Raw genomic sequence first — 72,089 nt, 5'->3', positions numbered from 1 at the left:
TGTCCTCTTTCTAATGCTCTGTTTTGTTTTCTTCTATTGGGCTGACTGTGCTTTTTCTCTATTTTTAAGTCTCTCTTTAGCAGACAAATCTGTGGCAGGAAATATTCAAAAATTTCTGGCCCTTGGTTATGCAACTTTTAGCCCCTTTGTGCTGATTCACAGAGATTGAATTCTGCCTGAGTGTTTGCAGGCTCTGTGGGAGAAATTGAGAAACTATCTCCTTTATTTTTCTGTTCAGTTAGTGTGAAAAAGTTCTCAGTTCTGCAATATTGTGGGTTAGACAAAATTCTCAGAAAGCAGGTTAGGCATGTGCTTATTCTCACACAATCTTCCTGGTGACTTCACAGCCTTGACCTGAGATAGAGATCTTAGAAAATTACAGTGATAAAAGAAATCTTATTCTCTAATTTTCCTCTCTTTTGAAGGGACTTTTTAATTCCTATATTTGTATTGTGTATGGATAATTTACCTGTATTATGTCCATGTAGCACATCCATGCCTAGTTCCTGTAAAGGATTGAAAAGATTGTGACCGACTAGAGTTAGAAAGTTTACTCTGAACCAAAGTGTTTAATTGCTAGCAATTAAACCTGAGTCCTCTGGAAGACAAGCCAGTGCTCTCAACCAGTCACAGAACGTTAATGCACTGAAATGTTTCTGTGGTCTTATATTCATGAAGGTTCTCTGCAGGAATGAAGATTGTCCATATAGGATAAACTGGATAAGGAATACATGGTAAAACTTCATTTTATCCATCTGTAGTTTTTTATGTTGATTAAAAATGTGGATTTGCCAATTTGCAAGATTAATATGCAGTGTGACTGAAACAGACTGAGGCATGTTAGCAGCTGCCCTTTGTTAATGCCTGGTTGCTCTCCATGACACTATCCAACTATTTGTCATCAAAGAGCTGCAAAAGGATCTGATTCTTCATCCATTTAAGTGAAGGATTCACTGCTTGATTTCTTAACTTAGATCCACACAATAAGATATTGACATGGTTCTAAGAATCTGATATACCCATTCTGAAAACTACTTATTGATATAATCATTGATCATGAACGTATAGAATTGCTAGAGGTGGGTTTACGCCTTATTTTAAAAAAACTGCTCTGTCATATCTGACTAAACTCCTGTAAAATTTTGGGTTCCGCATGGCTTTATGTTTCTGTGAATTATAAACTTTCTAACTCCAGTCGGTCACAATCTTTTCAATACTTTACAGGAACTAGGCATAGATGTGCTACATGGACATAATACTTTACAATGATATTTGAGTTTTTTATATTTTTCTTGGTTGCACAGTATATACAAATTATTTAAGTAAGTGATGTGTATTGCATTGTTATACATATTATTAAATAGCTTGTTTTTCAAATATAAAGATTTATTTTATGTATGTATCTCTGTGAATGTGTGTCACATTTGTAAAGGCCCCCACACAGACAAGAAGAGGGCATTGATCACAGGGAGCTAGAGCTACAGGCAGTCATGAGTCCTAGATGTGAGTGCTGGATAAGGAACCAGGGTCCTCTGCAAGAAGAGCAGGTCTCCTAAACAACCCTCCAGCTTCTTCTCACATTTCTCACGTAGTGTGACTTGTTTGTAGGGAACATCTACTACTTCTCTGAGTTCCAGTTACGTAGAGGACCAGACTAACGAACACTTTCTCAATCAGTCTGTGTAATTTGACTCAAAAGGAAGCGATGTAGGAACACAGAGAAGGAGTGAAGAAAGATGTATTAAATCTGAATGATGAAAAGATTGTTCAGTGTTAAGAATAGAGAGAGGTGGTTAGGTGGTGTTTGTGCGCACCTTTAATCCCAGCACTTAGGAAGCATAGGCAGGCAGTTCTCTGTGAATTCAAGACCAACCTGGTCTACAAGAGTCAGTTCCAGGAGGACAGGTTCCAAAGCTACAGAGAAAACCTATCTTAAAAAAAACAAAAAAAAGAGAAAAATTGAAAAAAGAAAAAGAAAAAAAAAGAAGAGTGAGGAATCTTGAGGGATGCCTCGGTGGGCAAAATTATCTGCCTACAAGTCAGTCAAACTGATCCATCTCTGATGAAGAAAACTGACCTCCATGTACTGCCCTATATCCTCCATATTCATGTTGAAATATACACACAAGAACACACACAGAAACACTTTAATTTGAAATTAAAAAAAAGAATATAGGATATACACAACTATTGACTCAGTATGAACTAGGATGGTCTGAACTCTGAGTGGCATATAGAGTTGGTATTGTGAATTTCCCCTGAAAAAGAATAGAATTTAAAAAAGTGAAACAAAACTTGATCAAAAAAATAATTAAAATTTTAACATATGAGGATTGTGAAGGTAACCGGGAAATCATATTCAAATATGCCCTTCAAGTAAAGCACATAAGATTAGACAGATGGATTAGTATAAATAACTTCATCATTTCCTTATTTAGGACACATTGTTAATAACTAGCATGGACCTGTGGGCATTATGCTAAGTGAAATAGACATATAGTGCATATAGACAAATACCACGTGATTTTGTTAATAAGTGGAACCTAATAGAACAGAGAATAGAGCCTTCAGAGTGTGGTGTGCAGCCTATAGCCCTCAGAACTACCTCATATTTGTGAGGTGTTCATGCTTGTGTCTGGTTCCTCCATATAATCGAAAATATGAAGGGGTAGCCCATACTCAGAGCTTGCCAGTCTTCACCTTCAAATTTTCCCTGTCATGTGACTTTTCCTAGGAAGACATTAAAAAAAATTATTGACCCTAGATCAGGGTAAAAACTGTGCAAGGAATTGGTTCATCTAAACTGAGTTGAGTGGACCAGTTTACTTGGATTGCCAGACTACATTGTAATTTATAGGTCATGGGAGACTCAAATGCACCTGCATGACCAGAAATTCTGGCTCAACATAGGTGACAACCTACAAAAAAATCTGTATGAGAAAAGATCCCAAGCTTCAATCAAGATTCTACCTCCTATGCACTCCCCAAGCCATTTAGCAGCTATGGCAGGAAGAATGGAGACTGGAACCTTAGGTGAAGCTGTGAAAACAGCCTCCACATCCCCATGAGATTCGAACTGTCTCATTCCCAGTACTATAAGGCAGGCTACTGTGCCAAAGGTATTCTGTGGCCTTACAGTCACTGCTTCATGGTGGCCAATGTCCATGGACTGTCTAGTTCTGTCAACTTGACACAAGCTAGAGCTACCTGAAAGGAGGATATCTTCATTGAGATAATGCAGCCATAAGATCCAAATGTAGGGTATTTTCTTAATCAATGATTGATGGGGGAGTTCCCAGCCCTTTAGGGTAGTTCCATCCTTGGGCAAATGGTCCTGGATTTTATACAAAAGTTGGTGAACAAGCCAGTAAGCAGCACCCCTCCATAACCCCTGCATCAGCTCATGTCCCCAGGTTCCTGTACTAGGTGAGTTCCTATCCTGATGCCTTGATGATAAACAGTGATGTGGAAGTGTAAACCAAACAAACCCTTCCCTCCATTAAAGAACATGACCCAGGATTTGAGAGTTCTGAGTGTTTGTGGAAACACTCCAAAAAAACAGGACAAAAATTCTCTCTCTTGGTTTCTCCAAATCACAGAAATTTTCTTGGACTGTGTTTCTATGCTCCGTCCAGGCATAGCAGAAAGGAGTGGATTTATTTCTGATTGCCGCTTATTGCTTGTTATTGATAATCATTTAAATGTTTAAAAAGTCCTTTGTGGGCTTCTGTGAAGAACATGATTTTGTCATGCTCAGCTTGTCTTTGTCATTGTATACAGCGTGACCTCATATGAACTTTCTTACCCTCAGAGTATAACTTGTCTGCTGCTCTGAATAAAGTTGGCTGTTGCATGAGACTCCAGTCCACCTCATTTTCTCAGGTCCCACTACCTCTGGAGGGTGACAAGTGGTGCCTGAAAAGGGACCTGAAGTTGGCTATGAAATCAGAGAGTGGGGACCCTCACGGAAGGAGATGAGTGAGAATAATGGAGCAAACACTTGGGAAGGAATTGTCTTATGTTGACTTTCTGCTTCATTTTTTAAAGAAAAGAGGAGCACTACTATAAAAAACACAACTATTAAGTTGCTTTCAAGTTGTTTATGAGTACAAGCCCCGGTTTTCAGAAAAAGAAAAATTAGATGAGGAAGTATGGGACCAAGTCCAAAAAACACACTGAAAAGAAATATAAACAAGGTGAAAAGATAACCGTTCAATTCTGTGTCACTTGGGCATTAATCTGATGGTTATAAAAATACTCAGGGAAGATAAGGATGTCATTAGTCATGAGAAAGAGATGGATAATTTTTTCATGACTCTAAGCAAAATGATGAAACCCTAAATTGTTACTGGGGCCTCTTTCAGATATGTGCCCTCCCTTGTTTGAAGATTTCCCTAAAGTATGGGTGAGGAATTTGATGATCAAACTAATCTTGAAATCTTACACTTCTTAATGAGGACTTAGGAGAGCCTGTGGAAAAGTTAAGTTTAGAACATAGGCAAGCTAGGGCATGACAGGGAAAAAGAATTCATTTATCAACTCCTTCCCAGCCTCATGAGCTGAGCTTGATATTTCCTGTGCAATTTCAACAAAGTCAGAATGTTTATCAGTGATTGAACGTGGACACAATGAAAGAATTTTTTAAAGACTTGTGCTTCCTACAGTACTGTTCATTGTTGTTGTGAATTTCTTACTATTTGGGATAATACTACACAATGATTGCCATGATTTTGATATAACTAATAAAATGGTTCTTAGCCCTCCCCCAGATTCTCCAGTGGTAAATGTATCTTACACTCCTGAAGTCCATGAAAAGATTCCATAACTAGGACTAATGGCTTATCCTGGAAATGCCACATATGAAATGCTGACAGGGGCTGGTAGATGGGTTGCAACAAATTATCAGATGCACTATATACCTGCCACTGCCCTTCCACTTGTCAGGGGTGTAGCTATAGCTGCCTGGATGAAAACTGATACAGGATCTGACTATGGGTCTAGTTATATAAAAACTATACTAGGTCCTTCTCTGAGCCTTTGCTGATTTCATAGGGAGATTCAAAGATGCTATTGAAAACCAAGTAAAGGAAATCAAACTAAAAAGCTATTATTAAAAGAGCTCTCTTTGATAAGGTCAATGAAGATTGCTAAGGAGTAATCAGGACTTAGAGACAGAGAGAGGCAGAGACAGACAGACAGACACACACACATACATACACACACACACACACACACACACATACACACACACAGAGAGAGAGAGAGAGAGAGAGAGAGAGAGAGAGAGAGAGAGAGAGAACATATGCAGAAATGTGGGGAAAACAAACAAAAAATTAGCTGCTTTAGAAACATATGCTGTTCAAAAGCAGATGTCAGCAAAATGCATAGCCACTTAAAGAAACAATGTAAATTGTCTTTGTAACAAGTGACTTCTCAGAGTCAAGGAGCTAGTCTATTCCCTAAATGCAAAGAAATAAACCACTGGTCTACAGAATGCCAAACTAAATATGCTAAGTCTTTACCTAGCAACAATAGCAATATCAGCAAATAACTGGGAAATGGATTAAAGGCCCTCCCACAAGCCTCATAAAATTAGAGATATAAATCTAAACATGATAACATTTGTATCAACTTCTTACTGTAATCAATTCTATTCTTTTATTATAGGCTGCTACTCAAGGAAATGCTGCTATTGATATTCATTGTCCTAAAGACATGCCATTTCCCATTTTCAATGACCTTTTATATTACGTACAGGATATTGGGGACCCATACTGTCTGGAACAGTTGAAAATCTATTGGCTCACAAGAGTTTATCTATGAAAGAAATTACAGATCATATAGGATTTATTGATAAAGATTGTATAGGAGAAATTGTAGTCATAATCCCAGTACTGATTGGCAACTAAAACAGGAGAAAAAAAAAGTACACGGTGATTTAGTCCTTTTGCATAAAAAGGTACTTTGTGGGGGATGATTTGGTATTATAGATAAAACTATAGCTTTAAGCACCATATTAAAGGAAAGTTATAAATCACTTTGGGTATAAAAATAAAAAAATAACTTTTAAATTTTGACTGATTCTGGAGCTGACATCTCTATTATAACTATGCAAAAGTTGCTCCTGGAATGGTCTGTTGTTGTCTTTAACAAAGTCTCCATTGTTCTATTTTACCAATAAGGAATTTGGGAGTCAGATACTGAGGTGAAAACCTGCTAGCTCAGAGAAGCAGAGAAAGCACCCAACTGTTTCCTCATCATTCCATAAAAAAGAGCTTTCTCCTATGCCATCTCAAAGGAAAAAACAAAACAAAACAAAAAAAAACCTCCAACCAGATGTCCCTCCCTCCTACTTCCTGTGCATCTCTCTCTCAGCCTTACTGTTTTCCTGCTACTCTTTATCTTTTTTTTTCTTGTAAACTGGTTGATAACTCCTCCTCTTGGCCTAAGGTTGACTTTATTTAACCCTGTTGACAATATTCAAGCAGAAAGCTCTTGGATAAAAGGTGTGTGCTAGGGATGAGCCACACCACAGCTAGAAGTAGGTTTTTCCACCAAATGATATAATCTTGGGGCTCGCGGTGTGATCAAATAGCCTGCAGCAGTCGGTCACGGATTAAACTCAACCATGACAGGGTTAGGAACTATGAGCTCTAATGAGATTAAGCAACATTGAGGAAGCACCACCTGTAAAAATTACATGGAAATTCAGCAAACCTGTCAGGACACCTTAATGGCCCCTTTCTAGAGATAAGTTACAGGTGCCTCACCAGAATCAGAGAACAGTTGGAGAATGGGCCCATAGAACACTCCTTTTCTTCCTGAAATTCTGTTCTTGTAAACAAAAAGAAATCTGGTAAGTAGAAATTGCTGATTGGTTTGTGCAATATTACTGCCATCATGTGACCAAAGGGAGCGTTACAGCCTGGTTTACCTACAGCCATCCTTATTCCTAAAGACTGGTCTTTAATAGTTTTGTGTTTGAAAGATTGCTTTTACACCATACGTATTCATCCTGATGGTAAGATGCGTTTCACCCTTTCTGTTTCCTCACTCAATCATAATGAACTTCAACTCTGATATGAATAGACCGGATTACCTCCAAGTATGAAAAACTCCCTGATGAAATGTTAATACTGTGTAGGAAAGGTTTTAGAGCTGGGAGGCAGGCCTTCCCTCAGGCTTATGTTATTCACTGTATGGCTGATATCCTGACAGTGACCTCCAAAGAGGAAGAGCTACAAGCATATATGACATGACTCAAGATACTCTGTATAAATATGGGCTTAGTATGGAGCCTGAATTAGTAAAAGGATCACTTTTATCAATTGAATTGGTAAAAGGTAAAAAGACACTGTGAATATATGGGAAAACTAGTTTTTACTAAAACACCATCAAACAACAAAAAATTATTCATTTGGCAAGACAATTTGAAAAACTAACAATTTTCAGAAATTATTGGGGAATATTACTTGACTGTATACTACTTTAAGATATCTAAATATGCACTAACCAATCTATTTAAAAAGTCAAGAAGGAGAAACAGCATTGAGAAGTCCTCAGATATTCTCTCGAGAGGCAATGGAGGCCATTTCAATTGGGACCAGAGGAGCCATTTGTGTATCATGTGAAGCCTTCACTGCCTTTAAACGTATTTATTTTCCCCACTAAATTGTCTCCTACAGGTATTATAGCACACCAAGATAAACCCTCGCAAGGAATTTGTTTACACCACAAGGGTTAAAAACACTACCTGCTTACTGTACTTTTCTTGCTCAGTTAGCAAATCAGGGGAGAACCCTACGATTTGTCCCTTGCTGTACTAGCATCCATTTTTATGAGTGTTACAGAACTCTATGGATTTTCAGTTCTTATTTGCAGACTACTAGAGTAGCATGGGTAATAATTATCTGGCTCGATATGATAAAACTATGAGATTTTCTCATAAAAACTAAATGTCTAATTTCAGAAACATGTTCGATATTTTTCCACTCTATGGGAAGACACTTATTTTATTGATGGCTCATCCAACAGCATAGGAGGAATTCATGAACCAGATAGTAATCAATCTATTTGTATTTCTTTTTACCTTAGCCCAACAGGGAGGACAGACTACACTGATTAATCTATTACAGTTAATCCATAAGCCCTTAAATACTGTTTTATATTCTGCTCATGTTATAGGGTTATTTCTAATGATAGAAACGACATCAATTTTGTCTTCACATCTGTTATGCTCCCATCACTACAGGAGCTACAGCATCTGGTTAAAATCCACACATTCATTTTGATTATTACCAATTTTCATACACACATTACCCTTTCTGGTTTTGTTACAGATGAAAACAAACAAGCTAACGCACTTACCTGCCCTATTTTACTTCTCCAGAGAAGGAGCCCCAGCACCACACATTAGCTCTGATGAACTCCATGTGCAGCCCACCTCCCGCTGAAGGAAAGAGGTGCGGGGAGATGTAGGAGGACATCCTGTGTGTGCTCCTCTTAGTGTTAGTTATGTAGCTGGAGTTGATCCTGGGGGTTAAAAAGCTAATAAATTAAAACAAATGGATGACACTTACTTTCCCTTTGAGTCTCAGATGCTGTATTTTCACATCTGCATTAAAGCATATTCTAATTTTTCTGCTACACCTCAATCCTCAGAGAATATTTCTGCAGGGGGCTCTTCTCTTCCACAAACTTTTACTGTTATAGGAGTGCCTACTTCAATAAAAACTGACAACAGAGCAGCCCATAGTAGTAAAAAAAAATTCACAAACATCTGTAAAGATTGAAATATTAACCATATTACAAGTATTTCTTATCATCCTCAATGCCAGGGCACAAGTGAGAGCTCCTAGAGCATTAAAACAGCAGTCCTTTTTAAAAAAGAAAACAGGGGAGCAGAAAGGGACATTATTAAACTTCCGGTATTTACTCTTAACTTTAAAAATTTGTCTCAAGTTGGTATATGTTCAAGGAGCTCAAAAATAGTTCTCTTCAAAACATCCTGAACCATCCTGAACTGCCTCTAAATAGGCCCATGTAGGTTTTTTTTTGTTTTTTTTTTAGAAAGTAATTTTATTAAATTATAAAGGTTTCCATTTGCGCCCCTGCTCCCAACACCCTCCCACTCCCCCCACTCCCTCTCCTCCTCCCTCTCCATTCCTAAGAGCAGTCAGGGGTTCCTGCCCTGTGGGAAGTTCAAGTTCCTCCCCATTCCCTCCAGGTCCAGGAAGGTGAGTGTCCAAACAGACTGGATCCGCAAAATCCAGTATATGCAGAGGAAACAAGTCCCAGTGTCATTGTCAATGGCTTTTCAGAAAGACTCCGGGCCAGCCACATTCAGAGAATCTGGCCACATTCAGAGAATCTGGTTGGATCGCGTCCTAGTTTAGTCCCAGTCCAACTGGCCTTGGTAAACTCTTATTAGATCCGTCCCCTTGTATCAGTGGGTGATCGCATCCCTCGCAGTCCTTATTTCCTTTTTCATTTTCTTCCTCCTTCTGCTCCTCATTTGGACCTTGGGGGGCTCAGTCCGGTGCTCCAATGTGGGTCTCCGTCTGTATCGCCATCCATCATCGGATGAAGGTTCCCTCTGGTCTTGCCTTCTTTGCTCACGTTCTCTTTCCTTCTGCTTCTCGTTTGGACCTAGGGAGTTAAGTCTAGTGTTCCAATGTGGGTCTCTGTCTCTATCTCCATCCATCGCCAGATGAAGGTTCTATGGTGATAAGCAAAATATTCATCAGTATGGTTATGGGCCAAGGCCGGTTCAGGCACCCTCTCCTCTGTCCAGAGAACAATCTGGGGATCTCTCCTTGGACCTGGGATCCCATGTATAATCAAGTCTCCTGTAAACCCTAAAAAGACTCCCTTAGTTGAAATATATTCTTCCCTGATCCCATATCCATCCTTCCTCCCTCCCCCCCATCCCAGTTCACCGAGCTTTCCCAATTCCTCCCCTACTCCCTCTCTCTAACCCTCTCCCCTTCCAACAACCCTCCCACCTACCCCCCCCCATGCACGCGAGGTTACCTGGGACTCTTTTTTTTTTTTTTTTTTAGTAAATTTTATTAAATTATAAAAGTTTCCATTTCCGCCCCCCCTCCCAACACCCTCCCACTCCCCCCACTCCCCCCTTCCTTCCCTTCCGTCCCCCAGGGCAGTCAGGGTTTCCTGCCCTGTGGGAAGCTCCAGCTCCCTACCCATCCCTCCAGGTCCAGGAAGGGAGCGGACGGCTATGCAGTCGGAGGCCCACATTGGAGCAACGGATTGAGCCCCCCGATGTCCGGAGGGGGAGCGGAAGGAGGAGGAACATGAAAGACGAAATCAGTACTGCGAGGGATGCTACCTGGGACTCTTGTCTATTTCCAATCTCCAGGCAGATAGCTACATGATTTTCATCAGATTCACCTTCTTATTTAGCTTCTCTAGAATCACGAATAATAGGCTCAAAGACCTTTAATTATGGTTAGAATCCACATATGAGTGAGTACATACCATATTCCTCTTTTTGGGTCTGGCTTACCTCACTCAAAAGCGTTTTCTATTTCCATCGATTTGCATGCAAAATTCATGATGTCATTGTTTTTTACCGCTGAGTAAAACTCTAATGTGTATATGTTCCACACTTTTTTTAACCATTCTTCTATTGAGGGGCACCTAGGCTGTTTCCAGGTTCTGGCTATTACAAATAGTGCTGCTATGAACATAGTTGAACAAATGCTTTTGTAGTATGTTAGGGCATCTCTTGGGTATATTCCCAAGAGTGGAATTGCTGGGTCCTGAGGGAGGTTGACTCCCAGTTTCCTGAGAAACCGCCACACTGATTTCCACAGTGGCTGCACAAGTTTGCATTCCCACCAACAATGGATGAGTGTTCCCCTCATTCCACATCCTCTCCAGCATAGGCTATCATTGGTGTTTTTGAGTTTGGCTATTCTGACAGGTGTAAGATGGTATCTCAAAGTTGTTTTGATTTGCATTTCCTGATCGCTAAGGAGGTTGAGCATGACCTTAAGTGCCTTTTGGCCATTCGAAGTTCATCTGTTGTGAATTCTCTGTTCAGTTCAGTACCCCATTTTTTAATTGGGTTAATTACAGTTTTAGTGTCTAGTTTCTTGAGTTCTTTGTATATTTTGGAGATCAGGCCTTTATCTGATGAGGGGTTGGTGAAGATCTTCTCCCAGTCCAAAGGTAGGCTTTTTGTCTTACTGACAGTGTCCTTTGCTTTACAGAAGCTTCTCAGTTTCAGTAGGTCCCATTTATTCATTGTTTCTCTTATTGTCTGCACTCCTGGGGTTCTGCTTAGGAAGTGGTCTCCTGTGCCTATATCTTGTAGACTACTTCCCACTTTCTCTTCTATCAGGTTCAAAGTTGTCAGATTAATGTTGATATCTTTAATCCATTTGGACCTGAGTTTTGTGCATGGTGATAGATATGGTTCTACTTTCGTTCTTCTACAGGTTGACATCCAGTTATGCCAGTACCATTTGTTAAAGATGCTTTCCTTCTTCCATTGCATACCTTTAGCTCCCTTGTCAAATATCAGGTGTTTATACGTTTGTGGGTTAATACCCGGGTCTTCTATTGGATTCCATAGGTCGACTTCTCTGTTCTTATGCCAATACCAAGCTGTTTTCAATACTGTTGCTCTGTAATAGAGTTTGAAGTCAGGGATGGTAATGCCTCCAGAAGTTCCTATATTGTATAAGATTGTTTTGGCTATCCTGGGTTTTTTGTTTTTCCATATAAACTTGATTATTGTTCTCTCAAGGTCTGTGAAGAAGTTAGATGGGATTATGATGGGAATTGCATTGAATCTATAGATTGCTTTTGGTAGAATTGCCATTTTTACTATGTTGATTCTCCCAATCCAAGAGCAGGGGAGGTCTTTCCATTTTCTGGTATCCTCCTCAATTTCTTTCTTCAAAGACTTAAAGTTCTTGTCAAATAGGTCTTTCACTTCCTTGGTTAGAGTTACCCCAAGATATTTTATGCTATTTGTGGCTATCATGAAACGTGATGTTTCTCTGATTTCCCTCTCTGCTTCTTTATCCTTTGTGTATAGGAGGGCAACCGATATTTTGGAGTTGATCTTGTATCCTGCCACATTACTAAAGGTGTTTATCAACTGTAGGAGTTCTTTGGTAGAGTTTTTGGGGTCCCTTATGTACACTATCATATCGTCTGCAAATAACGAAAGTTTAACTTCATCCTTTCTAATTCAAATCCCTTGACCCCATATGTTGTCTTATTGCTATTGCTAGAACTTCAAGCACTATATTGAAGAGGTATGGAGAGAGTGGACCTGATTTTAGTGGAATGGCTTTGAGTTTCTCTCCGTTCAATTTGATGTTAGCTATCAGCTTGCTATATATCGCTTTTATTATATTTAGGTATGATCCTCGTATACCTAATCTCTCCAACACCTTTATCATAAAGGGGTGTTGAATTTTGTCAAATGCTTTTTCAGCATCCAATGAAATGATCATATGGTTTTTTTCTTCCAGTTTATTTATATGATGGATTACATTGATAGATTTGCGTATGTTGATCCAGCCCTGCATCTCTGGGATGAAGCCCACTTGATCATAATGGATAATTTTTCTAATGTATTCTTGGATTCGGTTTGCCAGTATTTTATTGAGTATTTTAGCGTCAATGTTCATGAGTGAGATTGGTCTGCAATTCTCATTCTTGGTTGTGTCTTTGTGTGGTTTTGGTATCAGGGTAACTGTAGCTTCATAAAAAGAGTTTGGCAATGATTCTTCTGTTTCTATATTGTGAAATACATTAAGGAGTATAGGTATTAGCTCTTCCTGGAAGTTCTGGTAGAATTCTGCATTGAAACCATCTGGTCCTGGGCTTTTTTGGTAGGGAGATTTTTGATAACAGCTTCTAGTTCTTCATGACTGACAGGTCTATTTAGATTGTTCACCTGGTCTTGGTTCAACTTTGGTATATGGTACTTATCTAAAAAAATGTCCATTTCTTTAACATTTTCCAACTTTGTGGCATATAAATTTCATAGTAAGATCTAATGTTTCGCTGAATTTCCTCTGTGTCTGTGGTTATATCCCCCTTTTCATTTCTGATCTTATTAATTTGCATGTTCTCTCTCTGCCATTTGATTAATTTGGATAGGGGTTTGTCAATCTTGTTGATTTTCTCCAAGAACCAGCTTTTTGATTCATTGATTCTTTGGATTGTTTTCTGTGTTTCTATTTTGTTGATTTCAGCACTCAGTTTGATTATTTCCAGTCTTCTAGACCTCCTGGATGAATCAGCTTCTTTTTTTTTCTAGGGCTTTCAAGTGTGCTGTTAAGTCTCCAATGTGTGCTTTCTCCGTTTTCTTTAATTGGGCACTTAGTGCGATGAACTTTCCTCTTAGCACTGCTTTCATAGTGTCCCATAGGTTTGTGTATGTTGTGTCTTTATTTTCATTAAATTCAAGGAAGACTTTCATTTCTTTCTTTACTTCTTTCTTGACCCAGGGGTGATTCAGTAGTTGACTGTTCAACTTCCATGAGTTTGTTGGCTTCCTAGGGGTAGCATTGTTGTTGAGTTCTAACTTTAATCCATGGTGATCTGACAAGACACAGGTGGTTACTAATTTTTTTTTGTATCTGTGGAAGTTTGCTTTGTTACCGAGTGTGTGGTCAATTTTTGAGAAGGTTCCATGAACTGCAGAGAAGAAGGTATATTCTTTCCTATTTGGGTGGAATGTTCTATAGATGTCTGTTAAGTCCATTTGATTCAATACCTCCAATAATTCTCTTATTTCTCTGTTAGGTTTCTGTCTGATTGACCTGTCCATTGGTGATAGAGGACTATTGAAGTTTCCTACTATTAGTGTCTGTGGTTTGATGACTGCCTTGAGTTCTAGAAGTGTTTCTTTTACATAAGTAGGAGGCTTTATATTAGGGGCATAGATATTCAGGATTGAGACTTCCTCCTGATGAATTGTTCCTGTTATGAGTATAAAATGGCCGTCTCCATCTCTTCTGATTGATTTTAGTTTGAAGTCAATTTTGTTGGAAATTGGAATGGCCACACCTGCTTGTTTCTTAGGTCTGTTTGCTTGAAAAACCTTTTCCCAACCCTTTACTCTGAGTAGATGTCTGTCTTTGTGGTTGAGGTGTGTTTCTTGTAAACAGCAGAATGCTGGATCCTGTTTTCGTATCCAATCTCTTAGTCTGTGCCTTTTTATAGGTGAATTGAGTCCATTAATATTAAGTGATATTAATGACCAGTGGTTGTTGACTCCGGTTATTATTATTTTTTGTTTGTTTGTTTAATAGAGTTTGTATGTGTCCCTTCTTTGAGTTAAGCTCGTGAAGGGTCGCTAGATGTCTGAGTCATTGTAGGCAGTGTTGGCAATGTTGGATTCCTTGGGTTGCGATTTTCCTTCTATTACTTTCTGTAAGGCTGGGTTTGTGGCTACGAATTGTTTAAATTTGTTCTTATCCTGGAATATTTTGTTTTCTCCATTGATAGTGAATGATAGCTTGGCTGGTTATAGTAGTCTTGGTTTGCATCCGTGGTCTCTTAGTTTCTGCAGTACCTCTATCCAGGACCTTCTGGCTTTCATGGTTTCCATAGAGAAGTCCGGTGTAAGTCTGATAGGTTTACCTTTATAAGTTACTTGACCTGTTTCCTTTGCAGCTCTTAATATTCTTTCTTTAATCTGTATGTTTTGTGTTTTGATTATTATATGGCGAGGGGATATTTTTTTTTGATCAAGTCTATTCGGTGTTCTGTATGCTTCTTGAACCTTTATAGGAATATCATTCTTTAGGTTGGGAAAGTTTTCTTCTATAATTTTGTTGAATATATTTTCTGGGCCTTCGATCTGGAGTTCTTTTCCTTCTTCGATCCCTATTATTCTTAGATTTGGTTTTTTTTATTGTGTCCCAGATTTCTTGAATGTTTTGTGATGAGAATTTGTTGGATTTGCTGTTTTCTTTGATCAGAGCATTTATTTTCTCTATGATATCTTCAGACTCTGAGATTCGTTCTTCCATCTCTTGTATCCTATTGGTTATGCTTGATTCTGTAGTCTCTGTTCGTTTACCTAGATTTTCCATATCCAGCTGGCCCTCGTTTTGTGTTTTCTTCGTTGTTTCCATTTCAGTTTTCAATTCTTGAACTGTTTCCATTACCTGTTCGATTGTTTTCTCTTGGTTTCCCATTGTATCATTCACGGATTTACTCATTTCTTTGAACTTTTTGTTATACTTCTCATCCATTTTTTTGCTCATTTCTTCAATCTTTTTGTTGTATTTCTCATCCAGTTCTTTAAGGGAGTTATTTATATCCTGTTTAAGGGACTCTATTGCTTTCATAATGGCACTTTTTTCCACTTCTTCTGAATTAAGAGGTTCGGGTCCTTCTATTGTAGGGTCATTGGGATCTGGTGTTTTCATGTTGTTTTTCAGATTTTTGGAGGAGTTCTTGCCTTGGCATCTGCCCATCTCTTCCTTCAAATGCTCTCTATTGGTTCTTCTGGTACCAGGTCAGGTTCCCTTGTTGGGCAGGGACTTCACTGACAGAAGGCCTACCTTTCCTCAGGCAGTCTATTGGAACACAGGCACTCCCTCCTGCTTGGTTGCACTCACAGTCCAGGCCCAGTGTGCAAGGGAGCAGCTCTGGGGAGATCTTGTGGCCCCAGGGGGAAGGGGGGAAGAGAGGGAGGTGTACCTGGATGAATGCTGGGATGGGATTCGGGAGAACTCAGCAGGGTGGAGCCACCACTGCAGGGTGACCAGAAAGTCAAGGGGGGCGGGGAAAGTCTGAATTCCTCCTAGCCGAAGCCCTCGGGCCTGGAGCAAACTCACCCCTCCTCCAATGGATGTCTGCTAGAAGTTCACTGCCTCTTGGTGGCCAGGAATGTGGACAGGCAGGCTATCAAAGCACAGCAACTGCCCCTGCCGGGCTGAGCCCACAGCCAAGGCTCAGCGTGTAAGGGAGCAGCTCTGGAGAGATCTTGTGACCCCAGGGGGAAGGGGGGAAGAGAGGAAGGTGTGCCTGGATGAAGGCTGGGATGGGATTCGGGAGAGCTCCGCAGGGTGGAGCCACCACTGCAGAGTGACCAGAAAGTCAAGGGGGGCGGGGAAAGTCTGAATTCCTCCTAGCTGAAGCCCTCAGGCCCGGAGCAAACTCACCCTCCTCCAATGGATGTCTGCTAGAAGTTCACTGTCTCTTGCTGGCCAGGAGTGTGGCTGAGCTGACACATGGCCTACCTGTGCTCAGGCAGGCTCTCAAAGCACAGGAACTGCCCCTGCTGGGATGAGCCCACAGCCCAGTCCCAGCGTGCAAGGGAGCAGCTCTGGGGAGATCTTGTGGCCCCAGGGGGAAGGGGGGAAGAGAGGAAGGTGTACCTGGATGAAGGCTGGGATGGGATTCGGGAGAGCTCCGCCTCTCTTTGGGTTTTTTAATGAGACTGGGAAGCTCCATTTGCTGAAGAAAATTAGGAAAGGATACACATCTGCTGTTGCACATGGATCCACTGAAACATGAATGCCTCTTTGGTTACTCTGGCCCCAGGCCATCAAAGGTGATGTCAGAGGAGAAGGAGACAGTGGAAGTCACCAGAGAGATAGCAACTCTCCAACTAAAGGACAAAAGGAAATATTAACTATATATATATATATATATATATATATATATATATATATATATATATATGTCATCAGAAGTCATGTTTGTTTAGTTGGGGTCAAGTTAAGGCCCTGTGCACCAAGGGAGAAGTTATTTATGAAGCATATAGGACCCTGTGTCAACTGAGGATCTTTTCTGGTGATGCCAGTTATGTTGATGTGTGCATCTGCAGGGAGTGCCTCTGGGCACGTGTATTGGTGTATGGTCCTCATCCTCCTTTGCTTCACCTTGTGGATTAGATGGGTCCAGCTCCTGTCTTCTTTATAAGTGACTCTGTGTTTATGAGTGGACACTGGTACAGTAATAGTGTCATTCATTTATCTTAAGAAGGGACTGAGTTTCATTTTTTGTTGGGATTTGAGTCACCAATAATTTGGATCTCTATTCAAGCTATTTAATAGATTTTTCAGATAAATATATTAATGTATCTAATAGTCCTAGATGTGGTTTGAGTCCTCATTCTTGGTGGCAGAGTACAACATGTTATACTTTCATTGGTCTAATATTATACGTTGTGTTTATAATCTGCGTACTTATAGGATACTCATGCATCAAATGACAATTAGATTAATCTACTTCATCCCAAATCAAAACCACTCTGGATATCCTGCGATTAAAAATATTTAAAAGGGGGAGATGTCAGAACCCACACCAGGAGTGGAGTTGTTTGAGAAGAATTCCGAGTGCCTGCAGAAACAGTCAAAGAAATCAGGACAAAAGTCTTGGGGCTCAGTTTCTTCAAAACATGAAAATGTTCTTGGAATGTGTTTTTCTGCTCCCTTCAGGTGTAGCAAAAAGAAGAGGTTTTGGTTTATATTACTTACTATTGCCTGCTATTGATAACAGCATAAATGTTTAAACTGTCCTCTTTGTGAAGGACATGCTTCGTCATGCTCAGAGTCTCATTCTTTTGTTTATGGCACAAGAGTTTTTAGCCTATTTTTGTGCAGATTATATTACTTAGTAACGCTCATTGATTCACACCAGAAACACCTGATAATCAGTGACCTGGAGACTACTGCTAGGCTAGAATAGCAACCAGGAGGGTTAATCCAGGACAGGACCAGTGACCAGAATCCACATCCCAGGCCAGCCCAGCACTGCTCTCACTTCTGCATTGGAGATGCTCCTCTCACCTCCACTCTCAGCCCTGTGCCCACAGCTATTTACAGTACATTGCATCAGCAACTGGAAAGGCCCCCCAGGTGGGACAGTACATGACAGACAGAAGCATACCTAAGACAGATGAGCTGTATAGGCTTCCTTAAAGCTGTATATGATGCTATTGACTTTTTGAAACGGGGGGTGGTGAGCCAATCAATACTTGGAGTCCCAGTGTACAAGGAATAAAGCTGCCAAATACGCCAATGACCTTGAAGTGCCTGTGGTTTACACAGCAAGGTGACTCTCATCTGTCCAGATCCCGGGTTGGAACTTTATCAGAAGACAGAATCCTCAGCTATCTTCATATCTGTTCTGTGCCAGTGTTTAAAGAAGGACCTAAGGAGGAAGAGGCAGTGAGCATCTACTTCGTGACTCAGAAGAGGGTCCTTGAGCTGGTTCATAGCTTGACAGTATGGACAGAGGAGATCTGGAGAAACTGGAAGCTAGTTACAGAAATTTGACTGCTGGGATAACTTCAGAGCCAGGCAAATATAGTCATTGTGGAGGAATAAGGAAAAGTGCACTTCTGGGACCAACTCTGCAGTTTCCTGACATGGTGACAATGACAACTGAAGTCTTTGCACTGCTTTCTTAGAGCTAAGAACCATGGGAATCCTAAAAGGACATGGGACCCCTTACCATGAGAGACCTGACCCAGCACTCACCCTCAGCACAGGCTCCATGGTGAGCAGTCCTCGCATCCCTGGGTCAACTATGTGATTTCCTTAAAGGGAAACATTTCATTTTCTTTCACTAAGGAATGGAGGTCATTAGAGAGGCTTTGAGCCTTACAATCTCAACTCCTCTGATACCAGAAAGACTGGAATTGATGTTCCTGTGAGGCTCTAGCTCACAATCTAGCTGTCACTCCTGATGCGGAAGTATTCCACGCCAACAGATTGCATCATGGGGCATTGCTGCATAGTTGTCTCCTTCTGATTGAATTATTCCCACTGGACGGGGTAAGGAGACCCACAAGTCAGGGCAAGCTCACCACCAAACTTAGCACACTCACAAGGTCCTCTTCCCAGGGAGACATAATCAGGAAACATTTGCTGGGAGGAGAAGAGACTCTTCTTTCGTGGAACAGCTGTTCACAAATTGGGCAGGGAGTGCCAGTGTGCTCCTTAGACTCCTGTCAAGCTGACACACACTGGAGTCATCTGGGAAGAGGAAACTCAACTGAGAAAATGTAGTTTTGTTTTCTTTTGTCTTGTTTTACTCTTTGGAGGCTGCCACACAGTTCCCAAATAAATACACTTTGTCTTATTCTTACTTATGAATGGTGACCTTACGTTGGCCTGTTTCTAGCCAGCTTTTCTAACTTAAATTATCCCGTTTCTCATTAACTGTGTTTTGTCTCTTGGCTTTTTACCCCTCTTTATTCTATATTTCTTTTTTTTTTCCTTCTCACTCTGCGGATGGTGGTGTGGCTGGTTGTCTGACCCTGGTGTCTTCCTCTCCTTCTCTTGCTCTTTTCTCTTCCTCTTTTGGAGTCTAGATTTCTCTTCCTATTTATTCTCTTTCCTGCCTAGCTATTGACCATTCAGCTCTCTAGTAGACCAATCAGATGTTTTAGACAAGCAAAGTAACACAGAATTACAGAGTTAAACAAATGCAACATAAAAAATACAGCACATCTTTGTAACATTAAACAAATATTACACAGCATGAATGAATATAACACTTCTTAAACTAATATTCCACAATAAGAAAGTGCATCCATCAGACTGACCTAGAGACAAGACAGGCATTTTTTGACTAATAATTAATGTCATAATATTTGGAGGGTGTGGTGGTTTGAAACAAAATAGAGTGGCACTATTAGGAGGTGTGGTCTTCTTGGAGCACATGTGTCACTGTGGAAGTGGATGTTGAGGGTTCATATATGCTCAACATCTGCTCAGTGAGTCAGTTTACTTTTTGTTGCCTATGGATCAATACATGGGCCTCTCAGCTCCAGCCTTTCTGCCTGAATGCCATCATAATCCACTATGATGATGTGAACTAAACCTCTGAAACTGTAAGCCACCCCAGTAAATATTTTCCTCTATAAGAGTTGCCTTGCTCATGGTATCTCTTCACAGCAATAGAAACCTTGAGACAGAAGTTGAATGAGGAACTGGGGTATTGCTGTGATTAGAGTGACCATGCTTTTGTTTGATGGAATATGGACCTTGGGACAAATAACAGAGTATAAGGTCAGTAAACAAATCTAAAGATATTTTACATTCTAATAAAAACTATATTGAAACAAAATCAGCAAAACAATACTTTTGAGAATAGTCTCAAGAAATAAAAAAAATATCTAAAAATAAACTTCTGGGAAAATGAGAAGTCAACATATAAAGAATAATCTTGGACCCCATTACCATCCTGTGTAAAAGACAGTTTAAGACAAAACACAGTCTCCATTTGAAACCCCTAATTCTGAGACTACAGGATAGAAATGCAGAGAAAACACTTCAAGATGTAGCACTGGCAAACATCTTCTGCACACAGCATTCCTGTACCAAATCACAAGGGGAGTTGCTCACATCCATATGTTTCTTTCCCATTATCTAGCTAAAACCAGAACACAAAAATATATCTGTAAAGAAATGTCAACTTAAACAAAAAAAGAAATAATTAAACCTAGGACAATTCGTGAGTCAAAGAAAGTAATTGTGGAAGGTTGGAGGTTAAAATTGTGTATCAGGGACTGAGATTTCAAAGTAGGTTTGCTTCTCCCTGACATGTGACAACTTTGAATATTGAAGTGTCACTGATATTTTACAGTAGCCAAGAACTCTGCAAACCCTGGAGATACACACACTGCCAAACAAACATCACTACTAGAAGAACTCGCCACAGCTTGTCTGCTCCACAGCCATCGTGGTGAGCAGACCTGACAGATTTTTGGTTCACTTGCATGTGTCAGCTTCCCTCAGAAGCACACATGCTGCTCTCTCTTTGGATGATCAGGGAACTGGGAAGGGTGAACCCGAGGACCTTCCCTCTCGACCTGAGATGGAAAGATGTGTGTCTGGGGCCAGAATGCTGGAAGTTCCTCTGGCAGATGTCCCCCAGCAGTCTTGAGCACCTCTGTCCCTGTGTTCAGGATCTGCTCTCATCACAGAGCTCCAGGGTGACCTGTGCACGAGGTCATTTCACCGCTTCATCTAGAAACTTTATCCAAGGTCCTTAGACCTCACTGTTCTTCAGCTGCCGCTGTGTCCTGCTTTGTGCTGCTGGCTGCATCATTGTAGTTTAGAAAATTTATTCATCTGAGTTTGGTGAGTTTCTAGGTTACAGTGGGTCACCATCTCTGTTTTATTTATTATTATTATTACCTTACTGTATTGCTTGGTCCCATATGGACTGGCTTAAAAAGACAGTATTTTATAAATCTATCTTGGAGTCCCCCTCTTCACACATAACATAATATACATGATAATAAAGAAATGTTTGATATACTAAACAACAAAAAGGCATTTTTCTAATCATTAGTGACCTGAAAGAGGATTCAGAAAAGCAGGAGGAAGGAATACACAGTAAATTCAGGATGTAGACCAAAAAGTCAGCAGTACAGACTGGACATTCACCAAGAAATATGAAATTTTGAAAAAAAATATTAAATGGAAAACTCAATAAAGCAAATTAAAACACCAGTAAGAAATACTATCCAAAAAAAACCATGGCTTAAGCAGAAAAACCTCAGGGGTTGGATGAAAGTTGAAGGAAATAACTACACTGAGACAACAGTGCAGAAATGGGCATGACCACAACTTTCAAGACTCTTTATGATCAACAGTACAGACCTCGAAAGCCACAGTCTAGGAGAGTTTACATCCTACACACTACAGGGGGAAGCTACACATGAGGTCTGCACACACTATATGAAGTGATTTTGTCTACATAACACACACACACACACACACACACACACACACACACACACACACACACACATACACACACTTAACTTTAGAGGGAGCCCCTAAGTCACAGTTAGGTATGCCTAAGATTGAAGAAGAATAAAATAAATGAGAGAATGTGTCTGTATAGCAGCCTCCATCAGTCCAGGACTGACACTAAATCTCAGTAAGAGACAGGCTGATGAAGCAGAAAGGCCAGAGCCTCCCTTTCAGGAGAATAAAGGACAGACCCAGGGCTTAGACACCACAGGGTGTCTCTGGGCAAAATTAGGATCCTTCATCTCTTCTATTCCCCCTCCCCCAGTCTCACTTATCCACCTCACCTAACAGAAGCACAGATGCTCCCATGGTTGGGAAAAACAGTCTCCTGAATATTAGTTCCCGGATATGAACACTCCAGGGCACTCCTTCACACCAGGAAGTGGATAGACCCTGGGAAGGGAAAGGAGCCATGGAGGTCGAGAAGTGTGAGCTACGTAGCTCTTCATGGTTGGCTGTGCACATGGTGGGTGAGTCGGGGGCTCTGTCCTTGGATCTCCTCTGCTGTCTAAGTGAAAATGAGAAATAAAGACTTCATATCTCAAGCTGCTTGCTGTTAGAAACCCAGAACAGATATGAGGGCCTTAGAGTTAATTATACATAACCCTTCCACATGTAATGAGCAATAGCGGAAAAATCTCATCTTCAAGAGACAGAAGCCCATCTTTTCACAGTGAATATCAGTCTAAAGAGATTTCCCTCCAAGCAGAAGAGGGTAAGTGTGCTCCTGACCTGCCATAGAAGCCCGGTAAGGGAACACACAATTTTCCCACCACCTTTATCTCCCTGGGTATTCCGAAGGGATGGCTTCCCTCAGCTAAACCCTCTCTCCTCCTACCCCATCCTAGCTTTCAGCCAGGAATCCCTTCACTTCCTCCCTCCCTTTTTCGGGGCATAAAATTCTCCAACCCAACTTGTGTGGGCGCCGCCGGGACTGAGCGGTGATTGCAAACGGGCAGGAGGGAGTTTCTTTGTTTTAACAGCCTGCCTGCAGCAAGGTAGGACTGCAGGCAAAGTGATTCCTGGCCAGCAAGGGGCACTGATCCTGTAGCAGAGGACCCAGTGGAGGGAAGAGTTATTGGAGAGCATCTGAAGGAAGAAATGGGCGGGCGCCAAGGCAAGAATTCCTCCAACAATCTGAAAAACAACATGAAAACACCGGATCCCAGCTATCTTACTACAGAAGGACTTGAACACCCTATTCCGGAAGAAGTGGAAAACAGTGTCATTATGAAATCAATAGAGTCCCTTAAACAGGATATGAATAACTCACTTAAAGAAATGGAAGAGAAATATAACAAAAAGTTTGAAGAAATGAGTAAAGAAATGGAAGAGAAATACAACAAAAAGTTTGAACAAATGAGTAAATTCGTAAACGATACCCTGGGAAACCAAGAAAAAACAATCAAACAGGTAATGGAATCAGTTCAAGAATTGAAAACTGAGATGGAGGCAATGAAGAAACCACAAACTGAGGGCCGGCTGGATATGGAAAATCTAGGTAAACAAGCAGAGACTTCAGGAACAAGCATAACCAATAGAATACAAGAGATAGAAGAACAAATCTCAGATTATGAAGACACCATAGAGAAGATAAATGCTCTGATCAAAGAAAACAGCAAATCCAACAAATTCTCATCACAAAACATTCAGGAAATCTGGGACATAATAAAAAAGAGAGACAAATCTAAGAATAATAGGGGAAGAAGAAGAAGAAGAAGAAGAAGAAGAAGAAGAAGAAGAAGGAGAAGGAGAAGGAGAAGGAGAAGGAGAAGGAGAAGGAGAAGGAGAAGGAGAAGGAGAAGGAGAAGGAGAAGGAGAAGGAGAAGGAGAAGGAGAAGGAGAAGGAGAAGGAGAAGGAGAAGGAGAAGAAGAAGAAGAAGAAGAAGAAGAAGAAGAAGAAGAAGAAGAAGAAGAAGAAGAATTGCAGATCAAAGGCCCAGAAAATATATTCAACAAAATTATAGAAGAAAACTTTCCCAACGTAAAGAATGATATTCCTATGAAGGTTTAAGAAGCATACAGAACACCAAATAGGCTGGATCAGAAAAAACATCCCCTCGCCATGTAATAATCAAAACACAAAGAATTCAGATTAAAGAAAGAATATTAAGAGCTGCAAAGGAAGAAGGTCAAGTAACTTATAAAGGTAAACCTATCAGACTTACACCAGACTTCTCTATGGAAACCATGAAAGCCAGAAAGTCCTGGATAGAGGTACTGCAGAAACTAAGAGACCATGGATGCAAGCCCAGACTACTATACCCAGCCAAGCTATTGTTCACTATCAATGGAGAAAACAAAATATTTCAGGATAAAAACAAATTTAAACAATACGTAGCAAGAAATCCAGCCTTACAAATAATATTAGAAGGAAAATCACAACCCAAGGAATCCAACATTCCCAACACTGCCTACAATAACTCAGACATCTAGCGAACCTTCACAAGCACAACTCAAAGGAGGGAAACACATACACTCTACTACCCCAAAAAAAAAATAACCAGAGTCAACAACGACGGGTCATTAATATCACTTAATATCAATGGACTCAATTCCCTATAAAAAGGCACAGACTTACAGATTGGATACGAAAACAGATCCAACATTCTGCTGTTTCCAAAAGCACACCTCAACCACAAAGACAGACACCTACTCAGAGTAAAGGGTTGGAAAAAGGTTTTCCAAGCAAATGGACCTAAGAAACAAGTGGGTGTGGCAATTCTAATATCTAACAAAATCGACTTCAAACTGAAATCAATCAGAAGAGATGAAGATGGACATTTCATATTCATAACAGGAACAATTCATCACGAAGAAGTCTCAATCCTGAATATCTATGCCCCTAATATAAAGGCACCCACATATGTAAAAGAAACACTTCTAGAACTCAAGGCAGTCATCAAACCACAGACACTAATAGTAGGAGACTACAACACACCTCTATCACCAATGGACAGGTCAATCAGATAGAAACCTAACAGAGAAATAAGAGAATTATTGGAGGTATTGAATCAAATGGACTTAACAGACATCTGTAGAACACTCCATCCAAATAGAAAAGAATATACCTTCTTCTCTGCTGCCCATGGAACCTTCTCAAAAATTGACCACATACTCGGTAACAAAGCAAACTTCCACAGATACAAAAAAAATTAGTAACCACCTGTGTCTTGTCAGATCACCATGGATTAAAGTTAGAACTCCAACAACAATGCTACCCCCAGGAAGCCAACAAACTCATGGAAGTTGAACAGTCAACTACTGAGGCACCCCTGGGTCAATGAAGAAATAAAGAAAAAAATTAAAGTCTTCCTTGAACTTAATGAAAATAAAGACACAACATACTCAAACCTATGGGACACTATGAAAGCAGTGCTAAGAGGAAAGTTCATCGCACTAAGTGCCCAATTAAAAAATATAGAGAAAGCACACATTGAAGACTTAACAGCACACTTGAAAGCTCTAGAAAAAACAGAAGCTGATTCATCCAGGCGAAGTAGAAGACTGGAAATAATCAAACTGAGGGCTGAAATCAACAAAATAGAAACACATAAAACAATCAAAAGAATCAATGAAACTAAAAGCTGGCTCTTGGAGAAAATCAACAAGATCAACAAATCCCTATCCAAACTAATCAAATGGCAGAGAGAAAATGCAAATTAATTAGATCAGAAATGAAAAGGGGGACATAACCACAATCACAGAGGAAATTCAGAGAATCATTAGATCTTAAAACAAAAGCCTGTATGCCACAAAATTGGAAAATGTAAAAGAAACGGATAGTTTTTTAGATAAGTACCATATACCAAAGTTGAACCAAGACCAGGTGAGCAATCTAAATAGACCTGTCAGTCATGAAGAACTAGAAGCTGTTATCAAAAATCTCCCTACCAAAAAAAGCCCGGGACCAGATGGTTTCAATGCAGAATTCTACCAGAACTTCCAGGAAGAGCTAATACCTACACTCCTTAATGTATTTCACAATATAGAAACAGAAGAGTCATTGCCAAACTCTTTTAATGAAGCTACAGTTACCCTGATACCAAAACCACACAAAGACACAACCAAGAAAGAGAATTACAGGCCAATCTCACTCATGAAAATCGACACGAAAATTCTCAATAAAATACTGACAAACCAAATCCAAGAACACATTAGAAAAATCATCCATTATGATAAAGTGGGCTTCATCCCAGAGATGCATGGCTGGATCAACATATGAAAATCTATCAATGTAATCCATCATATAAATAAACTGAAAGAAAAAAACCATATGATCGTTTCACTGGATGCTGAAAAAGCATTTGACAAAATTCAACACCCATTTATGATAAAGGTGTTGGAGAGATTGGGGATACAAGGATCATACCTAAATATAATAAAAGCAATATAGAGCAAGCCAACAGCTAACATCATATTGAATGGAGAGAAACTCAAAGCCATTCCACTAAAATCAGGAACACGACAAGGCTGTCCACTCTCTCCATACCTCTTCAATATAGTACTTGAAGTTCTAGCAATAGCAATAAGACAACATAAGGGGATCAAGGGGATTCAAATTGGAAAGGATGAAGTTAAACTTTCGTTATTTGCAGACGATATGTTAGTGTACATAAGCGACCCCAAAAACTCTTCCAAAGAACTCCTACAGCGATAAACACCTTTAGTAATGTGGCAGGATACAAGATCAACTCAATAAAATCAGTTGCCCTCCTATACACAAAGGATAAAGAAGCAGAGAGGGAAATCAGAGAAACATCACCTTTCACGATAGTCACAAATAACATAAAATATCTGCGGATAACTCTAACCAACGAAGTGAAAGACCTATTTGACAAGAACTTTAAGTCTTTGAAGAAAGAAATTGAGGAGGATACCAGAAAATGGAAAGACCTCTCCTGCTCTTGGATTGGGAGAATCAACATAGTAAAAATGGCAATTCTACCTAAAGCAATCTATAGATTCAATGCAATCCTCATCAAAATCCCATCAAACTTCTTCACAGACCTTGAGAGAACAATAATCAAGTTTATATGGCAAAACAAAAAACCCAGGATAGCCAAAACAATCTTATACAATATAGGAACTTCTGGAGGCATTACCATCCCTGACTTCAAACTCTATTACAGAGCTACAGTATTGAAAACAGCTTGTTATTGGCATAAGAACAGAGAAGTCGACCTATGGAATCCAATAGAAGACCCGGGTATTAACCCACAAACGTATGAACACCTGATATTTGACAAGGGAGCTAAAGGTATACAATGGAAGAAGGAAAGCATCTTTAACAAATGGTGCTGGCATAACTGGATGTCAATGTGTAGAAGAATGAAAGTAGATCCATATCTATCACCATGCACAAAACTCAAATGAATTAAAGACATCAACATTAATCTGACCACTTTGAACTTGATAGAAGAGAAAGTGGGAAGTAATCTACAAGATATAGGCACAGGAGACCTCTTCCTAAGTAGAACCCCAGTAGCACAGACAATAAGAGAAATAATGAATAAATGGGACTTACTGAAACTGAGAAGCTTCTGTAAAGCAAAGGACACTGTCAGTAAGACAAAAAGGCTACCTTCGGACTGGGACAAGATCTTCACAAACCCCTCATCAGACAAAAGTCTGATCTCTAAAATATACATAAAACTCAAGAAACTAGACATTAAAACTCTAATTAACCCAATTAAAAATGGGGTACTGAACTTAACAAAGAATTCACAACAGATGAACTTCGAATGGCCAAAAGGCACTTAAGGTCATGCTCAACCTCCTTAGCAATCAGGGAAATGCAAATCAAAACCACTTTGAGATACCATCTTACACCAGTCAGAATAGCTAAACTCAAAAACACCAATGACAGCCTAAGCTGGAGAGGATGTGGAGTGAGGGGGAACACTCATCTATTGTTGGTGGGAATGCAAACTTGTGCAGCCACTGTGGAAATCAATGTGGCGATTTCTCAGGAAACTGGGAGTCAACCTCCCTCAGGACCCAGCAATTCCACTCTTGGGAATATACCCAAGAGATTCTCAATCATACTACAAAAGTATTTGTTCAACTATGTTCATAGCTGCACTATTTGTAATAGCCAGAACATGGAAACAACCTAGGTGCCCCTCAATAGAAGAATGGTTAAAAAAGGTGTGGAACATATACACATTAGAGTTTTACTCAGCGGTAAAAAACAATGACATCTTGAATTTTGCATGCAAATGGATGGAAATAGAAAAACGCTTTACTGATTGAGGTAACCAAGACCCAAAAAAAGGAATATGGTATGTACTCACTCATAAGTGGATTCTAGCCATAGTTAAAGCTCTTTGAGCCTATAATTCGTGATCCTAGAGAAGCTAAATAAGAAGGTGAACCTGAAGAAAATCATATAGTTATCCTACTGGATATTGGAAGTAGACAAGATGGCCAGGCAAACTTGGGTGCACGGGGGGGGGGGGTGGAAGTAAGGGGAGAAGGTTAGGGAGAGGGGAGAGGGGGAAGATTGGGAATGATTTGGGGGAATGGGAGGGAGGGGAGGGAGAAAGGATGGTTATGGGAGCAGGGAAGTATATATCTCAACTAAGGGAGCCATTTTAGGGTTTGCAAGAGACTTGATTCTGGAGGTGTTCCCAGGCACAAGGAGAGGTCCCCAGATTGTTCCCTGGGCAGCAGAGGGGAGGGTGCTTGAACTGGCATTGGCCCATAACCATACTGATGAATATTTTGCATATCACCATAGAACTTTCATCTGGCGATGGATGGAGATAGAGACAGAGACACATATTGGAACACTGGAATTAACTCCATAGTTCCAAATGAGAAGCAGAGGGAGGGGGGACGTAGCAAGGAGAGCAGAACCAGAGGAACCTTCATCCGACAATGGATGGAGATAGAGACGGAGACCCACATTGGAGCACTGGACTGATCCCCCAAGGTCCAAATAAAGACCAGAAGGAGGGAGAACATGAAAAAGGAAGTCAGGACCACGAAGGGTGCATTCACCCACTGATACAAGGGGACTGATCGAATGAGAGCTCACCAAGGCCTGCTGGACTGGGACTGAACAAGCATGTGATCAAACCGGATTCTCTGAATGTGGCTGACATGGGGGCTGACTGAGAAGCCATTGACAATGGCACTGGGTCTTGTTTTGTCTGCATGTACTGGCTTTTTGGGATCCTGGTCTGTTTGGAGGCTCACCTTCCTGGACCTGGAGGGAGGGGGGAGCAACTTGGACTTCCCACAGGGCAAGAAATCCTGACTGCTCTTGGGACTGGAGAGGGAGGAGGAGAAGGAGTGGGGGAGCTGGAGGATATTGGGAGGAGGGGAGGAAGTGGAAATTCTTATAAATAAATAAATTAATTAATTAAAAATAAATAAATAAAGAAAGAAAGAAAGAAAGAAAGAAAGAAAAAGAGATTTACCTCCAAAGGAGAAGAGAAAGGAAGAACTAGGGATGGAGGGGAGTTGACTGCTCTGCACAAAGTCACCACTTAGAGCAGCAAACAGACAAACTTTAAACTGTCCCTCTAGGCTCTACCCTGATACCAAACTTCAAGACCAGTCAATGGTTCTCGACCTTGAACATCTTTGTTCTTGATATACTGAGCTTCCTTTTATTTTATTTATACTTTTTATTTATTAGATTAATTCATTTTATCTTATTTTATTGATGAGAAAGTAATTTTATTAAATTATAAAAGTTTCCATTTCTGCCCCTCCTCCCACCACCCTCCCACTCCCCCCACTCCCTCTCCTCCTCCCTCTCCATCCCTAAGAGCAGTCAGGGGTTCCTGCCCTGTGGGAAGTTCAAGTTCCTCCCAACTCCCTCCAGGTCCAGGAAGTTGAGTGTCCAGACAGACTGGATCCGCAAAATCCAGTATATGCAGAGGAAACAAGTCCCAGTGCCATTGTCAATGGCTTTTCAGAAAGACTCCATGCCAGCCACATTCAGAGAATCCGGCCACATTCAGAGAATCTGGTTGGATTGCGTCCTCGTTCAGTCCCAGTCCAACTGGCCTTGGTAAACTCTCATTAGATCCGTCCCCTTGTATCAGTGGGTGATCACATCCCTCGCAGTCCTGATTTCCTTTTTCATTTTCTTCCTCCTTCTGCTCCTCATTTGGACCTTGGGGGGCTCAGTCCGGTGCTCCAATGTGGGTCTCCGTCTGTATCGCCATCCATCGTCGGATGAAGGTTCCCTCTGGTCTTGCCTTCTTTGCTCACGTTCTCTTTCCTTCTGCTTCTCGTTTGGACCTAGGGAGTTAAGTCCAGTGTTCCAATGTGGGTCTCTGTCTCTATCTCCATCCATCGCCAGATGAAGGTTCTATGGTGATAAGCAAAATATTCACCAGTACGGTTATGGGCCAAGGCCGTTTCAGGCACCCTCTCCTCTGTCCAGAGAACAATCTGGGGATCTCTCCTTGGACCTGGGATTCCATTTATAATCAAGTCTCCTGTAAACCCTAAAATGACTCCCTTAGTTGAAATATATTCTTCCCTGATCCCATATCCATCCTTCCTCTCTCCCTCCCATCCCAGTCCACCGAGCTTTCCCCATTCCTCCCCTAATCCCTTCTCTCTAACCCTCTCCCCTTCCAACAACCCTCCCACCTCCCCATGCACCCGAGGTTACCTGGGACTCTTGTCTATTTCCAGTCTCCAGGAGGATAGCTACATGATTTTCATCAGGTTCACCTTATTTATTTTTATTAATCATTTTATCCATGTGTTTTGCCTGCATATATGTATGTGTACCATGTTTTTGAGGTACATGTGGAGGTGAGAAAAAAGTATTGGATCCTATGGAATCGGGGTTATGTGTTACAAGGTGCTGGGAATTGACTGGATCTTTTGAGGGAGCAAAAGTTGCTCTTTTGAGTCATCACTGAGTCATCTCTCCAGCCCTTGTGTTCAACCTCTCAGAATTTCTTCGAAGTCACTAACTGACTAGGGGTAAATGGAGGACAATTTCCCAGGAGCCAGGAACCCAGGGTGCTGTTCATACTCACAGCCTTCCTTGTCACCACACAGGGACTCTAATTAGGAGCAGAAAGTTTCAGCCTCAGCAAAGGGCAGGCCACCAAGGAAGGTGCAGAGTTGGCAACCAGGAAGGACATGTGCATCAGGAGCCCTTGAGCCCTGGGGAAGCCAAACTCCTGATGGTGACATCCCAACAGCAGTGACAGTAGCTGGGGACACAAGGCTAAAGGACGATAAACAGAGCCTGGCTGTACAGAACACCCAGCCTGAGCCCTGCACAGACTCCACAGGTAAGTGTTCCATCAAGTCACAGTGGACTGAAGCTGCCTTTCACCTTGACAGAGGGGCTGTGAGGTAGGAATGGGGACGGAAGGTGGTTGAAGAGAAGGGTCTGAATTCCTCTGTCACTGTGAGAAAGAAAGGTGACAGGATCCAGGGAGAAAGCAAGTTCTCATTCCCAGCTGCAGTGCAGAATTGTTTCCATGTCCATGAGGGAGCCTTGTGCAGCTGCATGGGGGGCACTGGTCCAGAGATGCTTGTGACAGCCCAGGCAGGTAGAGCAGACATGGGCTGAGATTTCAGCTTGAGTGTGAGGAAGTATTTCCTCTCCTCAGTTTTTTCAGTCTCTGTGTTTTCCTCACAAAAGCAAAGGTTCTACCGTGCAGTATCTTGGGTCTGGTGCTTTCCCACCTCTCAGAAGGTCGTATGGGACTTCTACCTTCTTTGTTCTGTTTTTACTGTTCCTGCAGCTTTCCTGCCCAGACTCAAAACATAACACAGTGTGACAGAGGAGAGAATAGTGGGGGAAGCTGACATGACACAAAATCACAGAACAATGCATTAGAGAGTGGTTAACACTGGGCAGGCACTGTCTAATACAGCATGATTAATACTGGGCAGGCAGTGTCCTAAGCACTGTATGCCTCTGTTCCATTTAATCCTCAGAAAACACATGGATGGTACCAAGCACCATCCCTACATTAGCGATTATGAAAAGGGCCAAGAAAATGTTCAATGCCAGGCAGAGAGTGGTTAGGAAAGGTGGGGTTTGACAGATGGGATAGGTTTTCAACTTGACAATTTATCCTTCTCTAATTTATGGATTTCTCTCTTATGCATCTGGACCTAGCATTGGCCCCTAGAATCAATGACCCATTCTTGAAAGAAAGAAAACCCTGAATTGATTAGTTTCACACAGGTTGCTCTTTTTTATTTCTTAAATTTTGGAGGCATGATGGTTGACGAAGTATATTAAATGAGTATATGAATATCTATCTATCTATCTATCTATCTATCTATCTATCTATCTATCTATCTATTCCCAATCACCCAGAAATAGAGAAATAGACATGGGTGAGTGTGTTGGTATGTGTGTGTGTGTGTAGCTTTTACAACTAAGTTCTGACAGTCTGGAAATCAAATTTTGAGATGTTATTGGCATCTCAGAGATTACATGCAAACATCTGAAATGCTATCAAATTATAAGCAGTTCAGTACAGTGGGATTTTGAGAGAAAATAAAGTTTTGTTGGTAAGTTCTTAAAGGATAAACAATGTCCATCACTGAATTGTTTGAAGCATGAAAGCTCACATCAATACACAAGTGAGAAAGTGTTAAAAACTTACCAAATGTATAATCCAAACTAGCTGACTTCTCAAAGATACTCAGACTTATCAATTGTTATGAAAAACCCAACTCAAATTGCTTTGTCAGTTTGTCTCTATGATTAAAGAGCAGTTTGTAAACCAACAGTTGCATTGAGAAACCTATAAACTTTCCAGCTGGCATTATGATAACACTTACAAACTACACACAGAACCAGTGTCTCTGAGGCCTGCTCAGTGCCCAGTGCAGGAAGCGAGCACATACACAGGCTGCACAGCCTTCTAAGGCCAGGGGAAGCATAAGATGTGAGACTCTAATCAGTTGTTGTTGTGATGTGAAGAACTCTGTGTTCTGTGAGGGGTAAAACAAATGGAGTAAGTTTCTGCTTCAAAGATTCATTTTGTGTTCAATGTAGAAAGTAAAGAACGGGGGAAAAAGATACCATACATAAAATGAGGGCAATCACAGTGTGAGAAAGCAGGGAGGACTCACAGGCTGGGGGATTTCTGACTGAGAGCATCACTAGACAGAACCAACCTTAAAACATTCAGCAAGTCAAGCTTCTGTTAAGACTCCACAGGAACAGTTTTCCTGGTGTTATACTGTCGAAGAGATCCCAGGAGAAAGAGTAACAACAGGATGAAGTAGAGTAAACAGGAAATGAACTTCAGGATGAGTCTACCTATTGAGTTTGGGGACAGAATCTTTAATCACATATAGTCCACATTGAGAATAGTAATCTAGATGTCCTTGCCTCCACTACGTCACTAACATCTGTATAATTTATGAATAGAGAACGGGGGAAGAGGAGAATACAGTACCATCTCCCTTGAGAATCTGAATCATTGACCAACAACAACTTTCTTAGAAACAACACAGTTTTCATTAGTTCCACAACCTTTTGAGTGATGGTTGTATATGGGTTAGTGAAGAGGATCAGGATGAGGCATCAACACTGTCCAGGAGCCTAAAGTCCCACTGGGAGTGATGAGGGAAAAGGAAGGAGGCTGTCAGGCTAACACTAAGGACTGTGTTGCTTAGAAAACCGACAGAGTGAAGACATGTGTTTAACTTTTCTCTACAAAGAACATGGTCATATGACCATGGATGAAGGATAAGAGAAACAAAAAAGGGTCTTTGTGAAAGGCAGGAAAACTATTTTATGCCCAGTTATAAACTAGCACTAATTCTGTGGGAATGGTAATTAGACAAACTGGGAAAATAAGGAATATGATAAATCATCATCATGGAAAGAACCATAAGGGCTTTCATAATTGAAACCATTATTTTCATCAGAATAAACACAGAAAATCTTACACATGTTTCTCAAATGATTTTCCCTAGTGCAGTACATGAAGTCAGAGGATGAAGTGGAATAACATTATCCACACGATAATCTTCCTTTCTCTTGCTGGACCTGGAATTGTGGGGAATATCCAAATGTTTGTGAGACTTGTGTATATTTCCACCTTGGGAACTGAGAAAAAACCTGTGGACCTTATCCTCATCCACTTGGCATTTTCTAATATGCTTATTATTTGTTCCACAGGGATCAGAGATATAGCCACAGTGTTTTATTTCAGAAACTTCCTCGGAGATATTGGCTGTAAAGCTGTGGTTTATCTGGCAAGGATGGCACGCGGTCTCTCCATCTGTACCACATGTCTCCTCAGTGTGGTCCAGGCTGTCACCATCAATCCCAGGATCACCCTTTGGACAAAGCTAAAACCACAGACCTCATGGCAAGTTCTTCAATTTCTTCTCCTTTTCTGGATGGTTAATGTTCTCATAAGCTCTAACTTACTCTCCTATGTCAAATCATGGAACAGCTTTAACAGCTCTGTACCTGGAGCATACATTGGCCATTGCTATATGCTGCCATCAAAACGTACAATCAAGTGGCTTTTCCTCTCCCTCATGACTCTTCGTGATGTCATCTTTCAGAGTCTGATGGGCTGGAGCAGTGGGTCCATGGTTCTCCGTCTGTATGAGCATCACAAGCGTGCCCTCTACCTTCACAGTTCCAGGTGTGGACACAATTCCCCTCCAGAAATCAACGCTACCTGGAGCATTCTCATTCTGATGACCTGCTTCCTTTTCTTCTACTGGATAGATTTCATTCTCTCCTTCTACATTGGTTTCACAGTGACACATGATTCTATTTCACTAAATATTAAGACATTTTTAGAACTTGGTTATGCTGGTTTTAGTCCCTATGTTCTGATTAGCAGATACATCCATTCTCGCAATGCCCTGCATGCTCACTGAGAAGTGTAGAAATTACATTCTACCCATATTCATATAAGCTAAATATGTGTATATTGTAAGCTGCTTTTCCATGATGAATCTTAGAAATGCTGACATAATGTATGCTAAATAGCTGACCTGGCTGACAGTCCATACATAGCATAGACTGACCTTGAGATGCCTCGGAATCCCAAATACCTGTATTATAGGCAGTCACCACCAAACTGTCATTTGCCTAAGTGTTCTAACATAGAACATTAAATTAAATTTTATAATAATGTATTTTCTTTTCTTTAAACGTCTAGCACTGCAGAATCTTAAGACTAGTTCAGGGTTTCTAGGCAAGTAGAAAACAGATTCTTACCATCTCCCTATTCCTCCCTCCCTGTCATGCGAGGGTTTGCTTCTCATTAGCCCTGGAGGGAATGCTGGAGGTAAGGCTGCTGTCAAAAATTAGTATCTCACTTTTGTCCAAAGCCTAGAAAGAAAGCAAAGTAGTTTAAGTGGAGGTTAGGAGAAGGCCCTTATCTGAGGTGAGCTCCTCCTGCAGAGTGAAGACCACAGTTGTGACAAGCAAGGTCACCGCCGCACAGTAGATTTGCTTTCCAATTGTTTGACACAGCTAGGTTCCAAAACGCCCCTCGATTGTCTAGCAAGTGTCAACGTTGCTAGACAATTATAGCTGGGTTAAAACTTAGTGTATCACTGCAAGACACTCTGGGAAATTGGCTCTCTCAAATGATGCCTTGCTCCAGTCCAGGGCTTCACGGGCACATTGATAAGTTAAAACCTCGATAATATGTTGTTAACATTGGCACTTCCACCTCTCACTCCCAGTCCCTCACTATGGCTTACACTGTCAATCCTAGGGTTTGCTTGGTCTCCTTGGCCCATGAATCTGAGACTGTATCTTCCTGATGCTGCACAGACACAGATTTTGAGCTGAGAACTGTGTGTGTGTGTGTGTGTGTGTGTGTGTGTGTGTGTGTAACATTTTTTTCATTTTCTTGGTTCTGTTCTTTTGTGGAACCCTAACTGAAACATCCACCCTTTCCAGTGCTCTGATGTAGATGCATGCTGGGGGAGAGGAAGGGCTGCCTCTCCAAAGACCTTGTGAGTATTTCCAGGGTGTATGCTCCATCTTTCTTAAAGAGTGGGCAATGTGGTGAGAAGGACAGGGCAGTGCCCCACCTGACATTTCTATCCAAGGCCTTTGCATTTTCTGTATTTTTTCTTGCATTATTAAAAATACAATTTATAATTCACCTTCAATAAACATACTTTTGATACAAATCTGAAATCTCACGGATAAGCTAGGTTTCCATATTCACCTGATCCTTCCTTATCATTTGGTGGATAATGTGGAAGCTCCTAAAATCTCTGGGTATTCCCAGTGTACACTACAGTGTATGTCACAGTCACCATGCGTGCTCTAGATTTGTGGAATTTCGCTATCTTGGGGCATTTTGAACCTACGACCAACAGCTCACTCACTCCCTATCTTGCTTCTACAAAGAAGTACAGTCCTGCTCTCTAATCTGCACACGCAGGGGGGCAGGGGAGGGGGCTGCAGGTTTTCTTTAGAAATTCCTAGGTAATGTTTGTGAAAGCATGGTTTCCCTAGAAAAGGGGTCTCTGAACCTTTCCATCTTCTCTGCCTGTCACCTCACTGTGACCCAGGCTGTCAGCATCAGTATCAGGACCACCTGCTGGAAGAAGCTTCAACCTCAGACTACATCACAAGTTCTTGCTTATTTATTCTTCTTTGGCTCTTTAGCTTTCTGATGAGCTCCAGTTCTGTTTGTGATATCACAGCAGACATTAGCCTAAACAGATCTGGAGGTACAATGGCTTTTGGGTATTGCTATGTGATACAGTTACTGTCTAGTGGCCTTAATTGAATTTCTTTTCTCTGTCACTTAAAAAATTAAGAAGCATGGGGGTGGGTCACATACATAGCAAAACGAATTACTCAACAGAATGAAGAAAGGCTTTTATTAGTGCTGAGGGGCACAGACACTCACACACAGTGAGGCTCACACAGAGTAGGACTCTCTGAAAGCAAAGGGGGGACCTGTGAAGCTGAAGCCCCGTTTCTGCTTGAGGGATGGGTGTTTTAGCGGTCCTTGAGGGTCATCCTCCTCTACTTTAATCCGGGTCACATTGAACAAAGATAGAGAAGCTGATTGACCCATGTTTTGGTGTAAACATCCTGATCCAGTCTTGAACCTGTGGGAACAGTCCACAGGCAATGGGCCCTCCTGACAGTAGAAAAAGCCTGGTGGGCCTTTAGGACATTGTGTGGGCTCTGGATGTTTCCTTTCTTAACTATCTGTCCGTGGACTCACTGTCTGCCTTTCTGGACATAACTCACTGTCCTCAGTGTCATCCTGACACATAGTGAAATGAGGGGCTCTCTTTCTTTCTCTACTCTTTCTCTTCTCTCTGTCCCTCTCCCTCAACCTCCCCCTTTCTCCCTCTTCTTCTCTTCCCTTCTCTCTCTGTTCTCTTTGTGATGTCTCTATCAGAATCTCGTGGGTTTGAGCAGTGGGTCAATGGTACTCTTCCTGCACAGACATCATAGGTGTGTCCCTAACTCAGAGCTCTAGATTAGCAAGTGGTTCTGGAGAAAACAGCAGAAACAGCTGCACGGTGTGTTCTCATTCTCGTGACCCATTGCCTTATATGGTATGAGTAGATTTCATCTCACCCTTTCACATGTCTTCTAAATGTTGGCAATGACTATGGCATATTATAATGTTCTTCAATTTTGATCAAACTGTGACATTTCCAAAAAGTGAAGTAGTAGAAGGAAAGTCGCTTCTTTTTCTAGATTCTTGTGTCCCCATCCTATGGACCTTCATAATGGCTAACCCTGCTCACCCTTAACAACAGTCAAGGGCAGACCAAAAAGGGACACTTTTCACTCTTCTTCCTGTCAGAGGCCATGGAAATATATAGTATATGACAACTGACAATTCAGCTGTCAACCCACTGGAAACTGGAAAAACTAGGCCACTTGACATAATATTAAAACCTAAAAATGCCCCTTAATATTAAAGTATAGAATCAATTTGGGATTTAAATATACCCTAGAAAGTATTAGGGCAATGGAACAAAGATATACTACTTGGAAGGACAAAGTCAACCTTAGAAGTCATTATGATCAAAAGACAGCAGAGAAAATCAAATCAAACTAAAGGAACAGAGACTGTTCAGCAAGGAAAAGTACCTGCTGCCTAGCTGACAACCCGAGTTCCTTCCCTGGAACTGCATGGTAGAAAGACAGAACCAATTCCTGTGGATTATCCTTCAACTTCACACACACACACATACACACACACACACACACACACACACACACACCATCACACATGTTTGTTTCTTCCCCAGCATGCTTAGGTCATGGTGTTTCAGCACAGCAAATGTAACCCTAAGACACACAGGCCATGTCACTCCTGAAGGAAATAGATCTACCACAAAACTCCATTACTCTTCAAGTTCATACATTCTCTGCATTCTCTCCTCTCCTTTAAAATGGTCTCTTAACAATTCAGATGCTGAATGCAAGCACAGTTCACATTCACTTGTAGGGTATGATAGTAGATCCTCAGAATTCCTCATTCCTTGGTTTATGACACAAGAGATTTTAGGCTCTTTTTGTGCAAAATATATAACCCAGTAACGCTCATTGATTCACTTCAGAAACGCCAGATAAACAGTGACCTGGAGCCTCCTCCTGGGTCAGGACAATGAACAGGAATCACATCCCAGGCCAGCCCAGCACTGCTCTCACTTCTGCACTGGAGATGCTCCTCTCACCTCTGCTCTCAGCCCTGTGCCCACAGCTATTTATAGTACATTGCATCAGCAATTGGAAAGGCCCCCCAGGTGGAACAGTACATGACAGACAGAAGCATCCCTAAGACAGATGAGGTGTACAATTTTCCTTAAAGCTCTATATGATGCTACTGGCTTTTTGAAAAGGGGGTGTTGAGCTAATGAAGAGTTTGTGTCCCATTGGTAGTTTAGTGTACAAGGAATAAAGCTGCCAAATATGCCAATGACCTTGAAGTGCCTGTGGTTTACACAGCAAGGTGACCCTCATCTTTCCAGATCCCTGGTTGGAACTTTATCAGAAGACAGAATCCTCAGCTATCTTCATATCTGTTCTGTGCCAGAGTTTAAAGAAGGACCTAAGGAGGAAGAGGCAGTGACCATCTACTCTGTGAATCAGAAGAGGGTCCTTGAGCTGGTTCATAGCTTGTCAGTGTGGACAGACGAGTGTCTGGAGAAAAAGGAAGCTAGTTACAGAAACTTGACTGCTGGGATAACTTAAGAGTCATGCAAATGTAGCAATTGTGGTGGAATAAGAAAAAGTGCACTGCAGGGACCGACTCTGCAGTTTCCTGACATGGTGACAATGACAGCTTAAGTCTTTGCGCTGCTCCCTTAGAACCAAGAACCACAGGAATCCTAAAAAGACATGGGACCCCTTACCATGAGAGGCCTTACACAGCACTCACCCTCAGCACAGGCTCCATGGTGAGCAGCACCTGCAGCCTTTCATTTCACTGGGTCCACTATGTGATTTCCTTAAAGGGAAACATTTCATTTTCAATCACTAAGTAATGGAGGTCATTAGAGGGGCTTTGAGCCTTACAATCTCAACTCCCCTGATACCAGAAAGATAGGAATTGATGTTCCCGTGAGACTCTAGCTCACAATCCAGCCCTAACTCCTGATGCGGAAGTATTCCACACAAACAGATTGCATCATGGGGCATTGCTGCACAGCTGTTTCCTTCAGATTAAGTTATTTCTTCAAGACAAGTCAAAGAGTCTCATAAGTCTGGTGAAGCTCCCCAAATTTAGCACACTCACAAGGTCCCTTTCCCAACAAGACATAAGCAGGAAACATTTGCACGAGTGGTGAGAAGAGAATCTTCGTTCATAGAACAGTGGTCTACAAATTGGGCAGGAAATACCAGAGTGCCCTTTAGACTCCTGTAAAGTAGGCACATGCTTATAGGTAATCTTGGAAGAGAAACTCAACTGAGAAAATGTAGTTTAGTTTTGTTTTACTCTTTGGAGCCTGCCACACAGCTCCCAAATAAATACACATTATCTTATTCTTACTTATGAATGGTGACCTTACCTTGGCTTGTTTCTAGCCAGGTTTTCTAACTTAAATTATCCTATTTCTCTTTAACTATGTTTGCCTCTGGGCTTTTGATCCTTCTATATTCTATAAATCTTTCCTTCCTTTTTACTTTGTCGATGATCGTATGGCTGGGTGTCTGACCCTGGTGTCCCACATTCCTCTTGTTCTTTGATCTTCTTCTTTGTGAGCTTTGATTTCTCATCTTATTTATTTTATCTCCTGCCTAGCTATTAGTTATTGAGCACTCTATTAGACCAATCAGGTGTTTTAGACAGGCAAAGTCGCACAGATTTACAGAGTTAAACCAATATATCATAAAAGAATGTGACCCATTTTTGCTATATTAAACAAGTATTACACAAAATAAGTGAATGTAACACATCTTAAACTAATATTCTTTATACATCATTAAACAAATATTCCATAACAAAAACAAATGTAATAGTAGTACAAATGTTTTCTAGTATGATTGGGCATCTCTTGGGTATATTCCCAAGGGTGGTATTGCTGGATCCTGAGGTAGGTTGACTTTCAATTTTCTGAGAACCCGCCACACTGATTTCCAAAGTTTGCATTCCCACCAGCAATGGATGAGTGTTTCCTTTACTCCACATCCTCTCCAGCATAAGATATCATTGGTGTTTTTTATTTTAGCCATTCTGACAGGTGTAAGATTGTATCTCAAAGTTGTTTTGATTGGCATTTGCCAGAAAATTAAGGAAATTGAACATATCCTTAAGTATCTCTGACCATTTGAATTCTTCTGTTGATAATTCTCCGTTTAGTTCAGTACCCCATTTTTAAATTGGGTTATTTAGAATTTTTATATCTAGTTTCTTGAGTTCTTTATATATTTTGGAGATCAGAGCTTTGTCTGATGTGGGATTGGTGAAGATATTCTCCCATTCAGTTGGTTGCCTTTTTGTCATATTGACTGTGTCCTTTTCTTTACAGAAACTTCTCAGTACAGGAAGTCCCATTTATTTATTGTTGCTCTCAGAGTCTGTGCTACTGGTGTTATATTTATGAAGTGGTCTCCTGTGCTCATGCATTGTAGGCTACTTCCCACTTTCTCTTCTATCAGGTTCAGTGTGGTCAGATTTATATAAAGGTCTTTAGTCCATTTGGACTTGCGTCTTGTGCATGGTTATAGATATGGATTTAGTTTCATTCTTCTACAGTTTGACATCCAATTATGCCAGCACCATTTGTTAAAGATGCTTTTTTTCTTCCATTGTATAACTTTAGCTTCTTTGTCAAAAAATCAGGTGTTCATAAGTTTGTGGATTAATATCCGGGTCTTGAATTTGATTCCATTGGTCAACGTCTCTGTTTTTATGCCAATACCAAGTTGTATTCATTACTGTAGCTCCGCAATGCAGCTTTATTTCAGGGATGGTAATGCCTCTGGAAGTTCCTCTATTGTATAGGATTGTTTTTGGCTATCCTGGGTTTTTTGTTTTTCCATATAAAGTTGATTATTGTTTTCTCAAGTTCTGTGAAGAATTTTGTTGGGATTATGATGGGGATTGCATTGAATCTATAGATTGCTTTTGGTAGGATTGCCGTTTTTACTATGTTGATCCTCCCAATCCAAGAGCATGGGAGATCTTTCCATTGTCTAATATCCTCTTCTACTTTTTCAAAGACTTAAAGTTCTTGTCAAATAGGTTTTTCACTTCGTTGGTTAGTGTTACCCCAAGATACTTTATGCTGCTTGTGGCTATTGTGAAAGGTAATGTTTCTCTGATTTCTCTCAACTTCTTGAGGTCCTAGTTAGAGCAATAAGACACCAAAAGGAGATTAAGGGGATAGAAATCAGAAAAGAAGAAGTCAAACTCTCACTATTTGCTGATGATACGATAGTTTCCATAAGCAACTCCAAAAATTATACCATGGAACTTCTACAACTCATAAACATTTCAGAAATATATCAAGATACAAGATTAACTAAAAAAAAATCAGTAGCCCTTCTGTACACAGATGATAAAAGGGCTGAGAAAGAAATCAGAGAAACATCATCCTTTACAATAACCACAAATATCATAAAATATCTCGACGTAACTCTAACAAAATAAGTGGAAGACTTGTATGACAAGAACTTTAAATCTATAAGGAAAAAATTGAATAAGACACCAGGAAGTGGAAAGATCTCCCATGCTCTTGGGTAGACAGAATTAAAATAATAAAAAGACAATCTGACCAAAAGCAATCTACAGATTCAATCAATGTAAATCAAAATCTCAGCAAAGTTCGTTACAGACCTTGAAAGAAGGGTACTGAACAACATATGAAAAAGAAAAAACTCAGGTAAGCCAAAACAATCATGTATAATAAAAGGACTTCTGGAGGCATTACAATCCCTGACTTCAAACTCTGCTACAGAGCTACAGTACTGAAAATAGCCTGGTATTGGCATAAAAACAGACAGGAGGACAAATGGAACCAAAACAAGGACCCAGATATTAATCTACACACCTATGAACACCAGAGTTTTGTTAAGGAAACAGAAAATATAAAATGGAAAAAAGAAAGCATATTTAACAAATGGTTCTGTCATAACTGGATAACACGTAGAAGAATGAAGATAGATCTGTATCTATCACCATGCACAAAACTCAAGTTCAAATAAATCAAAGACCTCAACATAAACCCAGCCACACTGAACCTTATAGAAGAGAAAGTGGGAAGTACACTTGAATTCATTGGGACAGGAGACCACTTCCTAAATATAACTCCAGTAGCACAGACACTGAGAGAAATAATTAATAAATGGGACCTCTTGAAACTGAAAAACTATAAAGCAAAGGACACAGGCACCAAGACAAAACAACAGCCTACAGAATGGGAATAAATCTTTACTAATCGCACATCAAACTAACGTCTTATCTCCAGTGTATACAAAGAACTCAAAAAATTGGTCATCAAAAGAATAAATAATCCAATAATAAAATGGAATACAGACCTAAACAGAGAACTCTCAACAGAAGAATTTTAAATGTCTGAAAGACACTTAAGGAAATGTTTAACATCCTTAGTCATCAGAGAAATGCAAATCAAAACAACTGTAAGATTCCATCTTACACCTGTATAAATGACCAAGATCAAAAACACTGATGACAACTTACACTGGAAAGGTTGTGAGGTAAAGGGAACACTCCTCCATTGCTGGTTGAAATGCAAGCTGTTACAGCCCCTTTGGATATCAATATGGTGAATTCCCAAAAATTTGAGGAAACAACCTTCCTCAAGACCTAGCAATAACTCTTTTGGGTATATATTCAAAGAATGCTGAATTGTGCCACAAGGACCTGTGCTCAGCTATGTTCATAGCAGCATTGTTTGTCATAGTGAGAACCTGGAAACAACCAAAATGCTCCTCAACTGAAGAATGGAAAAGGAAAATGTGGTAAATCTACACAATGGAGTTCTATACAACAGAAGAAATGATGACATCTTGAATTTTACAGGAAAATGGATGGAGGGAGCCATTATAGGGCTAGCAGAAGCCTGGCTCTAATGAAATTCCCAGGAATTCACAAGGATGACCCAGGTAAGACCCTAAGCCATAGAGGAGAGGGGACCCGATCTTAACTTGCCCTGTAGTCAGACATACGAATATCTTAGATATCATCATCATCCAGCAACTTATGGTAACAGAGGCAGAGACCTCCAGCAGAGCGCTGGACTGAGCTCCCAACATCCAGTTGAAGAGTGGGTGCTATAGGAAGTCTTACATCTAGTGGTTACCTGTCCACTGGGGCATGCCTCTTATACTACATATGCCGATTTAGAGAATGCATCCAGCCTCTTTTTCAGCCTCTTTGTTCCAGTTGCGGTATTTGTTTTCTGATCTCTGTTCAGACAGAGGATTCTGATTTGTGAGTCTACCTCTAAATAAATAAGCATCTATTTCTCAATTCTAAGCTAGTGTGGGATTTCTTTTAAGCATCCTTCCACAAGTGGGAGGAATGAGAATATAAGCAAAGAGGTCAAGACGATGATGGGGACACCCACTGAAACAGTCTACCTCAGCTAATAGGAGTTCACCAACTCCAGGCAGACTGGGAAGAAACAAGCATAGGACCAAAGTAGACCCTCTAAATGTGAGTGACAGTTGTATGGCTGAGGGAGACTTCGGGACCACTGGCAGTGGCACCAGGAATTATCCCTAGTGCATGTAATGGCTTTTTGGGAACCTATTCTTTTTAGATGGATACCTTGCTCTGACTTGATATAGTAGGGAGGGCCTTGTTCCTTCTCCAAACAATGTGCCTTACCTTCTCTGAGGATTGGATGAGTGTGGGGTGGGAGGGTATGTGGAAAGAATGGGAGGAGGGAAGGGAGTGGAAACTTGGGCTGGTATGTGTAAATAAAAAAAGGGAGTTTGTTTTTAAAATAAATAAATAAAAGGAAGAAGAAAAAAGAAAAGAAACGGTACATCAAGAATACTAGAATTCCTATTCTACTGGAGTTATAAAGTATTTATTACATATTAAAAAATAGAATGATCTTGTACCCTATTTCTCATCTTGTTTAAAAGACAATTCAAAGAAAATCACAGACCATCATGTGACCCTCCAAATTCTGAGACTACAGGGGTAGAAATGCAGAGAAAACACTTCAAGATATTGCATGGGCAAACATCTTTCTCACAGAGCATTCCTGTATTAAAACATAAGGGGTGTTACTCAGATCTATATGTCTCTTCTCCATGATCTAGATAAAACCAAAACACACACACAAACAAAAATCTGTAAAGAAATGTCAGCTTACACAAATCTATGCAGTTAAAAGTAAATAATTAAGCTTATTACAGTTCAGGAGTCAAATGAAGCAATTGTCAAAGGGTGGAGGTGAAAATTGAGTATTACATACCAAGTTTGCTCCTCCCTGACATGGTGACAACTTTGAATACTGAAGTGTCACTGATATTTTATGGTAGCCAAGAACTCTGCAAACCCTGGAGATACACACACTGCCAAACAAACATCACCACTAGAAGAACTCGCCACAGATTGTCTGCCCCACAGCCATCGTGGTGAGCAGACCTGACAGTTCTCTGGTTCACTTGCATTGTCGGCTTCCCTCAGAAGCACACATGCTGCTCTCTCTTTGGATGATCAGGGAACTGGGAAGGGTGAACCCGAGGACCTTCCCTCTCTACCTGAGATGGAAAGGTGTGTGTCTGGGGCCAGAATGCTGGAAGTTCCACTGGCAGATGTCCCCCAGCACTCTTGAGCACCTCTGTCCCTGTGTTCAGGATCTACTCTCATCACAGAGCTCCAGGGTGACCTGTGCACGAGGCCATCTCAGTGCTTCATCCAGAAACTTTATCAAAGGTTCTTAGACCTCACTGTTCTTCAGCTGCCGCTGTGTCCTGCTTTGTGCTGCTGGCTACATCATTGTAGCTTAGGAAATTTATTTATCTGAGTTTGGGGAGGTTCTAGGTTCCATGGGTCACCTTTTGCTTTTTAAAAAAAACTATATTGCTTTGTCCCACATGAGTTGACTTTAAAAGACAGTATTTTAGTAATCCACCCTGGGACTCTCCCTATCTTCAAAATATTATTCTATACATGAAAATAATGAAATATTTGATATACCAAATAATAAAAAAGTGTTTTTAATCATTAGTGACCTTAGAAAAGATTCATAAATGTGGGAAGAAAGAACATTCACTAAATTCAGGATATATGTCAGAAGGTCAACAGCACAGATTATACATTAAGCAAGAAAACAAAAATTCTGAAAAAAAACAGAAATAATAAAAATTAAAAGCTAAATAACTAAATAAAAACAAGAAGAAATAACACCCATAAAGTGACTTGAGCAGAAAAACATCAGGGATTGGATGAAAGTTGAAGGAAATAACTACACTGAGTTAGCGGTACAGAAATGATAACAACCGCGTCGTTGAAGGACTCTTTGTGATCAAGAGTGCAGACCTTGGAAGCCAAGTCTAGGAGAGTTTATATCCTACGCAATGCAGGGGGAAGCTACACATGAGCTCTGCAAAGAGTATACGAAGTGATTTTGTCTTATACACACACACACACACACACACACACACACACACACACACACACCTTACTTTAGAGACTGCACTTAAGTCACAGTTTGGTATACCGAAGATTGAAGAAGACTAGAATGAGAGAATGTGTCTGTACAGCAGCCCCGAGTAGTCCAGAGCTGACACTAAGTCTCAGTAAGAGACAGGCTGATGCAGCAGAAAGGCCAGAGCCTCCCTTTCAGGAGAGTGAAGGACAGACCCAGGGCTTAGAAACCACAGGGTGTCTCGGGGAAAAATTAGGAGCCTTTCTCTTCTATGCCCATCTCCTCACCTGACAGAAGCACAGATTCTCTTATAGTTGTGAAAAACAGTCTCCTGAATATTAGTTCCCAGATATGACCACTCCAGGGCACTCCTTCACACCAGGAAGTCGATAGACCCTGGGAAGGGAAAGAAGTCATGGAGGTCGAGAAGTGTGAGCTAAGTTGCTCTTCATGGTTGGCTGTGCACATGGTGGGTGAGTCGGGGGCTCTGTCCTTGGATCTCCTCTGCTGTCTAAGTGAAAATGAGAAACAAAGACTTCATACCTCAAGGTGCTTACTGTTAGAAACCCAGAACAGATATGAGGGCCTTAGAGTTAATTATACATAACCCTTCCCCATGTCATCTGAGCAATAGCGGAACAATCTCATCTTCAGGATTACAGAAGCCATCTTTTCACAGTGAACATCAGTCTAAAGAGTTACATCCAAAGGAGAGGAGAACAGGAGAACTTGGAAAGGAGAGAATTGACTGCTATGAGAAACAAACTCAGAGAAACAAACAGACAGACTCCAAACTATCCCTCGTGGCTCTACCCTGGTCACCACACTTCAAGATCAGGGAGTGGCTCTGAACCTTGAGCATCTTTGTTCTTGGTATACTGAGCTTCTTTTTATTTTTCTTTAAAGTTTTGTTTTTATTAGATTGATTCATTTTATCTTAACTATTTTTTATTAATCATTTTATTTGTTTTGTCTACATATATGTATGTGTACCATGTTTTTCAGATACACATGGAGGTGAGAAAAAAGTATTGGATCCTATGGAATCGGGGTTATGTGTTACAGGGTGCTGGGAGTTGACTGGATCTTTTGAGGGAGCAAAAGATGCTCTTTGGAGTCATGACTGAGTCATCTCTCCAGCCCTGGTGTTCAGCCTGTCAGAAGTTTCCTCCAATTCACTAACTGACTAGGGGTAAATGGAGGACAATTTCCCAGGAGCCAGGAACCCAGGGTGCTGTTCATACTCAGCACCACACAGGGACTCTAATTAGGAGCAGAAAGTTTCAGCCTCAGCAAAGGGCAGGCCACCAGGGAGTGTGCAGAGTTGGCAACCAAGGAGGACATGTGCATCAGGAGCCTTTAAGCCCTGGAGAAGCCAAACTCCTGATGGTGACATCCCAACAGCAGTGACAGTTGCTGGGGACACAAGGCTTAAGGACAATAAACAGGGCCTGGCTGTACAGAACACCCAGCCTGAGCCCTGCACAGACTCCACAGGTAAGTGTTCCATCAAGTCACAGTGGACTGAAGCTGCCTTTCACGTTGACAGAGGGGCTGTGAGGTAGGAATGGGGACGGAAGGTGGTTGAAGAGAAGGGTCTGGGATCCTCTGTCACTGTGAGAAAGAAAGGAGACAGGATCCAGGGAGAAAGCAAGTTCTCATTCCCAGCTGCAGTGCAGAATTGTTTCCATGTCCATGAGGGAGCCTTGTGCAGCTGCACGGGGGGCACTGGGCCAGAGATGCTCATGACAGCAAAGGCAGGTAGAGCAGACATGGGCTGAGATTTCAGCTTGAGTGTGAGGAAGTATTTCCTCTCCTCAGTTTTTTTTCAGTCACTGTGTTTTCCTAACAAAAGCAAAGGTTCTACCATGCAGTATCTTGGGTCTGGTGCCTTCCCACCTCTCAGAAGGTAGTATGGGACTTCTACCTTCTTTGTTCTGTTTTTACTGTTCCAGCAGCTTTCCTGCCCAGACTCAAAACACAACACAGTGTGACAGTGCAGAGAATAGTGGGGGAAGCTGACATGACACAAAATCACAGAACAATGCATTAGAGCATGGTTAACATTGGGCAGGCACTGTCTATTAGAGCATGATTAATACTGGGCAGGCAGTGTCCTAAGCACTGTGTGCCTCTGTTCCATTTAATCCTCACAAAACACATGGATGGTACCAACCACCATCCCTACATTAGCGATTATTAAAGGGGCCAAGAAAATGTTCAATGCCAGGCACAGTGCAGTTAGGAAAAGTGGGGTTTGACAGATGGGATAGGTTTTCAACTTGACAATTTATCCTTCTCAAGTTTATGGATTTCTCTCTCATGCATCTGGACCTAGCATTGGCCCCTAGATTCCATGACCCATTCCTGAAAGAAAGAAAACCCTGAATTGATTAGTTTCACACAGGTTGCTCTTTTTTTATTTCTTACATGTTGGAGGCATGATGGTTGAGGAAGTATATTAAATAAGTATATGAAGATAAATATATATATATATTCCCAATCACCCTGAAATAGACAAAAAGACATGGGTGAGTGTGTTGGTATGTGTGTGTGTGTGTAGCTTTTACAACTAAGTTCTGACAGTCTGGAAATCAAATTTTGAGATGTTATTGGCATCTCAGAGATCACATAAAAAAACATCTAAAATGCTATCCAATTATAAGCAGTTCAGTACAGTGGGATTTTGAGAGAAAATAAAGCTTTGTTGGTAAGTTCTTAAAGGATAAACAATGTCCATCACTAAATAGTTTGAAGCCTGAAAGCTCACATCAATACACAAGTGAGAGAGTGTTAAACACTTACCAAATATGTAATCCACACTGAACTGACTTCTCAAAGATACTCAGATTTATCAATCGTTATGAAAAGCCCAACTCAAATGCTTCTCAAAATTGCTTTGTCAGTGTGTCTCCATGATTAAAGAGCAGTTTTTAAACCAACAGTTGCATTAAGAAACCTATAAACTTTCCAGCTGGCATTATGATAACACTTACAAAACTACACACAGATCCAGTGTCTCTGAGGTCTGCTCAGTGCCCAGTGCAGGAACGGAGCTCATACACAGGCTGCACAGCCTTCTGAGGGCAGGGGAAGCATTAGATGTGAGACTCTAAGCAGGGAGCCATGAGGCATGGGAGCTGGGAAAGCTCAGCTGTGGATACAGCCCATGGACCTGTGGAAAGGTAAGTGCCAAAGCTAACATTTGCTTGGGAGGGGTCAAAGGGATTCAGAACTGACTTTGATATGGACCTGATTTCAAATTGTAGACACAGATAGAAATCAAGGTTGTGATGTGAAGAACTCTGTGTTCTGTGAGGGGTAAAACAAATGGAGTAGGTTTCTGCTTCAAAGATTCATTTTGTGTTCAATGTAGAAAGTAAAGAACAGGGGGAAAGAGATACCATACAAAAAATGATGGCAATCACAGTGTGAGAAAGCAGGGAGGACTCACAGGCTGGGGGATTTCTGACTGAGAGCATCACTAGACAGAACCAACCTTAAAACAATCAGCAAGCCAGACCTTTGTTAAGACTCCACAGGAACAGTTTTCCTGGTGTTAACCTGGGGGTGAGACTCCAGGAGACAGAGTAACAACAAAATAGAGTAAGCAGGAAATGAACTTCAGGATGAGTCTACCCATGGAGTTTGGGGACAGAAGCTTTAATCACATATAGTTCACATTGAGGATAGTAATCTAGATATCTATGCCTCCACTGAATCACTAACCTCTTTATAATTAATGAATAAAGAACTTGGGAAGAGGAGAATACTGTACCATCTCCCTGAGAATCTGAATCATTGACCAACAACAATTTCCTGAGAAACAACACGGTTTTTATTAGTTCCACAACCTTTTGAGTGATGGTTATATATGGGGCAGTGTAGAGGATCAGGTTGAGGCATCAACACAGTCCAGTAGCTTAAAGTCCCACTGGTTGTGACGAGGGAAAAGGAAGGAGGCTGTCAGGCTAACACTAAGGACTGTGTTGCTTAGAAAACTGACAGAGTGATGACATGTGTTTAGCTTTTCTCTAAGAAGAACATAGTCATATGACCATGGATGAAGGATGGAGACAAAGAAAGGTCTTTGTGAAAGGCAGGAAAACTATTTATGCCCGGATTGTAACTAGCACCACTTTTGTGGGAATGGTAATTAGACAATCCAGGAAAATAGGGGATATGATAAATCATCATCATGGAAAGAACCATATGAAGTTTCATAATTGAAACCATTATTTTCATCAGAATAAACAGAGAAAATCTTACACATGTTTCTCAATTGATTTTCTTTAGTGCGGTACATGAAGTCAGAGAATGAAGTGGAATAACATTATCCATACAATAATCTTCCTTTCTCTTGCTGGACCTGGAATTGTGGGGAATATCCTAATGTTTGTGAGACTTGTGTACACTTCCACCTTGGGAACTGAGAAAAAACCTGTGGACCTTATCCTCATCCACTTGGCATTTTCTAATATGATCATTATCTGTTCCACAGGGATCAAAGATATAGCCACAGTGTTTTATTTCAGAAACTTTCTCGGAGATATTGGCTGTAAATCTGTGGTTTATCTGGCAAGGATGGCACGCGGTCTCTCCATCTGCACCACCTGTCTGCTCAGTGTGGTCCAGGCTGTCACCATCAATCCCAGGACCACCCTTTGGACAAAGCTAAAACCACAGACCTCATGGCAAGTTCTTCAGTTTCTCCTGCTCTTCTGGATGGTTAATGTTCTCATAAGCTCTAACTTACTCTGCTATGTCAAATCAGGGAACAGCTTGAACAGCTCTGTACCTGGAACGTTCATTGGCCATTGCTATATGCTGCCATCAAGACGTACAATCAAGTGGCTTTTCCTCTCCCTCATGACTCTTCGTGATGTCATCTTTCAGAGTCTGATGGGCTGGAGCAGCGGGTCCATGACTCTCCGTCTGTATGAGCATCACAAGCGTGTTCTCTACCTTCACAGCTCCAGGTGTGCATACAATTCCCCTCCAGAAATCAGCGCTACCTGGAGCGTTCTCATTCTGATGACCTGCTTCCTTTTCTTCTACTGGGTAGATTTCATTCTCTCCTTCTACATTGGTTTCACAGTGACACATGATTCTATTTCACTAAATATTAAGACATTTTTAGAACTTGGTTATGCTGGTTTTAGCCCCTATGTTCTGATCAGCAGATACATCCATTCTCGCAATGCCCTGCATGCTCACTGAGAAGTGTAGAAATTACATTCTACCCATATTCATATGAGCTAAAGGTATGTACATGTAAGCTGCTTTTCCATGATGAATCTTAGAAATGCTGACATAATGTATGCTATATAGCATAGGCTGACCTGGCTGGCAGTCAGTACATAGCATAGACTGATCTGAGATGCCTCAGAATCCCAAATGCTTGTTACAGGCAGTCCCCACCAAACTGTCATTTACCTAAGTGTTCTAACATAGCACATTAAATTAAATTTTATAATAATGTATTTTCTTTCCTTAAAAAACTCTAGAATTGCACAATCTTAAGACTAGTTCAGGGTTTCTAGGCAAGTAGAAAACATATTCTTACCATCCCCCTATTCCTCCCTCCCTGTCATGCGAGGGTTTGCTTCTCATTAGCCCTGGAGGGAATGCTGGAGGTAAGGCTGCTGCCAAAATTTAGTATCTCACTTTTGTCCAAAGTCAGAGAAGGAAAACAAAATAGGTTAAGTGGAGGTGAGGAGAAGGCCCTTATCTGAGGTGAGCTTGTCCTGCAGAGTGAAGACCACAGTGTGACAAGCAAGGTCACAGGAACACAGTAGATTTGCTTTCCAATTGTTTCACACAGCTAGGTTCTAAAACACCCCTCCAGTAAAGAGTCAACACTGCTGGACCATTATAGTTGCGTTAAAACTTAGTGTATCACTGCAAGACACTCTGGGAAATTGGCTCTCTCAAATGATGCCTTGCTCCAGTCCAGGGCTTCAGGGGCACATTAATATGTTAAAACCTCAATAATAGGTTGTTAACATTGGCATTTCCACCTCTCACTCCCAGTCTCCCACTATGGCCAACACCGTACATCCTAGTGTTTGCTTGGTCTCCTTGGCCCATGAATCCAAGACTGTATCTTCCTGATGGTGCACAGACACAGATTTTGAGCTGAGAACCTTATATATTTGTGTGTGTAACACTTTCTCATCTTCTTGGTTCTGTTTCTCTGTGGAGCCCTAACTGAAACAAACACCTTTTCCAGTGCTCTGAGGTAGATGCATTTTCGGGCAGGGGAATGGCTGCCTCTCCAAAGACTTTGTGAGTGTTTCCAGGGTGTATCCTCCATCTTTCTTCTGGAATGGGCAATGTGGTGAGAAGGACAGGGCTGTGCCCCACCTGACATTTCTATCCAAAGCCTTTCATTTTCTGTATTTTCCCTTGCATTATTAAAAATAAAACTGATTTATAAATAACCTTCAATAAACATACTTTTGATACAAATCTGAAATCTCACGGATAAGCTAAGTTGCCGTATCAACCTACTCCTTCCTTATTTGGTGGATAATGTGGAAGCCCCTGAAATCTCCAGGGATCCACAGTGTCACTACAGTGTATGCCACAGTCACTATGCGTGCACTAGGTCCGTGGAATTTCTCTATCTCCGGACAACGTTGAACCTGTGACAAGCAGCTCACTCACTCCTTACCACGGTTCTACAAAGAAGCAAAATTCTGCTCTTTAATCTGTGCACGCAGTGGCTGGGTGGATGGGGGTTGCAGGCTTCCTTTCAGAAATTCCTAGGTAATGTTTGTGAAAGCAAGGTTTCCCTAGAAAAGTGGTCTTGAAGCTTTCCATCTTCTCTGCCTGTCACCTCACTGTGGCCCAGGCTGTCAGCATCAGTCTCAGGACCACCTGCTGGAAGAAGCTTCAACCTCAGACTACATCACAAGTTCTTGTTTATTTATTCTTCTTTGGATCTTTATCTTACTGATGAGCTTCAGTTCTGTTTGTGATATCACAGCAGACATTATTAGCCTAAACAGATCTGGAGGTGCAATGGCTTTTGGGTGTTGCTATGTGATACAGTTACTGTCTTGGGCCTTAATTGAATTTATTTTCTCTGTCACTTAAAAAATTAAGAAGTGTGGGGATGGGTCACATACATAGCAAAAAGAATTACTCAACAGAATGAAGAAAGGCTTTTATTAGGGCTGAGGGAGCACAGAGACACACACAGTGAGGCTCACACAAAGTAGGGCTCTCTGAAAGCAAAGGGGGACCTGTGAAGCTGAAGCCCAGTTTCTGCTTGAGGTCATGGGACCCCTTATCATGAGAGGCCAGACCTAGCACTCACCTTTAACACAGGCTCCATGGTGAGCAGCCCTTTCAGCCCTTCATTTCACTGGGTCCACTATGTGATTTCCTTAAAGGGAAACATTTCATTTTCGTTCACCAAGCAATGGAAGTCTTTAGAGGGGTTTTGAGCCTTACAATCTCAACTCCTCTGATACCAGAAAGATAGAAAGTGATGTTCCTGTGAGGCTCTAGCTCACAATCCAGCCCTAACTCCTGATGCGGAAGTATTCCACACAAACAGATTGCATCATGGGGCATTGCTGCACAGCTGTTTCCTTCAGATTAAATTATTTCCTCAAGTCAGATCAAAGAATCCTGTAGCTCTGGTGAAGCTCCCTAAACTTAGCACACTCACAAGGTCCTCTTCCCCAAAAGACATAAGCAGGAAACATTTGCACGGGTGGTGAGAAGAGAATCTTCGTTCATAGAACAGCAGTCTGCAAATTGGGCAAGAAATGCCAGAGTTCTCTTTAGTCTCCTGTAAAGTAGGCACATGCTTTTAGGTAATTTTGGAAGAGAAACTCAACTGAGAAAATGTAGTTTAGTTTTGTTTTACTCTTTGGAGGCTGCCACACAGTTCCCAAATAAATATACATTGTCTTATTCTTATGAATAGTGATCTTACCTTGGCTTGTTTCTAGCCAGGTTTTCTAACTTAAATTATCCCATTTCTCTTTAACTATGTTTGCCTCTGGGATTTTGACCTTTCTTTATTCTATAAATCTTTCTGTCCTTCTTACTCTATCGATGATCATATGGCTGGGTGTCTGACCCTGGTGTGTAACATGAGGGCCGGCTTGTTGGGGTATCTGTCCCGCCCAGTACCCCACAACCGGCAAGCCACAAAGAAAAATCAAACACAGGACTCCATAAGATTATAAACTGATTGGCCCATTAGGTCAGGCTACTTATTAGCTCTTATAACTTATGTTACCCCATTATCCTTATCTACATTAGCACATGGCTCCGTACCTTTCTCAGCTGGGCAAGTTACATGCTGCCTCTTCAGTGGTCTGTGCAGGAGTGACAGAGGGAGCTTCCCAGAATACTCCCAGTCTCTTTGCTCCACCTCTACTTCCTGTCTGGCTTTCCTGCCTATACTGCTTGCCTGGCCAATCAGCGTTTTATTAAAATATGATTGACAGAATACAGAAAATTCTCCCGCACCATTGATGTCCCACTCTCCTCTTGATCTTTGATCTTCTTCTTTGTGAGCTTTGATTTCTCATCTTATTTATTCGATCTCCTGCCTAGCTATTCGTTATTGAGCACTCTATTAGACCAATCAGGTGTTTTAGACAGGCAAAGTTGCACAGATTTACAGAGTTAAATCAATATAGCATAAAATAATGTGACACATTTTTGCTATATTAAACAAGTATTACACAAAATAAGTGAATGTAACACATATTAAACTAGTATTCTTTTTGCATCATTAAACAAATATTCCATAGCAAAAACAAATGTAATAGTAGAACAAATGCTTTTGTAGTATGATTGGGCAACTCTTGGGTATGTTCCCAAGAGAGGTACTGATAGATCCTGAGGTAGGTTGACTCCCAATTTTCTGAGAACCCACCACACTAATTTCCAAAGTTTACATTCCTACCAGCAATGGATGAATGTTTCCTTTACTCCACATCCTCTCCAGCATAAGATATCATTGGTGTTTTTTATGTTAGCCATTCTTACAGGTGTAAGATTGTATCTCAGAGTTGCTTTGATTGGCATTTGCCAGAAAATTAAGGAAATTGAACATGTCCTTAAGTATCTTGGATCATTTGAAATTCTTCTGTTGATAATTCTCCGTTTAGTTCAGTACCCAATTTTTTAATTGGGTTATTTAGAACTTTGATACCTAGTTTCTTGAGTTCTTTATATATTTTGGAGATCAGAGCTTTGTCTGATGTGGGATTGGTAAAGATATTCTCCCATTCAGTAGGTTGCCTTTTGGTCATATTGACTGTGTCCTTTTCTTTACAGAAACTTCTCAGTACAGCAAGTTCCATTTATTTACTGTTGTTCTCAGTGTCTGTGCTACTGGTGTTATATTTAGGAAGTGGTCTTCTGTGCCCATGCATTGCAGGCTACTTCCCACTTTCTCTTCTATCAGGTTCAGTGTGGTCAGATTTATATAAAGGTCTTTAGTCCATTTGGACTTGCGTTTTGTGCATGGTGATAGATATGGATCTATTTTCATTCTTCTACAGTTTGACATCCAATTATGTCAGCACCATTTATTAAAGATGTTTTCTTTCTTCCATTGTATAATTTTTGCTTCTTTGTCAAAAATCAAGTGTTCATAGGTTTGTGGATTAATATCCGGTTCTTGAATTAGATTCCATTGTTCAAAGGCTCTGTTTTTCTGCCAATACCGTGTTGTATTTATTACTGTAGTTCTGTAATACAGCTTGATTTCAGGGATGGTAATGCCTCTGGAAGTTACTTTACTATATAGGATTGTTTTGACTATCCTGGGTTTTTTGTTTTTCCACATAAAGTTGATTATTGTTTTCTCAAGGTCTGTGAAGAATTTTGTTGGGATTTTGATGGAGATTGCATTCAATCTATAGATTGCCTTTGGTAGAATTGCCATTTTTACTATGTTGATCTTCCCAATCCAAGAGCATGGGAGATCTTTCCATTGTCTAATATCCTCTTCTATTTTTTTCAAAGACTTAAAGTACTTGTCAAATAGGTTTTTCACTTCCTTGGTTAGTGTTACCCCAAGATACTTTATGCTGTTTGTGGTTATTGTGAAAGGTAATGTTTCTCTGATTTCTCTCAGCTTCTTGAGGTCCTAGTTAGAGCAATAAGACACCAAAAGGAGATCAAGGGGATAGAAATCAGAAAAGAAGAAGTCAAACTCTCACTATTTGCTGATGATATGATAGTTTCCATAAGCAACTCCAAAAATTATACCATGGAACTTCTACAACTCATAAACATTTTCAGTAATATATCAAGATACAAGATTAGCTAAAAAAAAATCAGTAACCCTGCTGTACACAGATGATAAAAGGGCTGAGAAAGAAATCAGAGAAACATCATCCTTTACAATAACCACAAATAACATAAAATATCTCGGAGTAACTCTAACAAAACAAGTGAAAGAATTGTATGAAAAGAATTTTAAATCTATAAGGAACGAAATTGAAGAAGACAACAGAAAGTGAAAAGATCTCCCATGCTCTTGGGTAGACAGAATCAAAATAATAAAAAGGCAATCTTACCAAAAGTAATCTACATATTCAATCAATGCCCCTCCAAGTCTCAGCAAAGTTCTTTACAGACCTTGAAAGAATGGTACTAAACATCATATGAAAAAGAAAAAAAAACTCAGATAAGCTAAAACAATCAAGTATAATAAAAGGACTTCTGAAGGCATTACAATCCCTGACTTCAAACTCTGCTACAGAGCTACAGTACTGAAAATAGCCTGGTATTGGCATAAAAACAGACAGGAGGACAAATGGAACCTAATCAAGGACCCAGACATTAATCTACACACCTATGAACACCAGAGTTTTGTTAAGGAAACAGAAAATATAAAATGGAAAAAAGAAAGCATATTTAACAAATGGTTCTGTCATAACTGGATAACACGTAGAAGAATGAAAATAGATCTATATCTATCACCATGCACAAAACTCAAGTTCAAATGAATCAAAGACCTCAAAATAAAGCCAGCCACACTGAACCTTATAGAAGAGAAAGTGGGAAGTACACTTGAACTCATTGGGACAGGAGACCACTTCCTAAATATAACTCCAGTAGCACAGACACTGAGAGAAACAATTAATAAATGGGTCCTCTTGAAACTGAAAAACTTCTGTAAAGCAAAGGACACAGGCAACAAGACAAAACTACAGCCTACAGAATGGGAATAGATCTTTACTAACCGCACATCAACAGAAATCTTATCTCCAAAATATACAAAGAACTCAAGAAATGGGTCATCAAAAGAACAAATAATCCAATGAAAAAATGGGCTACAGACCTAAACAGAGAACTCTCAACAGAACAACCTAAAATGTCTGAAAGACACTTAAGGAAATGTTCAACATCCTTAGTCATCAGAGAAATGCAAATCAAAACAACTATAAGATTCCATCTTACATCTGTAAGAATGGCCAAGATAAAAACACTGATGACAACTTACACTGGAAAGGTTGTGGAGTAAAGAGAACACTCCTCCATTGCTGGTGGAAATGCAAGTTATTACAGCCCCCTTGGATATCAATATGGTAAATTCTCAAAAATTAGGAAACAACCTTCCTCAAGACCTAGCAAAACCCCTTTAGGGTATATATTCATAGGATGTTCAATTGTGCCACAAGGACCTGTGCTCAGCTATGTTCACAGGAGCATTGTTTGTCATAGTGATAACCTGGAAACAACCTAAATGCTCCTCAACTGAAGAATGAATAAGGAAAATGTAAATTTACACAATAGAATACTATACAGCAGAAAAAATAATGACATCTTGAATTTTGCAGGAAAATGAATGGAGCTAAAAAACATTATATTGAGTGAGGTAACCCAGACCCAGAAAGAGAATTATCACATGTTCTTACTCATAAGTGGTTTTTAAACAAAGCAAAAAACCAGCCCATAAATCACAATCCCAGAGATCCTAGACAACTCTAAGGACTCTAAGAGACACATACATAGATCTATTCTACATGGGTAGTAGAAAAAGACAAGATCTCACAAGTAAATTGGAGCATGGTGACCTTGGGAGAGAGTTGAAGGGGAGGGGAGTGACAGGGAGGGGAGGAGAGGTAAATGTAAGCTCAATAAAAATCAATAAAAATCAATTTTTCATGCAAGTGAATGGAATTAGACAACACTATCCTTCCTGAGTGAGGTAACACAGATCCAAAAAGTTGAATATGGTGTGTACTCACTCATAAGTGGATACTAGCTATAAACAAAAGATATTGAGTCTATAGTTCTTGATCCTAGAGAAACTAAGTAATAAGGTGAATCCAAAAACAAACAAACAAACAAACACATATATAGGTCCACCTGGAAATTGGAAACGGACAAGCTTGTCTGGCAAAATGGGAGCATGGGGGTGGGAGGAGAAGGTAGGGTAGAAAGTGAAGAGGAGGGAGGAAGGGGAGGGTTGAGGAGAACTTAAGGGAATGGGATATTTGAGATGGAGGAAGGACAGAGATGAAAGGAAAAAGAGATACCTTGATTGAGGGAGTCATTATAGGTCTAGCAGAAACCTGGTTCTAAAGAAATTCCCAGGAATTCACAAGGATGACCCAGGTAAGACCCTAAGCTATAGAGGAGAGGAGACCCGATCTTAACTTGCCCTGTAGTCAGACATACGAATATCTTAGATATCATCTTCATCCAGCAACTTATGGTAACAGAGGCAGAGACCTCCAGCAGAGCGCTGTACTGAGCTCCCAACATCAAGTTGAAGAGTGAGTGCTATAGGAAGTCTTACACCTAGTGGTTACCTGTCCACTGGGGCGAGCCTCTTATACTACATATGTCGATTTAGAACATGCATCCGGCCTCTTTTCCAGCCTCTTTGTTTCAGTTGTGGTATTTGTTTTCTGATCTCCATTCAGACAGAGGATTCTGATTTGTGTACCGCTAAATAAATAGCCATCTATTTCTCCATTCTGAGCTAGTGTGGGATTTCTTTTAAGCATCCTTCCACAAGTGGGAGGAATGAGAATATAAGTAAAGAGGTCAAGACGATGATAGGGACACCCATTGAAACAGTCTACCTGAGCTAATAGGAGCTCACCAGCTCCAGCCAGACTGGGAAGAAACAAGCATAAGACCATTCTAGACCCTCTAAATGTAAGTGTCAGTTGTATGGCTGGGGAAGACTTTGGGACCACTGGCAATGGTACCAGGAATTATTCTTACTGCATGTAATGGCTTTTTGGGAACCTATTCTTTTTGGATGAATACCTTGCTCTGCCTAGATAAAGTAGGGAAAGCCTTGTTCCTTCTCCAAACAATGTGCCTTACCCTCTCTGAGGATTGGATGCGGGTGGGGTGGGAGGGTATGTGAAGGAAACGGGAGTGGAAAGTTGGGTTGGTATGTGTAAAGAAAAAAAGGGACATTTTTAAAAAAATAAATAAATAAATAAAAGAAAGAAGAAAAAAGAGAAAAAAAAGATACATCAAGAATAGGATTCCTATTCCACTGGAGTTATAAAGTATTTATTACATATTAAAAATAGAATGATCTTGTACCCTTTTTCTCATCCTGTTTAAAAGGCAGTTCAATAAAAATTACAGACCTTCATGTGAACCTCCAAATTCTGAGACTACAGGGTAGAAATGCAGAGAAAACACTTCAAGATATTGCATGGGCAAACATCTTCCTCACAGAGCATTGCTGTACCAAAACATAAGGGGTGTTGCTCAGATCTATATGCCTTTTTTCCATGATCTAGCTAAAACCAAAACACACAAAAAATCTGTAAAAAAAATTTCAACTTACACAAATCTATGCAGTTAAAAGTAAATAATTAAGCTTATTTCAATTCAGGAGTCAAATGAAGTAATTGTCAAAGGGTGGAGGTGAAAATTGAGTATTATGGACCGAATTTGCTCCTCCCTGACATGGTGACAACTTTGGATATTGAAGTGTCACTGATATTTTATGGTAGCCAAGAACTCTGCAAACCCTGGAGATACACACACTGCCAAACAAACATCACCACTAGAAGAACTCGCCACAGATTGTCTGCCCCACAGCCATCGTGGTGAGCAGACCTGACAGTTCTCTGGTTCACTTGCATTGTCGGCTTCCCTCAGAAGCACACATGCTGCTCTCTCTTTGGATGATCAGGGAACTGGGAAGGGTGAACCCGAGGACCTTCCCTCTCTACCTGAGATGGAAAGGTGTGTGTCTGGGGCCAAAATGCTGGAAGTTCCACTGGCAGATGTCCCCCAGCACTCTTGAGCACCTCTGTCCCTGTGTTCAGGATCTGCTCTCATCACAGAGCTCCAGGGTGACCTGTGCACGAGGCCACCTCAGTACTTTGTCCAGAAACTTTATCAAAGGTTCTTAGACCTCACTGTTCTTCAGCTGCCGCTGTGTCCTGCTTTGTGCTGCTGGCTACATCATTGTAGCTTAGGAAATTTATTTATCTGAGTTTGGTGAGTTTCTAGGTTCCACGGGTCACCTTTTGCCTTTTTTTCAAAAAACTGTATTGCTTTGTTCCACATGAATTGGCTTTAAAAGACAGTATTTTAATAATCCATCCTGGGAGTCTCCCTATCATCAATATATTATTCTATACATGAAAATAATGAAATATTTGATATACCAAATAACAAAAAAGTATTTTTAACCATTAGTGACCTTAGAAAAGATTCATAAATGTGGGAAGAAAGAACATTCACTAAATTCAGGATATATGTCAGAAGGTCAACAGCACAGATTATACATTAAGCAAAAAAAACACAAATTTTGAAAAAAATATGAATATTAAAAATTAAAAGCTCAATAACCAAATAAAAAACAGGAAGAAATAACACCCATAAAGTGACTTGAACAGATAAACATCAGGGATTGGATGAAAGATGAAGGAAATAACGACAATGAGGCAGCAATACAGAAATGGGCACAACCTCGTCTTTGAAGGACTCTTTATGATGAAGAGTGCAGACCTTGGAAGTCACAGTCTAGGAGAGTTTATATCTTACACAATACAGGGGGAAGCTACACATGAGCTCTGCACACACTATATGAAGTGATGCTGTCTACATCACACACACACACACACACACACACACACACACACCTTACTTAGAGACTGCCCCTTAGTCACAGTTTGGTATGCTGAAGATTGAAGAAGACAAGAATGAGAGAATGTGTCTGTACAGCAGCCCCGAGTAGTCCAGAGCTGACACTAAGTCTCAGTAAGAGACAGGCTGATGCAGCAGAAAGGCCAGAGCCCTCCTTTCAGGAGAGTGAAGGACAGACCCAGGGCTTAGAAACCACAGGGTGTCTCGGGGAAAAATTAGGAGCCTTTCTCTTCTATGCCCATCTCCTCACCTGACAGAAGCACAGATTCTCTTATGGTTGGGAAAAACAGTCTCCTGAATATTAGTTCCCGGATATGAACACTCCAGGGCACTCCTTCACACCAGGACGTCGATAGACCCTGGGAAGGGAAAGGAACCATGGAGGTCGAGAAGTGTGAGCTAAGTTGCTCTTCATGGTTGGCTGTGCACATGGTGGGTGAGTCGGGGGCTCTGTCCTTGGATCTCCTCTGCTGTCTAAGTGAAAATGAGAAACAAAGACTTCATATCTCAAGGTGCTTACTGTTAGAAACCCAGAACAGATATGAGGGCCTTAGAGTTAATTATACATAACCCTTCCCCATGTCATCTGAGCAATAGCGGAACAATCTCATCTTCAGGATACAGAAGCCATCTTTTCACAGTGAACATCCGTCTAAAGAGTTACATCCAAAGGAGAGGAGAACAGGAGAACTTGGGAAGGAGAGAATTGACTGCTATGCACAAAGTCAGCACTCAGAGAAACAAACAGACAGACTCCAAACTATCCCTCGTGGCTCTACCCTCGTGGTCTCACACCTCAAGACCAACCAATGGCTCTGAACCTTGAGCATCTTTGTTCTTGGTATACTGAGCTTCTTTTTATTTTTTCTTCAAACTTTTGTTTTTATTAGATTGATTCATTTTATCATAACTATTTTTTATTAATAATTTTATCTGTGTTTTGTCTACATATATGTATGTGTACCATGTTTTTGAGATACACATGGATGTAGCATGAGGGCTGGCTTGTTGGGGTATCTGTTCCCGCCTGGTACCCCACAACCGGCAAATCCCAAAGAGAAATCACAGGACTCCTTAAGGTTATAAACTGATTGGCCCATTAGCTAAGGCTTCTTGTTAACTCTCATAGCTTATATTAACCCATTATTCTCATCTATGTTAGCCACACAGGCTCAGTACCTTTCTCAGGGTGACAGCTTACATGTTGCCTCTTCGGTGGTCTGCGCAGGAGTGGCAAGGGACCTTCCTGCTTCCCAGAACTCTCCTGTTCTCATTGCATCACCTCTACTTTCTGTTTGGTTTTCCCACCTATACTTCCTGCCTGGCCAATCAGCACTTTATTAAAATATGATTGACAGAATACAGATAATTCTCCCAATGCCCCAACGGTACAGAGGAACTTTGGGTGACTCCCAGGCAGCAAGATGTCTCTGTCATTTCTAGAGTTTTGGAAGTTGTTTATTTTTTGTTTGCTTAGGTAATATTATATTCTTCTGGAGTCTTTGATGGAGTTGAAGAATGGTTGGTTATAGTTATAGTTTTCCTTAGTGATGATAAAAGATAAAATAGATATAAATATTGTAAATGTAATTCTTGCTTGAAAACTGCTTTGTTATATGTAATTTTACTATTTTAAAATGAAAGCCTTTCTTTTTTGTTTAAACAGAAAAAGGGGAAATGATGGAGGAGGGTTATCTGTCTATTATGTTATTTTCGTTGGTCAATAAAGAGACTTCCTTGGCCCTTTGATAGGACAGAAAATTAGGTAGGTGGAGTAAACAGAACAGAATGCAGGGAAGAGGGCAATGGGGCAGATGCTATGAAGCCAGCCACCAGGTCAGACATGCTGAATCTTTTCCGGTAAGCCACCACCTCGTGGTGCTACACAGATTATTAGAAATGGGTTAATCAAGATGTGAGAGTTAGCCAGTAACTAACTCTCTAGAGATAATGGGGCAGGCAGTGTTTAAATGAATACAATTTGCGTGTTGTTATTTCCAGGGCTAAGTTAGGCATATGGGAGCCGGGCATGACAAAAAGCAGGTCTGCCCGCAGCACCTCACTACACATGGAGGTGAGAAAAAAGTATTGGATCCTATGGAATCGGGGTTATGTGTTACAGGGTGCTGGGAATTGACTGGATCTTTTGAGGGAGCAAAAGTTGCTCTTTTGAGTTATGACTGTGTCATCTCTCCAGCCCTGTGTTCAGCCTCTCAGAAGTTTCTCTTAATTCACTAACTGACTAGGGGTAAATGGAGGACAATTTCCCAGGAGCCAGGAAACCCAAGGTGCTGTTCAGACTCACAGCCTTCCTTGTCACCACACAGGGACTCTAATTAGGAACAGAAAGTTTCAGCCTCAGCAAAGGGCAGGTCACCAGGGAGTGCGCAGAGTTGGCAACCAAGGAGGACATGTGCATCAGGAGCCCTTGAGCCCTGGAGAAGCCAAACTCCTGATGGTGACATCCTAACAGCAGTGACAGTTGCTGGGGACACAAGGCTAAAGGATGATAAACAGAGCCTGGCTGTACAGAACACTCACCCTGAGCCCTGCACAGACTCCACAGGTAAGTGTTCCATCAAGTCACAGTGGACTGAAGCTGCCTTTCACCTTGACAGAGGGGCTGTGAGGTAGGAATGGGGACGGAAGGTGGTTGAAGAGAAGGGTCTGGGATCCTCTGTCACTGTGAGAAAGAAAGGAGACAGGATCCAGGGAGAAAGCAAGTTCTCATTCCCAGCTGCAGTGCAGAATTGTTTCCATGTCCATGAGGGAGCCTTGTGCAGCTGCACGGGGGGCACTGGGCCAGAGATGCTTGTGACAGCCCAGGCAGGTAGAGCAGACATGGACTGAGATTTCAGCTTGAGTATGAGGAATCTTTTCCTCTCTGCAGTTTCTTCAGTCTGTGTATTGTCCCCACAGGAGCAAAGTTTCTACTGTACAATAACTTACTGTTATGTACAAGTTATGCCTTCTCATCTCTCAGAAGGTGGTAGGGGGCATTGCCCTTCTTTGTTCTGATTTTATTGTTCCTGCAGCTTTCCTGACTCTAAACACAACACAGTGTGATCGTGCAGAGAATCGTGGGGAAAGCTGACATGACACAAAATCACAGAACAATGCATTAGAGCATGGTTAACACTGGGCAGGCACTGTCTAATAGAGCATGATTAATACTGGGCAGGCAGTGTCCTAAGCACTGTGTGCCTCTGTTCCATTTAATCCTCACAAAACACATGGATGGTACCAAGCACCATCCCTACATTAGGGATTATTAAAGGGGCCAAGAAAATGTTCAATGCCAGGCACAGAGCAGTTAGGAAAGGTGGGATTTGACAGATGGGATAGCTTTTCAACTTGACAATTTATCCTTCTCTAGTTTATGGATTTTTCTCTCTTGCTTCTGGATCTAGTATTGACCCCTAGATTCAATGACCCATTCCGGAAAGAAAACCCTGAATTGATTAGTTTCACACAGGTTGCTCTTTTTTATTTCTTACATATTGGAGGCACGATGGTTGACGAAGTATATTAAATAGGTATATGAATATATATGTATTTATATATATATACATATATGTATATATTCCTAATCATCCTGAAATAGACAAATAGACATGGGTGAGTGTAGCTTTTACAACTAAGTTTTGACTGTCTGGAAATCAAATTTTGAGACGCTATTGGCATCTCAGAGATCACATAAAAAACATCTGAAATGCTATCAAATTATAAGCAGTTCAGTACAGTGGGATCTTAAGTGAAAATAAAGATTTGTTGGTAAGTTCTTAAAGGATAAACAATGTCCATCACTAAATTGTTTGAAGCCTGATAGCTCACATTATTGCACAAGTGAGAAAGTGTTAAGCACTTACCAAATATGTAATCCACACTGAACTGACTTCTCAAAGATACTCATATTTATCAATTGTTATTAAAAGCCCAACTCAAATGCTTCTCAAAATTGCTTTGTCAGTGTGTCTCCATGATCAAAGAGCAATTTTTAAACCAACAGTTGCATTAAGAAACCTATAAACTTTCCAGCTGGCATTATGATAACACTTACAAAACTATACACAGATTCAGTGTCTCTGAGGTCTGCTCAGTGCCCAGTGCAGGAAGCGAGCTCATACACAGGCTGCACAGCCTTCTGAGGGCAGGGAAAGCATAAGATGTGAGACGCTAAGCAGGGAGCCATGAGGCATGGGAGCTGGGAAAGCTCAGCTGTGGATACAGCCCATGGACCTGTGGAAAGGTAAGTGCCAAAGCTAACATTTGCTTGGGAGGGGTTCAAAGGGATTCAGAACTGACTTTGATGTGGGCCTGATTTCAAATTGTAGAAACAGATAGAAATCAAGGTTCTGATGTGAAGAACTCTGTGTTCTGTGAGGGATCAAACAAACGGAGTAAGTTTCTGCTTCAAAGATTCATTTTGTGTTCAATGCAGAAAGTAAAGAACAGGGAGAAAGAGATACCATACATAAATTGATGGCAAACACAATGTGAGATTTCAGGGAGGATTTGCAGGCTGGGTGATTTCTGTCTGAAAATATTACTAGGCAGAACCACCTTTATTTATTTATTCATATATTTAAGGATTATGTGTTCCATTTTGTATTTTTCTTTTTTTTACTTTATTAATACTACGAATCAAAATTTCCACTTTCTCCCCTCCTCCCACTTCCCTCCTGCTTTTCCATTTACTCTCTCCTTCCCCCTCCAGTCCTAAGATAGCACAGGGTGCCTTGCACTGTGGGAAGTCCAAGGCCCTCCCCCCTCCATTCTGGTTTAGGAAGATATGCATCCAAATAGACTAGAATCACAAAAAGGCAGAACATGCAGTAGAGACAAATCCCAGTGCCATTATCATTGGCTTCTCAGTTTGCTCCAATTGTCAACCACATTCAAAGGGTCCAGTTTGATCCCATGCTCCTTCCATCCCATTAGTTCAGGCACACTGTCTCAGTGGGTGGATCAACAACCCACATGGTCCTGACTGCCTTTGCCATATTCCTCCTTTTTCTGTTCTTCAACTTCCCCCTTTTTCTGTTCTTCAACTGGACCTTGGGAGCTCAGTCCAGTACTCCCATGTGGGTCTTTATCTCTATCTCCATCCATTGCTGGACGAAGTTTCTATGATGATATTCAAGATAGTCATCATTCTGACAACGGGACAAGGCCAGTTCAGGCACCTTCTCCTCCACTGCCCAGGGTCCTAGTTGGGGACATCCCTGTGGACATCTGGAATCCCCTTTAGAGTCAAGCCTCTTGCCAACTCCACAATGCCTCCCTTAATTAATTGGCCCTGTGGCCGAACTGTCCCGGGGAACTGAGCACAGAACCAACTTTAAAACAATCAGCATGCCAGGCTTTTGTTAAGACTCTACAGGAACAGTTTTCCTGGTGTTATACTGGGGAAGAGATACCAGTAGACAGAGTAACAACTGGATAAAGTAGAATAAACAGGAAATGAACTTTAGGATGAGTCTACCCGTGGATATAAAGGACACAATTTTTTATCACATACAGTCCACATGAGGACAGTGATCTAGTCATCCATGTCTCCACTATGTCACTAACATCTGTATAATTTATGATCAGAGAGCTTGGGAAGAGAAGAATACCATACCATCTCTTCTGAGAATATGAATCATTGACCAACAACAATTTCCTGAGAAACAACACGGTTTTTATTAGTTCCACAACCTTTTCAGTGATGGTTGTATATGGGTTAGTGAAGAGGATCAGGATGAGGCATCAACAGAGTCCAGAAGCCTAAAGTCCCACTGGGTGTGATGAGGGAAAAGGAAGGAGGCTGGCAAGCTAATACTAAGGACTGTGTTGCTTAGAAAACCAACAGAGTGATGACATGTGTTTACCTTTCTCTAGGAAGAACATAGTCATATGACCATGGATGAAGGATGAAGGAGACAAAGAAGGGTCTTTGTGAAAGACAGGAAAAGTAATGTTTATGTCCAGATTGCAACTAGCACCACTTCTGTGGGAATGGTAATTAGACAAACCGGGAAAATAAGGAATATGATCAGGCATCACCAAGGACAGAACCATATGGACTTATATAATTGATACCATACTTTTCATCAGAATAAACACAGAAAATTTTACATGTTTCTCAAATGATTTTCCTTAGTGCTGTACATGACATCAGAGGATGAAGTGGAATAACATTATCCACACAATAATCTTCCTTTCTCTTGTTGGACCTGGAATTGTGGGGAATATCCTAATGTTTGTGAGACTTGTGTATATTTCCACCTTGGGGACAGAGAAAAAACCAGTGGGCATTATTCTCATCCACTTGGCATTTTCTAATATGCTCATTATTTGTACTACAGGGATCAGAGATATAGCCACAGTGTTTTATTTCAGAAACTTCCTCGGAGATATTGGCTGTAAAGCTGTGGTTTATCTGGCAAGGATGGCACGAGGTTTATCCATCTGTACCACATGTCTCCTCAGTGTGGTCCAGGCTGTCACCATCAGTCCCAGGACCACCCTTTGGACAAAGCGAAAACCACAGACCTCATGGCAAATTCTTCAATTTCTTCTCCTCTTCTGGATGGTTAATGTTCTCATAAGCTCCAACTTACTCTGCTATGTCAAATCATGGAACAGCTTGAACAGCTCTGTACCTGGAGCATACATTGGCCATTGCTATATGCTGCCATCAAGACATACAATCAAGTGGCTTTTCCTCTCCCTCATGACTCTTCGTGATGTCATCTTTCAGAGTCTGATGGGCTGGAGCAGCGGGTCCATGACTCTCCGTCTGTATGAGCATCACAAGCGTGTTCTCTACCTTCACAGTTCCAGGTGTGCACACAATTCCCCTCCAGAAATCAGTGCTACCTGGAGCATTCTCATTCTGATGACCTGCTTCCTTTTCTTCTACTGGGTAGATTTCATTCTCTCCTTCTACAATGGTTTTACAGTAACACATGATTCTATATTGCTAAATATTAAGACATTTTTTGAACTTGGTTATGCTGGTTTTAGTCCCTATGTTCTGATCAGCAGATACATCCATGTTCCTAATGTCTTACATGCTCACTGAGAAGTGTAGAAATTACATTCTACACATATTTATATGAGCTACATGTATGTACATTGTAAGCTGCTTTGCCATGATGAATATTAGAAGTGCAGACATAATGTTTGCTATATAGCATAGGCTGACCTGGCAGTCAGTATGTGGCACAGGCTGACCTTGAGATGTCTAAGAATCCCAAATGTTTGTATTATAGGCATTCACCACCAAACTGCCATTTGTGTAAAGGTTCTAATGTATCACATTATATTAAATTTTATAACAATGTATTTTCTTTCTTTAAAACGTATAGCATTTCACAATTTTAAGACTAGTGCAGAGTTTCTAGACAAGTAGAACACAGATTCTTACCAGCTTCTTATTCCTCCATCCCTGTCATGCGTTGGTTTACTTCTCATTAGCACTGGGGAAAATGCTGGAGATAAGGCTGCTGCCAGATATTAGTATCTCACTTTTTTTTCTAAAACCAGAGAAAGAAAACAAAATAGGTTAAGTGGGGGTGAGGAGAAGGCCCTTATCTGAGGTGAGCTTGTTCTACAGAGTGAAGACCACAGTGTGACAAGCAAGGTCGCAGGAGCACAGTGGATTTGCTTTCCAATTGTTTGACATGGCTAGGTTCTAAAATGCCTCCCACTACAGTGTCAACGTTGCTGGACAATTATAGCTGGGTTAATACTTAGTGTACCACTGCAAGAAGCTCTGGTAAATGGTCTCACTTTAATGACACCTTGCTCCGGACCAGGGCTTCAGGGGAATATTGTTGTGTTAAAACCTCCATGATAGGTTGTTAACATTGGAGTTTACACCTCTGACTCTCCTTATGACCTACACCATCCTAGTGTTTGCTAGGTCTTCTTGGCCCGTGAATCTGAGACACCATCTTCCCAATATTGCACAGACACAAATTTTGATCTGAGAACCATATGTGTGTGCGTCGTGTGTGTGTGTGTGTGTGTGTGTGTAACATTTTTTTCATTTTCTTGGTTTTGTTATTCTGTGGAACCCTAACTGAAAAATCCACCTTTTTCCAGTGCTCTGAAGGGCTGCCTGTCCAAAAACCTTATGAGTGTTTCCAGGGTGTATCCTCCATCTTTCTTAAGGAGTGGGCAATGTGGTGAGAAGGACAGGGCAGTGCGCCACCTGACATTTCTATCCAAGGCCTTTGCCTTTTCGGTATTTTCCCTTGAATTATTAAAAATAAAAGTGATTTATAATTAACCTTCAATAAACATACTTTTGAAACAAATTCGAAATCTCACGGATAAGCTAAGTTTCCATATCCACCTGCTCCTTCCTTATCATTTGATGGGTAATGTGGAAGTCCCTGAAATCTCGGGATATCCCCAGTTATTCGTTGATATTACTAAAGTTGCTGGGTAATGAACTGCTGTCTTTCTGTCTTTATCAAATTTAGTTTGGCATTCCATAGACCAGTGCTTTCCTCCTTTGCATTTAGGGCATAAATTTGTTACAAAGGCAATTTACATTGTTTCTTTAAGTGGCCAGGTCAGCCATAATTGAAACATTTTGCTGACATTTGTTCTTCAACAGCAGCTAATTATGTTCTTATGTTTGTGGGTTCCCACAGTTTTACATAACTACATTTCCTCTCTCTCTCTCTCTCTCTCTCTCTCTCTCTCTCTCTCTCTCTCTCTCTCTCTCTCTCTCTCTCTCTCTCACCCTGGGCTGTGGGAGTTATATTTTGCAACTGATAATTTCTGGGAACTCATCTTCCAACTCCTATCAGCATTTCATATGTGACTTTTCCAGAATAATCCCTTAGTCCTAGTTATTGAGACTTCTCTTGAAAGTAAAATACATTTACCACTGGAGAATTTTGGAAGGGCTAAGAGTGATCTTAGCGAAAATAAAGACACAACATACCCAAACCTATGGGATACTATGAAAGAAGTGCTAAGAGGAAAGTTTTTAGCACTAAGTGCCCACATAAAGAAAAAGGAGAAAGCTCACATTAGAGACTTAACAGTACACCTGAAAGCTCTAGAAAAAAAAGAAGCAGACTCACCCAGGAGCAGAAGAAGACTGGAAATAATCAAACTGAGGGCAGGAATCAACAAAACAGAAACACAGAAAATAATCCAAAGAATCAATGAAGCAAAATGCTGCTTCCTGGAGAAAATCAACAAGATTGACAAACCCCTATCTGAACTAATCAAATGGCAGAGAGAGAACACACAAATTAACAATATCAGAAATGAAAAGGGGGACATAATCACAGGCACAGAGGAAATTCAGAGAATCATTAGATCTTACTACAAAAACTTGTATGCTACAAAATTGGAAAATGTGAAAGAAATGGACTTTTTTTAGATAAGTACCATATTCCAAAATTAAATCAAGACCAGGTGAACAATTTAAATAGACCTATAAGTCGTAAGTGCTACATCTGTGGCTGTCTCACCAGTGTAGCAGAAATGCTGACTAGGCAGACAAATATTGCCAGAGGATTGGGATCCACGCTCCACGGAGATGTGTCCCAGGCTGTCCCTTGGCAATCAGTTGTGGTGTAATGCCACCTGAGTCGCCATTTGTATTGACTCGACCTGACTGTCCTTAGAAGCCATATGTGTGTCTTTTTCTTTGTCTTTGTGTTCTTTGTGATTCTTACATATTGCTAACAGATCAGACTATTCCAGGCAGTTGTGGATACAAACAAGACTGCTGAGGACACTTTTAAATTCTGCTCCACTATTAATTAAAGCCTTAAAAAAGTAGCCAGTTCTGGAAATTGCCAAAATCATCATTAGGATAATTCCTTGATGATGTAAAACAAAAAGAGTTAATCTTACTAGAAAAAACCTTAAAAACCTTCTACAAAAAAACAGCATTAGGCATTTACGTGCAACTTAACAGGAGGCCTATGCAATCTTCCTTATGGCCAGAAAACCTAGGTTAATTACAACATCTGACCCTGAGAGTCAGGAAGGGAAGGGAGTTGAGATTAATGGTATAAAATGAGTTTCAGACAAGTTTGAAATCATGTCCTTAAAGTTTCCTAGCAAAAAGTTTTCCCAGGAAGATAGTAGCCTTCTTCTTTCTCACCCAGACACACAAGGTCACTTAGCTGAGCCCAGCCAGCCACCTGGTACAAGCTGATAAAGGTGGCCTAACACAAAAACAGTGGTCTCTCTAATAGCAAGAAAAAAAGGATAACTTTACAAAATGTGAGGAAGCAAAAGTCCTTGTACCCATGCCAAAGCATCTTTAAAGATTCTCTTTGTGAAACTGTTTTATGCTGTTCCTTTCTATTTTATGATCTGATGATGTATGCCTTTGCTAAGTTCTTTGTCTGTAATAGTATAAAAACCTCGCACTGAATAAGTAAAGCGCAACAGCATGTCTCAAATACATTGAGAGTGGTCTGTTTGTCACTTTCCTCGTCGTATCCTGATTTCTCCTGTGCCTTCACCCTGATTCCCCCACGGCCTGAGTGGCTCCCCTGAGACGGTCCGTAGCACGTGAGGAATAAGAAGCTGTCATCAGAAACCTCTCTACCAAAAAAAGCTCTGGACCAGATAGTTTCAATGCAGAATTTTACCAGAATTTCCAAGAAGAGCTAATACCTATACTCCTTAATGTGTTTCAAAATATAGAAACAGAAGAGTCATTGCCAAACTCTTTTTATGAAGCTACAGTTACCCTGATACCAAAATCACACATAAACTTAACAAAGAAAGAGAATTACAGAACAATCTCACACATGAACATCAATGCAAAAATTCTCAATAAAATACTGGCAAACTGAATCCAGGCACACATCCAAAAAATAATACATTATGATCAAGTAAGCTTTATCCCAGAGAGGCAGGGTTGGTTCAACATACGAAAATCTATCAATGTGATCCATCATATGAATAAACTGAAGGAAAAGAACCATATGATCATTTCATTAGATGCTGAAAAAGCATTTGACAAAATTCAACACCCTTTTATGATAAAGATCTTGAAGAGATTAGGGATACAAGTTTCATTCCTAAATATAATAAAAGCAATATTCAGCAAACTGACAGCTAACATTAAATTAAATGGAGAGAAACTCAAAGACATTC

At 40.8% G+C, this 72,089-nt stretch overlaps 3 protein-coding genes and 1 pseudogene across 3 annotated transcripts; all 4 read left to right on the top strand.

The window, feature by feature from the left end:
* LOC148119821 (vomeronasal type-1 receptor 4-like) overlaps positions 1-141 on the top strand; it is an 875-nt pseudogene extending 734 nt beyond the window's left edge.
* A 33,593-nt stretch (positions 142-33,734) lies between these two features.
* LOC146891969 (putative vomeronasal receptor-like protein 4) lies at positions 33,735-34,637 on the top strand. Its single transcript, XM_085698839.2, has one exon. It carries the CDS (start codon positions 33,735-33,737, stop codon positions 34,635-34,637), a length of 903 nt encoding a protein of 300 aa, XP_085554965.2.
* A 15,516-nt stretch (positions 34,638-50,153) lies between these two features.
* LOC148119820 (putative vomeronasal receptor-like protein 4) lies at positions 50,154-51,056 on the top strand. The gene has a single exon (XM_087896686.1). The coding sequence runs from the start codon at positions 50,154-50,156 to the stop codon at positions 51,054-51,056; it is 903 nt and encodes a 300-aa protein (XP_087752812.1).
* A 16,066-nt stretch (positions 51,057-67,122) lies between these two features.
* Positions 67,123-68,025, top strand: LOC125396329 (putative vomeronasal receptor-like protein 4). The gene has a single exon (XM_048428170.3). It carries the CDS (start codon positions 67,123-67,125, stop codon positions 68,023-68,025), a length of 903 nt encoding a protein of 300 aa, XP_048284127.3.
* The last annotated feature ends 4,064 nt before the right edge of the window (positions 68,026-72,089 follow it).

Source organism: Myodes glareolus, chromosome 14 (assembly GCF_982192425.1).
Source record: "Myodes glareolus chromosome 14, mMyoGla1.1, whole genome shotgun sequence".
Lineage (NCBI taxonomy): Eukaryota > Metazoa > Chordata > Mammalia > Rodentia > Cricetidae > Myodes > Myodes glareolus.
The sequence above is the reverse complement of the archived record's forward strand: the minus strand, read 5'-3'. Positions and strand labels throughout refer to the sequence as shown.

Bases quoted from the DNA above. Each gene is read 5' to 3' on its own strand.
- LOC146891969 (XM_085698839.2), top strand. From the start codon at position 33,735: ATGAAGTGGAATAACATTATCCACACGATAATCTTCCTTTCTCTTGCT.
- LOC125396329 (XM_048428170.3), top strand. From the start codon at position 67,123: ATGAAGTGGAATAACATTATCCACACAATAATCTTCCTTTCTCTTGTT.
- LOC148119820 (XM_087896686.1), top strand. From the start codon at position 50,154: ATGAAGTGGAATAACATTATCCATACAATAATCTTCCTTTCTCTTGCT.